The sequence below is a fragment of the Cygnus olor genome, chromosome 1 (genome assembly GCF_009769625.2).
Source record: "Cygnus olor isolate bCygOlo1 chromosome 1, bCygOlo1.pri.v2, whole genome shotgun sequence".
NCBI classification, from domain to species: domain Eukaryota; kingdom Metazoa; phylum Chordata; class Aves; order Anseriformes; family Anatidae; genus Cygnus; species Cygnus olor.
The window spans coordinates 168,937,642-169,009,730 of record NC_049169.1 but is presented as its reverse complement, the minus strand read 5'-3'; the positions used below and the strand labels follow the sequence as shown (position 1 = coordinate 169,009,730).

The window sequence follows — 72,089 nt, the reverse complement described above, 5'->3', positions numbered from 1 at the left end:
ACTTCAAATTTGAACTGGCCCAAGAACTAATGACTGGTTATGGTCAGTGAACACAACCTCAGGTTCTGATCTAGGCTAAACAAGAGGAATAAATGTATCTAAGAGAAACTGAGGCCATGTAATTAAAGACAGAGGCTGCTGAAGTATTCTGGAATTTTCCATGGAGAAGTCTGCATTAGCAAGTTCGTATGTGTATCTCTCTACTGATATATTTCAATTAGGTATATACTGTAGAGTTGGTGGCAACAACTGGGATGTTGCCATGATATTTCAATTACAAAGGTGACTATTTATACTCTGCTTTCATGCATTCCATTAGTATTTATGAAAGTTACTAATATACAGACCAGTTTGGATGAAAGCACATGAATAAAGTCCCTTAATATTATTAATTTAACCATAACTAACCATGCAGTCAAAATATTTCTGTGACACTGATATATTTACATTTTTAACCTATTTCTGTCATCCATCAATGATAAAGTACCAGAGACAAAATATTTTTATCTGGAATCGAACAAGAAAAGATAGTGTAAGAGGAGAAGAGCATGACCCCAAAATAACTGTCTCTAAAATTCTGTTCCTTTTCTGGAACTTTCTTCAAGTTTCCAGAACTCTAGAGTATTTAAAATGATGGGAAAAGAAAAATAAAAATCAGGAAAAAAAAAAGGAGCACATCCTACTAACTTTTAAATAAATATTGTCAAGAAGATTAAAATAATTTAAGTGAAAGATACAAATCTTAACGGCAGTAGAGATATTAACAACACAGTAGTTTCCTTAGTGGAAATTTAAAATATCAAAGTATCTATATCAGTTAGACCTCTGTCTGGTATCTTTGCTTAATCTATACACAATATGCACTGGAAAATCTAATCAGTGGCCTTATGACATTAACCTATCTAGTTTTGTTTATGACTTATGGTAGCATTATTTTGGATTGACAATCTTCTTCCTCCTTTTCTATAAATGCAGCCATCTGGAAAGTTATCCATAAGGTTACGTCTTTTTCGTTTTCCAGTTAAACAGTTGTTCAAGGAAAAATATAACTGTTATGGTCAGAAAATATTTATGACTACAGGCTAAATTCTTCTAATGATTTTGATTGAAAACAGCCTAGCAACTTTGCATTAGATTTTAGGATCATCTAGGAATTGTAGTCCTTTTTTTTTTTCTTGTTCACTTCCAGAATTAGGATACTTATTCCTTATAGGAAAAACAGGAATTTAAATTTGATTAGCCTACTAAAAATCACAGAATCACAGAATCACCTAGGTTGGAAGAGACCTCCGAGTCCAACCTCTGACCTAACACTAACAAGTCCTTCACTAAACCATATCACTAAGCTCTACATCTAAATGTCTTTTAAAGACCTCCAGGGATGGTGACTCAACCACTTCCCTGGGCAGCCCATTCCAATGCCTAACAACCCTTTCAGTAAAGAAGTTCTTCCTAATATCCAACATAAACATGTAATAGCTCACCAGAATGGAAGGTCACCTTTTTTTTTTTTTCTCACTTCCCCCATATTCTCTTCTATTTTTCTTTTTTATAGATGCCTTTTGTGCTTGGTTAAGTACATGGTCAGCTGATTCAACTCACTAATCTGGCAGAAATTATTTTAAGCATAATATTTAAAAAATAAAAGTAAAAATTGCTGATTTAACAAGCTAAAACAACTACCTGGACAAGGTGCACAAACAAGAACAGGAGAAGGAAAAATTAGAGGGACTGCCACTTCTGCTGGCTGCATGTTAAGTCATCATAGCTACATAATCTGAGCACACCCTGAATGACCTTTTTCAGCCCCTGTTCTGAGAAGGCAACTGAAACATGACCTTCACATTAAATAAATGAAAAGTTCATCTGAAATCTAGGGACTTTTCAATGTAATTAAGTTAGTCTCATGTTAAAGTGTCTATGCTTTGTTCACATAAGGGTAAAATGTTTGTTTATTTGTGAAGTCATTAATAACAGAAAGTAAAGTCAAAGAAATTATTTCAAAAGTAAGCTAATTCTGTGGGCTTTTTTAATCTTCACTGAAGACAAAACAGTTGTATTTAATCTTTAATATTTATTTATTTATTTATTTATTACTGTGCAGTTGCCAGTATTCATATGTACAGGGTGTGAGGAATTCACAGTAACAAATGTGGCAGTTTATCTAAATCCTTTTTAGCATCAACAGTGGGGAAAAATGCCTAAGGGTAAAAAGAATGTGAATTAGGCCTTTGTCAACTTTGTTAGCTTCAGGCTTTATAAGGAAAGCAGGATTTGACAGAAGTGTAAAATGATGAAAATCTGAAGTTTATAGCCTCAAAGCTTATTGACAACTTGCAAATGCAGATTCAGACTTCAAATCTCTAATATCTGCTAGTGAATTATGGTTTGTACTGATGGTTCTAGTCAAATCAAATAGATTTTTCTGTGAACAAATGCTGTTCTAGGAAACACAGTGTTTTCAAATTAGCCCTTATTTCCTATTGGTATGATTCATCCTGCTAAGGTGAATATCACTTTTCAGCCAACATTAGAGATTCTTTTGGAAGGACTGCTTGCTTACTTGCTTATTTTGGAACTTGACTTTCAAGACTAGAAGGGAATCCTTGCAGAATTACTGTTGATCTTGGAGTGTAAAAATCTCTTACACTGTGGTTTGAGAGTGTAAGAGAAGAGTGCCCTCATTGCAAAGGGCAGAACAGGCAACACTAGAATTTTTGTGGAAAACAGCCAATAGATGATGACATTGATCTTTCCTGAAAAGAGAAACTACCTACTCTTCACTGATAACCAGCAAAGTTGTGCATAGTGTATCAGTTTTCCCATAGCCATTAATTCTGTAAGTACATCGGTTCTGACATTGTGGGCTTTAAAGGCTTTAAAATGCTGTTTGTCACTGAAAGTCAAGCACCCATAGTTCAGAATGCCCTGGCTTTATATTTATCATTAACATGTGGAATCCTTTGCAAAGAGTCAAACAATATGATCTAGTCTAAAAACACATTAATAGAAAATAAGATTGCGGAGTTAAATACCAAGAAGTCAGGAAATGGCAACATTAAGGTGGTAGGTGTAACCTTGATTTTTAGTTTTTATATGTATGCATTGTGAAATACACTTCAGTGCTATAATCATATCCTGCTGTTTCAATAAAACTATTGTCTCATGCATTGCACATTTTGGCCCTGCAGACTGAAAACAAAAACAACAAAATCAAAACAGGAATTCTATCTTTGTGTTTCAGTAATTTATTAGAAGAAAGATATTGCGTCTTACCTAAGCAAAATGATACACTTCACTAGCTATGGAACTCTTTATTTTTTTTTTATTTATTTTTTTTAAGAAAAATCCTTTTACTTATCTGAATACATATATATATGATCTTGTGCATGTTTGTATACATATGTGTCCTTCATCTACTAAGCAGTACTGAAACTGTGACACTATTTCCAGGAAAAAAAAAAAAAAGACAAAAGAACAAAAATAAAAGCAATTTCAGTGTTATACTTTTCCTTGTTTCGCTGCTATGTTGGAGGAACTCAGAGATTCCACTATAGCAGGCTGAATTACAGGATTACCTTCAGGTTCATGATCCATATGGACTACCTGACAGCTTTCTAGTTGTGTTCTGAAAAAGAACATTGGTATTTATTTGAGAAGCTTGTTCTGGTAATGTCAAAGTTCTCTTAAACTATGGGCTTTCCTGGTTCCATTCTGATATATACACACTCTGTGAAACAGGACAAAGTGCCCTGTAAATCACAGGAAGCATGCCGATGAACAGTGGCACTATATTTCTTATGTGTCTGTATAAATAAATACTGTTTATGCAATAATATCCTACTAGCAGTGTAGTCAAAGGGAAAACTATCATTAATTTCAGTAAGACTGTGGTAAGCTTTTTGTTGAATATTCCCACATGGGTTGACCACAATTTATGTTGTGAAAGTACTAGCAGTTCTTATCTTTAAATATAAATTGCTAAGATGTCATCTAGGATTTTTATTCTTCCATATAAGCCACTTAAAAATTTAGTACACATTCAGCAAAAATAAATATTGATTTCTACCTATGAAAGAACATTCAAATGTGATAAAGTATCACAATACTCTATCTATTTATAAGAAAATATCATGAAGGATGGAGAAAAACTAGTTCATCTACTAAAGTGTTCCTAGAACTGGTGAATCAGCAGTGCAGTATTTATCCTTCACCTTTTGTTTGTTTGTTTCTTTGTTTGAAGTCAGTTGTATCTACAGCACTGTTTTTCTCTGTGATTTCTTCACAAATTGTTTGAATGCCTTTATCCCTTTATGTATCCCCCAGAAGTCCTACTCTGTAATTCTAAGCAACAAGATACTTAAAAACAGAACTTTCCAGTAAAATATGTCTAAGTAGCAGTTATAGTATAACATACTTTTCCAAAAGGTGGTGAAATGTCAATGTCCATGACAGCATAGTGTTAAATATTTGGAAAAAGAAAATTTATAAAGAAAAAACACACTTTAAACTAAATCATTCCAACTCAAGCATGTGTTTTCAGCTTCATTTCTTTTTGTTGCATTCTTGTGCCCCCCATCTTTCACTTCCAGTTGCTTATGCAGATTGTATATGCAGTATTTGGGTTAGGAGCCCTGGCTCCAAGTCTGATCTGGCTCCTTGTCTTCAGAGTTGTCTGTTGGTGTAATGGAAAGCTGTTCATCTGAGTCTGAGGCCAGACATAGACCTATATGTGCATTTTGATAAAATCCTCAGTAGGAGATCAATTTCTGTGCAGAGAAAACAAACTCCAATTAATGAAGAATGACCGTACAGATTTTCAAAAAGGAACCAGAAAACATTAAGATAATGAACCATGCCTACAGTACAGTTTCCTGTATGCTTCTTTTTGAACTCTGAAGAACGCCTACCCAGTCTTCGAAAAGTAATGAATTACGAGTGCATTTTAGTATTGTAAAAGCATGACCCACAAGATCATTTTATCCGTAAGAGAAGAACATCATGTTCCCAATATTTTTTAAAATAAATTATTTATATATTTTATATTTATTAAAACATGTGCCAATATCTTTGTCTCTGGATGCATTTATAATTTAAAAGCACTCCCTAATTAGAGGTACAGAGCAGGTGCCAATGCCACTCTGCCATTCAGTTGCTCTAGAACAGCAGTTATCAACTTATTTCTTGAGCTTGAGTGCTAAAAAGACAGTTGCAAGCAAGAAACTGTGATGGTTGTCTGTCTTGGGTAAGACAAATGAAAATGAAACGTGAAGCACACAAAATGGAGAAAGGGCATGATAGATAGTAAGTACTGTAAAGGATATATGGACTGATAGAGCATAGTTGTTGGTTAATTTAGACTGTAAAGAAAAGCTTGAAAACTGTTTTGTTTGTTTTGCTTTGTTTCCACTTTAAGTCTCCACAAATATTCAGTGAACTTGACAGTAGCACAGAAAACATACTAATCATATTTGTGGATAGTTATTCTAATATATACCAGAACTCACTAATGAATAACAAAGATAGGCCTATGTAACAAAATTCCTTCATATAAAAACTGAGTTCAGAAATCAATCAGACTCAGATCAAGACCTTCAGGTTAGGAAGACTCTACCATGTTTAAAAAAAAAAAAATCATGAAATAATAAGGGAAATTATTTCATCCTCATTATTTCATCCTCAATAATAGCAGCCACCAGTCCTGTCCTCTGCCCCTAGCTGAAGTACAAATATGATCAGTAGCATTAATAATTAATGACTTCTGATCTAATATTGGTAGCACATTGACAGGTTCAGAGAACTATAAGAAGTACTATAAGTTGTCAAAAGTCACTCAGATTACTCAGAATCTTGAGAATACAGAGAAGACTGGAAAACAGCTGCTGGTAGAACTTGAAAGGTTGCAGTTGTAGCCTGTATTATCCCCTTACAGTAGTAATAAAATTTCTTTACAGCAATAAAGAAAAATAAGCCTTTTCATTTCCTATTCAATTCTTCTGCCATTACTTCATACCAATTAACATCCAATTTTTCACAAATATGTGTGTCAGCAGAGTCTCTCTCTTCCTCACAGCTAATACTCACCTGATCATTATCTTTTTGAGTCTGCTATTTTGTGTTTTCAAAGAAAAAATAAATAACATAATATAGTGTAGCTGGGAAGGATATTAGAAGAAACTCATACTGAAGGCAAATGATATAAAGAAACTTCTAAAACAACGTGGAGTATAATTACTTCAGTTCTGTGGAGTTTTAGTTTTCACTTTCAGCAGTGAATTAAGGACATGATAAATATATATTTGTCAATTCAGGGAAGAGTTGACCTCAGTTCATTTTTTATTTTCACAGAATCGCAGAATCACAGAATCATCTAGGTTGGAAGAGACCTCCAAGATCACCGAGTCCAACCTCTGACCTAACACTAACAAGTCCTCCACTAAACCATATCACTAAGCTCTACATCTAAATGTCTTTTAAAGACCTCCAGGGATGGTGACTCAACCACTTCCCTGGGCAGCCCATTCCAATGCCTAACAACCCTTTCAGTAAAGAAGTTCTTCCTAATATCCAACATAAACCTCCCCTGGCACAACTTTAGCCCATTCCCCCTCGTCCTATCACCGGGCATGTGGGAGAATAGACCAATCCCCACCTTGCTACAGCCTCCTTTAAGGTACCTGTAGAGAGTGATAAGGTCTCCCCTGAGCCTCTTCTTCTCCAGGCTGAACAGCCCCAACTCCCTCAGCCGCTCCTCGTAAGACTTGTTCTCCAGACCCCTCACCAGCTTCGTTGCCCTCCTCTGGACTCGCTCGAGCACCTCCATGTTCTTCTTGTAGTGAGGGGCCCAAAACTGAACACAGTACTCGAGGTGCGGCCTCACCAGAGCCGAGTACAGGGGGACGATCACTTCCCTAGTCCTGCTGGCCAGACTGCTTCTTATACAATCCAGGATACTGTTGGCCTTTTTGTCCACCTGAGCACACTGCTGGCTCATATTCGGCCGACTGTCAACCAGTACTCCCAGGCCCTTCTCTGCCGGGCAGCTTTCTAATCACTCATCTCCCAGGCTGTAGCTCTGCTTGGGGTTGTTGTGCCCCAGGTGCAGGACCCGGCACTTGGCCTTGTCGAACTTCATACAGTTGGCCTCAGCCCATTGGTCCAGCCTATCCCTATCTAAAATAATCTAACTAACTAACTAACTAAAAGGACATGCCATAATGTGAAGGGATTTTCTGAAGGTTTTTTTATGTCAGCCAAAGAGGAATAAAATTGTTTAATGGGAGTTTGAGGTTTAGATATACCATGCACACTTAATTCTACATTACTATCAGGAAGACTGAGTAACTGTACCTTCTATTTTAAAGCATATTGTGTATCCAAAGGAAATCTACCTGTAGAAAGAGAATATATTTCACCTTACATATTATCTCTTAATGGAAAACTATTACCATGTAGTTAAGAAGAGCAATGTGTTTGGAACAGATGTACAGGAAGAACACAAGCAATGCGTGTGAATTGGGAGGATGTAATTCTCCGGTGAACTTTCAGTCTATAATATGACACCATGGTGGATTGACAGCTTGTTCAGTGAAAAATGTCTTCCATTTTACACAAGCAACAAACCATCGACATTTTTTAGAGAACGTTTATGCAGTTTTATTTTGAGTGTACTGTTTCTTTTTAATACCTTTTCATGCTTTAAATGTCAGTATATTTGGAATCCCTCACTCGTATCTTTAACACATTTCTGAATGGTTTACTATAAACTGTCTTTAATTTCAAATAAAGAACTGTGAAACTGGATTTTTTTTTTAAATTATATTTATTAAACTAGGAGGAAAATTAAAGTTTTTGGGTACATTTGTTTAATAAAAACAAATTGACACAGTTGCCTCTATAATGGGATCATTCTATTACTTTGAATACACAGAGCTTGCTTTTTAAACTGTTCTTGATTAACAGTGCATTTGTTTTCTGTTTCCTTTGAACTAAAAGCCTTGCTCCCTCCTTGCAGTTCACATATATATCTCAAACACCAGCTTGTCAACTGATGACTTTGAAGCTCCACTAACTATGGGCACTAAACTGCACTGGCAGAAAAATAACAGGGATGTCAAAAAGGGAACTGAGAGGTTATAGGCTCTCAAGAAAGATTAAGACAAAGCTTCCCAGTGACAAAGAAATTAAAACAACATGACAGGGCAAAAACAAAAGTCTTCAGTAAGTATTGTTTTGGTTTTAATTTGCCCCTGTGATATGGGAGAACTCTGTGTTACCTGTACAAAATAATGTGGAAGAAACTGGCTTTTAATAGATTAATGCAAAAACCACATATATACAAATTGATTTTAACAGTGCCTACTTCCTCTCCTCAAGAAAGGTATTATACTGCTCCTTTTAAAAGTTTGAAAGTTGTTAGTTCTGAAAAGAAAAAGAAAAAAAAAATAATTTTGTGCACTTCCTTATTTTGGATTCCCTCAATAGCCCCAAAAAGGGAGGATGACTTGGACTATAACTCTTTAAAGAGAACAGCTCAAATGAACCTCATGGATGTTTTTAATGAAACAGACAGTGACTGGGAACAAAAGGAAAATACAGCAAGCAACCTTTAGCTTATTTTTGTCTTGCTCGGATGAACTAGCCCTATGCTGTAGTTATACTAAATTACTTCATCTACAACACATCAAGAGAGAAATAGCCACAGAGGAACTGTATCTGAAGAGATATGTTTGCACAATAGTGTCATGGAGGCTAATCCCAAGTGTTTGCTATCTCTTTCTGAAGGCTATTCTTAATGTTACCATTTAACCCTAAGATTGCATTCAGACTCAGATGATAACTTCCTAACCTCTTTATTATTATTATTATTTTTTTTTTTTCTCTTTTTTCTCTTGTTCTCATCTCTCCGCATCTCAGCAGTCCCACCTAATGCACCAGTTGCAGCATTAACATAAAAAAATTGTCATCTTTTGATAAGATCTCTCTAGGATACCAAGAAAATTAAAGCTGTCAAAAGTACACACAATTAAAATCTGTGAAATTAATGGGCTGCAAAATAGTAAAAGATTTGCAGTAGACAGTCCAGATGATCAGGTCAACCGGAGATACTATTAAAATGATTGTGATAAATGGTGACAGGTAAACATTTACATGCTGAAAAGTGTATTTATTTAGAAAATAAATGCTACCAGAAAAGATTTTAGTATATGAAATGGTAGTCATACAGTGGCATTTTAAGACATTTTATTGCTATCAATATTGTGATGGTAAAGTCCACTGTTTGTATGTAGCACCATGAAAAGCTATTAAATGCTCATAATAGAAACATGGGCTATGACAGTCTACTAATCATATCAAATTATAAAGAAATAGTTATTCTGATGTGCCATAAAGCAAAAAAATGAAAACAGTCATACATTTGAAATTTAATGAAAGGAAATAATGTGACGCTATTAGAAAAGTGCTAGAGAACCTCTGTTTCCTATCAGATGTTCAGCTGTCTACAATACAAGGAATTAAAAAAAGAAAAAAAAAGAAAAAAAAATTACTATGGAAGAACTATGCAAGAATATTGATCTCAGTACCCCGAAGAGACAGGCATGGTGTAATAAGCACAATGCACTTTTGATGTACTTGTTAAACTAGGGAAAGATTTTTTTATTTTTATTTTTTAAGCCGAAATAAGCCATATGTTTCTCCTGCATAAAGGGATGACCTCTGGGGCCTGTTAGCTATCATTTACTGGTAAATTTAAAATGCAAATGCTAAACTCACAACCTAGTCTATCTTCTTTTTAAACCTGAATCAGACGTTTGAATGTAAATAGGAGAAAAACAATCTGCAAAAATCCTTTTTCAAATTTTAAATTCATTTACTGAGACTTTGTTCATGCCTTTTATTTTTATTTTTATTTTTATTTTTATTTTTTTATTATTTTTTTTCCAAGTCTTAGAGAAAATAACTTTACCATCTGGACCGTCTGTGAAAATAGCAAATTTTCTGAATATAAAAGACAAGTTTTGATGTAGTAAGTGATAAAAGATAACATACTTCTAGCAAGAGAACAAAATTTTCTGACTTTTTTTTTTTTTTAATCAAAATTAACTAACTCAGCTCAGCAGTCTCATATTGACACCTTTCTAAGGGGATATCTTGAACAATATTCACAACAAACAATTGCTGATGAAAGGGGAGTAGGGCCAGTATAACTTACTTCATATTTATAACCTTATAGCAAGGATTTTCAAAAGTTTGCATCAGTGATAAGTTCGGGCTGTCTTTTCACTTCCTTTACTGTTCCTCCATTTCTTCATCTCACAGAGATGAAAAATGGCATTGTTCTTCCTGATACACTTAGAAAACATGACTCTGTGTAAGAGCCAGGATCTTTATCATATTACAGGACAAACTCTGAATGGGTAAACTTTCTGAAGACAGAAAGTTTAATTGGTTGTTTGTTTTTCTCTAAATGTACAAAAAAAAATAATAATAATAATAAACCCACTGTCTTGTATAATGATGTCTCAATCTCAATCATAAAAACATGCCCAATTCATTCATTTGAACAACTGAATGAAACTTCATTCATTTGCAGAAAGGGTGGTATGTGCATACCTGTTTTCAGGATAAGAGCCTAAGTTTGATATTTAAAGATGAAATGATACCCACTGACCTCTATTTTCATGAAGGATTGTTATTTAAGAGTTTTTTCTAATAGGTATTGTGTATGTTAAGATTTTCTAAGAGTTCATTTTTAGATCTGATGGACCCTGAAATTTCCAAATTCTATATCATTCTGAAGTGTTGACTCATTTTACAAGTGTTTCCCCTACCATGTGAAGACTTTGACCTTTTCCTAGAGAATAAAAATTTGCATTCTTAAGCACATTTTATTCTCAAGCATTTTGCAAACTGATATAGTAAAGATGAGCCAGATTGCTTCTCCCACGGTCTCTTGCACATCATCCAGAAAGTACAATTTTGAGCCCCTGCATTCCTACGCACACTCAATTGGATTTGAGAGAATTCAGTAGTTCACATATCACACAAGAAATTACCCATGGGAGTATGGGGCTGTAACTCTCTTTCTGTTAGCACCATCTGGAGTAGTATATGCTCCAAGTCACATGATGGTGGTCTTGTGTTTGATACCATAAACTCTCCCATTTTCAAATAATGTAGCCCCACTATCTTGGTCTGTGTATCCATAGAATAAATGCACTACACCTGTGTTTCCATTTCCAAAATTAATAAAATTCTACATTTGCATGTCTTAATGTAGATCTTTGTTTTCCCAGTATACATGTATATAAGTACATACTTGCTGATACTGAATTGTTTGGCATCTTTTATTCTGAGTGCTGTACATGAAACTTCTAAATACTTTTACAATCATCTGCAATTCTATTGTTAAATTGCAGGTGCTTTTTATACTGTTCTTTTGTTTATTTCTGTTTTTCAAAATAAAATATTTTGAAAAACAGTGTTTTTTATTTTATATCACAACACAGAGTTATTCATCATATTTGACTGAATAGATGAGTGAAACAATAACATTAATGAGGTATTTACTATATATAAATACTTATTTTTCTTCATCCTACATATTCCTAAAATAAATAAATAATCTCTGTGTCTTTCTCTCTCATTTGGAAAAAAAAAATTATATATATATATACATGTATTTCTTTTCATAGTCTACCTTGATCTGCACTTTTCCCTCTAACTCTCAAACTGCCACATCACCACCTGTGTATATATCCAACATAACTACTGTGCCCAACAAAAAAGACTTTTTCCTCTTTTAAGCAGTTTTAATCATACCAACTATATCATCTTTAAGATAGCAGTGAAGCATTCTTAAAAACAAAACACTTTTTTTTTGAATTGAAAATGCTTTTCTAAATAACATTAAAATAGGAATAATATATTCATTGATATATTGAATTTATTAGAGATTTTGAATCATAAAGACAACAAATAGCCTTGCTTCTCCTTTCAGAATTAAGCTTCAATTCTTATAAGTTTAAAGGAGAAATATTAACTGCATATTTGAAAAGATATCTGTTGCCTTTGATTCATTTATCTTTTATGACTAGAAACTGACTTTGTGCAGTAGTACCATCAGGTCTATACACCAAAACAGTATATTTACCTTGAAAACATGAGTTATTTTCCATTCAGATACCAACTGCTCAGAGTTACTGTAATTATATATGGATGTGATTTAATTATATTTTTAGATGTATTTTATCCTACTGTGATAAAGTTCAGACTGCCTTTAATATATATTATATATCATATATGTGTATTTTGTATGTGCAGTCAGAATTTACATATCATATCACTTATTCTGTCCTTGGAGAACAATTGGTTGATGAGGAACTGTAAAACTGACTAAGTTTCAGATGTGTTTAAGTGTTTTTCCAGGTCCCAGATTTTGGCACGTCCACCCTGCAGTGTAGAACTTTGGAATTCTTGAACATTGAAATTTAGGTTGAGGGCTACCCCTAGCAGATAGATCTAAGACTCTTGGTTGGATGAAATTTCCAATGGATTTAGAGCCTGTGTGCTTGCAAGTCCTGCCACAGCTAATTATAACAAGCTGTGAGCTTTGGAAATTCTGTACCACCCTCCCCCAATGACTTTGCGGCCAGTCCTGGACTTGTGGGCTTATCCTAATATTTTGCTGCTAGGATATCTGCCTCTGCAATAAATAAATCAGAATTCCTGAGTCTTTCAGTGCTTTCATAGAATCATAGAATCATTAAGGTTGGAAAAGACCTCCAAGATCATCTGGTTCAACCATCACCCTGCTACCAATATCACCCACTAAGCCATGTCCCTAAGCGCCACGTCCAACCTTTCCTTGAACAACCATGGGGATGGTGATGCCACCACTTCTCTGGGCAAGCCATTCCAATGTATGACTACTCTTTCTGAGAAGAAATGTCTCCTCATTTCCAACTTAAACCTCCCCTGGTGCAACTTGAGGCCATTCCTTTTAGTCCTATCACTAGTTACCTGTAAGAAGAAGCCAAACCTTCTTACTTCCATAGTGGAGAAGCTAGGAGTCCTGTTTGTCTTGGTCGTGGGGCTGGATTATTCCTCTGCATGATTCTGAGTTACCAAAAGATCATAAAAGCTGATCTAGTTGAAGAAAAATGTTTTAATAAACTAACTGGCATATTCCATTTAAATGGTTTCATTGGAAGTTTGTCAACCATCTTTACTCTGAATTTGTCAACTAATACAATCCAATTGAAAGTAATTTGTATTTTTGAGAAACCACTATTATGCTTCTTGTCAACATGAACTTCTTTGGTTAGGCAGGAAAATAGAGGTATAGAGGAAAGAACTGCAAGTTAGAAAGGAAAGTTGCCCTTGCAACAACCAAAAATCTGATTTAATAAGGTTAAATTCTTCTACTTTGATAGGAAAATTATGCGAATATTACATACTTACTGTTGAAACTAATTGAAATTATTAATTCAGTCCTTTTTCACCTGGTAACTAAGCTTTTTCTTACATCCCTTCTCCATCCAGACTCCCCTCCTGCCAGGGATACTGTAATATAAAATAAGACAAAATGTTCTTGTTAAACTAGAGTTTGACAGTTCCTATTTACCAGTGTTTGGTGACAGATTCAGGTTTCCCAGACTGTTTAATCATAAAAAAACAGAACATATCATAAGGAACAAATTTTACTGGATAATGTTAACTAAATCTAAATTTTGCCTGTAGCAACTAACCAAACAAATGTATTCCAGAGTCTGAGTACTTATTAGCCGACTGGTTGCTGGTGCAATGTATCTGATCAAAGACTAATGCTGTATAGCCAAGATGTAAACCCTTTGAAAATTCTCATGATGTGTTGATTTAAGTAAGTAAATACTTTGGCCCTGTCTCTGATCTCTAAGGTTTTCAAATTTTGCTGATTTTACTTTGCCCACCCCCACTCTATCCCTTTCATTTCCAACTCCCTCCCTCCTTGATATTGAAACAGAATCTAAGGCAGGGTTTATCTGAGGACCATAGAAATTGATCCAGTCTGATTTAAGTAATGCAAAGAAACTGAATATTCATTTTTCTATCAGCAACTAAGAATAAATTGTTTTCTTCTAACCCCTCATCTAGTCACTGGAATGACTGGAAACTAACACGGTATTTTAGCTGGTGACATACTTCTGGTTTATATATGTTGTTGTGTTAACAACAATAATTATTAGTTTTCACCACCTTCTTTTACGCATCTTGTTTCAGGTAAATATTTTGTTGTGTTGTTGTTGTTTTATGACCTGCTCTGTAGATTTTTTTTATTCATCTAACAGTGTAAATGCCTCAGTTTTTCTCATTTGTGTTGCAATTCATTTAGAACCCAGACATACAAAACGAGGTCATATTGTTCCTTCCAATGTGCACCACCTTGCCTTCAATGAAAATGAGTTCATACAGGATTATACTGCCTATTCACCAAAGTCCTTCACAGAGGCTCGATTAACCCAAATATGCTTGGCTGCTGCTGATACTAATAAAACCAGCTTCACCTTCTCCAAGTTACTAAGAAGTGTATTCAATAATGCAGTTGCTCTACATTATAAGTTTGCACTTACTATATTTATTTAGTTGAAAATAATCATTTATATTCACTTAGTCTGCCCTTATGCTAGAGAATAGACATCTGCTCTGAAAATGTTCCATTGATATCAGAATTTCATCTTTTATTTTCTTTCTGGCTTCATACAGCCAATAAATATATTGTAGCATTGGCAGAAATAAGCAAAGACATGAACAGGAGAAATCAATGATGCTAGATGACAAGAATATTACCTGGTAGTTAAGATTATTAATTTTTTTTTTTTTTTTTTAGGCTTTATAGGAAGAATTAGAAAAATGTAAAGATGATCACAAGACCGTCAAAGCACCGTGATACCTGATAACAAAAGAAAAAAAATCTTTAAAAGTGACATACCCAGAGGAACAAAATGAAAAAAAGAATCGGAATAAATGGGGATGATACAAAGGATAATTGCATTTTAACATCAGAAATAATAACTGATTCCTGTGAATTAGCAAGTTAGTTGGTTAAAGACCAGTTCTCATAATTGTCATGGTGAACATTTCTAAACTAACTATTATCATATCTAACATTTTTTGCATCACAAAAGTGAAATAAAATAGTAGTAGTAATAATAATAATATAATAATAATAAATATTTTATCAGCAATAAGATCATTTTATCAGTAATAAGATTCATCTTATTTCTCAGCAAGTAAATAGTGCTGAAAGATAATGGACAAACAATGTTTTGACAACTAATATGAAGAGAGATGCAAAAATTTTTGGACAATTATTTGGTTTGCAGTTAGATGTGGAACAATGTTTTTTAGGAATGGATGAAGTGGTTTATCTATTTGGAACAAAATTTATGGACACCCCCCCACACACACTCTAAATTATCCTTAATTTTTCTGTCACTTCCATTGTCTACCACTCATTGCAAAATCAATTTGATTATTCTATGCAGTCTTCAGAAATTTCAGCTCAAATATTGCTGTTCTGTAGAAGACTTCTGTCATAATGAAAAAAAATGTATTTCTTAATGATACAGTGGTCATGCAGAATTTTAGCAAGCAAGGCTTTGAAGGAATATTAATTAAAGAGAAAACGATAATATTAGAAATGTACTTTCTCATGGTATGTCAGTAAACATATCTGTTATTTATGCAGTAAAGATTTTAGGTCTGATGTCATATGATCCTTAATTGAACAGGAATACTTAGTATGCATATCAGACATTTAGAATAACGTATATGTAAAAAAGAACTGAATAGACATAAATTCAGACTTCTTTTCTAATGGTCTTCCATGTGTAATGGTAGGGTTAACTAGATTTTAAAATAAACCAAGAAGGTTTTAAGTAACCTTCCATCTTATTTTTGGATTTTGGCATATCCCTCTGTTGTAATTCTCTATTATCTTTTTTTTTTCTGACAAACAGTAGGTCATATTCAACAGTATTTTCGCCAATAACTTGTGGTAGTATCAATTGCATGGTACTAAGAATAATTTGGCTTTTGAAATGTGAATGATGAGCTGCCCAATCAAAATGGGGTCAAAATGAACATGAAGATACACAGGTAAACACACAGAAAAAGAGACATACTCTCCAGATCAACAGTCAAAAATAATAATAATAAAAAAATATAGAAAGAAATGCTCTTCTTGAGGAGCTTTTTTTTTTTTTTTTTTTTTTTTTTTTCTTTAGGATTCATTTGACTTTGGATAATATGAATTACTTTCTGAGAAATGTCTAGAACATCAGGATTATAAATGGGTGTGACATTGATTTGGTCAGATGCAGACAACTAAATTGTAGCTGACCACACTAGAACAGGTGTAGTCCACATTTTTATTCATTTCATTAACTCACTACTTCTTACTTCAGTTGCTGTCTTTTGGCCTTGTCTTACAAATTTATGTGTGGCACCCTCTTTTCAAAATCATTTCTGCTCAAGCATCATCCTTCCACAAGTGCCTGATTCAAAATCCATTAAAGTCACACATAGGATACAGAATGATTTCAGCAAGCTTTGGGGTTAGATTGTCAAAAGTATCCTTTCTTAAAAATTTCATCACAGAAGTGCAACCAAAATTGCTCATAGGATCAACTCTGGTCAGCAGCAGACCTCTTTTCGAGCTGGCTGGAACTGGCTCTTATCTAACATGGGACAACTTCTGGTCTTTTCTCACAGACCACTCTAGCAGCTCCCCTGCTACCAAAATAAATGCCATGTAAACCCCATAAAGGAAGGCAATAAAAAAGTATAAATCCAAACAAGATAAATAAGTAGAAAGAAAGAATCAGAAGTGAGATTGTTGAATTCACATTTGGATAGCAATGAGCTGAGACTTGCTAATAATTACACCAAGGATGGTAATCATGCTAAATGAATAGCTTCATAAAATGTGTATTAGATAATTGTTGTATCCTCATAAGGTGTAATCCTGCTTTCATGTCTCAAAGATCAGTAACAGATGCTCAAATAAAATGGACCTACTTCAGTGTAAAATCGTAGCAGTCCAAAGACATGAAGAAAAGTGTGAGGACAGATATCTTCTTACACTAATATACTTTCTTTTTTAAATTTCTATTTTGTGTCAGTTACTCCTAATTCTCGCAACCTGATCTCAGAGGAAAGAAGAGGCCTTTCGTTTTTTATTTCTTCATATTTCTTGAATATTTAGTGTGTTAGTCATTACTGTAGGGTCAAGTTCATTTTAATATTTTCAAGCACATCAACTTGAAACATGGATTCTCAGGCTGGGGAAAGCCTTAAAGTTCAGAGTGCTGCAGGATGGGTTACAATATCAGCAGAAATATTACCTGTTTACCAGCTGCTACTTTTATTCTTTTATATAAAAATCTTCAATGTGTACTAAACTTAAAATAAAATAAACAACAACAACAAAAAAAAACACACTAGGTTAAATAGACTTCATTCCCAACACGTTACGTTCTCTTTTTGACAGTTCTTTAGTTTTGATAGGCAAGTTGTAACTTCACCGAAGCTTCAGTGTCATCTTCTGCAGTAATTTAAAGTAGTGCAGATGAAAAGTAGTGTAGATTCTGAAATTACAGAAAATTTTCAGATTGCACACTATAATATAATTGAAAATTTCAATAACACACTGTGTTCTTTTTACATACTGTAGATTTGTTTAATATTCAGTATGTTAAATAAAGTCTACATAAAATGAAGGAACAATATTAAATGGCACACTTTAGTATTTCCTATTTTAGTTAGACAAAAGGTTGGAGCTTATCCAAATGTTTGCACTGTTATAAATGTGTATTTTTTAGCATTCTATTCGGAGGAATCAGTTATTCTGGATTTTTTTTTTCCAGTTTTGAACAGATTTATTATCAATAAATCATCTGGTATGGAGGCCTGTATTCGGCAACAAGCTATTAACATCAATGGGAATGATTTCTCTATTCTTTCCATTTACCATCATATTCTGAAGGCAGTAGCAGAGAGATTTTGGGTAGTCCAGAAGGAATAGGAAAGTATACTTTGATAGTAATATAACATTTCAAAATGTGCATGCTGTTCTTTTCAGTTTGACTACATTTGAATTAATTTGTAGACTAAGTCCCCAATGAGTTCCTTAGCCTTCAAACTTTCCATGAAAATATATTTTTCTAGTGATATTTTTATCTTCAGTAATGCATTTGGTTCACTTCTCTTTCAATTTAATTCAGCTAGTAGTGAAAAGATGCTATAGATATCAATGCAAATGAGTATTATTATTATTATTATTATTATTATTATTATTATTATTATTATTATTATTATTATTTTATTATTATCCTACTATCCTATGAACAGAAGAGCTTGATTCTCTTTCCTTATATGCAATTCAGATTCTCGAGTGTGTCTGAAATGGCGTTTGACACCTATTCATTTAGGTAACTGAATTGCTCTCCTGAATTTTCACTGATTCACATCACCTACACTGTAAACATCTAAACATATGCTGATATGCATGTACTGAGAAAAACAAACAAATAAAAAAAAAACTAGTTTAATTCAGGGGAAAAATTAATTCAACTAACTGAGACACTACTCTTAAAAATATTTTCTTACAGGTTAACTGAACAGTACATTTTTTCCTGACTGCTTATAATAAACATGTATAGTGTATAGAATATTTTAAAAGTATATATATATATATATATTAAAAATAAATTCTGTCCCCCTTTTCCACAATGGTTGAATTTACAATGTTATTGGGATCTCTGCATAGGGTGCCACGAGAGCCAGGTTCCAAGAGGAGTGCTCTGGGTACATTCTGCCATCAGAGAAAGCATGGAGGTAGGGACTCCCCTTGACTCTTATTGCTTAGTCATCTTCCTCAGAGTATCAAAATGCACTGCTACTACTTCTGTACTTACACAGTTTAATTTCCTCTGGAAAGGTAGGCAGTGACTAGAAATAGTGTCAGTTGTAGCCTTCATCTTTCATGGAATCAGGACATGGTCTGGAATTAAGGAATTAAGAACACTGATTTTATCAAAATTCAGTCCTGTCAGTATAGAATCAGAGAAGTATTGCTTTGGACACATATTCTATACTTAAAAATAGATATAGAATGAGGAACTCTTTGATGTGAGCCTGTACTGGGTCTGGCTGGGATGGAGTTAACTTTCCTTGCAGCAGCCCATACAGTGCTGTACTCTGCACTTGTAGCTAGAACAGCATTGGTATCATACCAGTGTTTTGCCTTTTGCTGAGCAATACTGGCACAGCATCAAGTCTTTCTCCACCACCACCACCACCCCCCCGAGAGCCAGCAGGCTGGGTGGTGGGCAAGAGGTGTGGAGGGGACATCACCAGGGCAGCTGACCTAAACCAAACAAAGAGATATTCTATACCACGTGGTGTCACACATGGTAATAAAAGGTGGGAAAGGAGAAGGAGAGGGGAGGCTCTTGTTACGAAAATGTCTGTCCTCCCAGAAAATAGCTATGCATATTGAGACTCTGTTTCCCAGGATGTGGCTGAACATTGGTCATTGATGGGAATTAGAAAGTAATTTCTTATATTTTTTTTTCCTCTTCCTTTTCCCTTTAATTAAATTATCCTTATCTCAACCAGTGAGTCTTTTTTTTTTTTTTTTTTTTTCCTCAGTATACTTTCTTCTTCCTCTCTTCTTCTAAGGAGGGTGAGTGAACTGCTCTAAGGAGGAGCAGTTGTGGTGGAGTTCAGCTGCCCAGAAAGGTAAAGCCACCACAGAGCCACAGAATGAATGTTACCACTTTACCAGATTTGAGAAAATTTATTTATATCTCTAAAAGTTAGATTAAACATAAAACATCATCAAAGTTAAAACAATAAATTTAAGTCTTAAATAAATCCAAAACTGCTATCAGGTTTCTATATTTCCTTATGGGTGAGCATGAGTGTGGTGGTTTTACCAGTCCATATGATTTTGACTTCTTAAAATAAAAACGGTGTTAAACAACACACATGTCTAATAGGTATGTGGCAGCAAACACAAAATCACATACGGAGATTCTCGAAAATCCTGGCATTTTCTGTTTGGCAAATGCCTGTGAAAATAGAACATCTGGTGTATTCATATTACAACCTTACCATGTAAGGTTATCTAGGTATGATAATTAATATATGATAATTAATATATCATAAGGTTACCTATGGTAACTAGTTATCATAAGGTAAAGATAAATAAGACACACATACAAAGAAAAGAAAAAAAAAAAAAAAGAAAGAAGTCCCATCTTAAGAGAAGTTATCTTACTTTCCACCACTTTTTAGGTCTCTTTCCACCATTCATTGGGTCCACAAGTTACTATGGTACTCCCCTATATTTTTTTAAAATTTTCTTTCTGTCATAGAATATTGCCTATCTTATGGGGAAACTCTTTGAAGAGGAGCAAATATAGCAGATGTCTATTTTATAGCTTCATATCTTTAACTTCCTATGATATATCTAATTAAGCAAAGAGAGTGGAAGAGAGAATATATTTTTTAAAAGTCAAAAAAAAAAAAGCAAACAAAAAAAAGAATAAAATTGGACAAAATTGAGAGAAAATAACTGCACTTGAGAAATACAAAGAAAATAAATGCAGAATGTAGAAATTTCAAGGAAGAAAAAAAGACACTAATTCACCAATACACTGATATAAAATAATAATAAAAAAGTGTATATATATATATTTTAATTAATATAACATGTTATGAATACAAATAGAAAGAAATCTTTACTATCACACTAATTTACATTGTGCTGACCACGCTGTACCAGGTGCAGATGAAACCCTTTGTACTACAGTGGCAAGAACTAAAACATTAAAAGGTCTGCCAAGCCAGTTCTGGAGCAGGGCTGCTGGAGTTTTATATGAAATGACTCAGTTTGGCTTTGCTGACCACCACAGAATCACTGTATTGGTTTTCTTCACACCTTTTACCTCTCCACAAATGATCCACCTATTTGCAGTTTTCTATTCTTTGGTTCCATGGGTTGACTTGCGAGTGGAAACCAGTGATGCATGATGTTAGCTTTAAAGATTTCACATCTTGGCATTAGATGAAGATATGCTATGCTCGAGGTCCCTGCAATGACCCATGTCTTGTGACCCATGGTTCTGCAACTTTAATAGACTTAAACATGACTACATATCCCAGATGAGCAGCAGATTAGAGCTACCCATGCAGAGCTCCATGCCCTTTTCTTTAGACTGCATCTGACATGCAGCCTAGCTCATATAGACCTAGTTTATGTACTGTACAAAAAAGTGCATTGCTTAATATGGCTAACACTCATGCTACAAGCATGAGTACTCAGGGCACCCGGAAACCTATAGATTCCATCCCTTGCTCACAGAACTATTAGCAAGTCCAGTGAAAATGACATAGCCTCCTTCTAGCTTCTTAACTGCAAGAAACAACTTCAGCAGTGGTATTAAGAAAAGGAAGAAGCCAGTAGCCAAAGAACATGTACATAGAATCATAGAATCATTAAGGTTGGAGAAGACCTTCAAGATCATCTGGTCCAACCATCACTTTACTACCAATGTCACCCACTAAAACATGTCCACCAGGTCCAACCTTTCCTTAAACACCCCAAGGGATGGTGACTCCACCACTTTCCTGGGCAGCCTGTTCCAATAGATGTCCAGCTGGAATCTTGTTCCTTTGCTTCTATTATATGATCTCACAACAGAGTTGTGTCAATTTTTGTGCAATTTAATGCAGATATGTTGACCTTAAAAGAATGACAATTAAAGAGGGTAAAATCAATTGCCACAAGGCTTCAGGGCATTGGAAATGAAGGGTGACTAGTCTTTAGAGACCAAAGATGCTAAATTTTGCATTATAAAAAAAAAAAAAAGTTGCAAAGGTGAGTGTTTGGGGAAACAGTTGCCTAAGGAAAGCCATGTTAAACACTCACCAAATGAAAAAGGAATGGAAGTGAAGACCAATAGCAAAAAGAGCCATGTCGATTATGTCTGCTTGATTACTGTTTTCATTGATACTAGTGCATCCTTTTTTATTCCCTTTGATTAGTCTTTCCTTTCTTAGAGCTTCTGTTCCTTGTACAGTTATTAGGTATAAGTACACACACTACAGAGTAATGATATGGGGCTAGGGGAAGAAAGAATAGAAATGAGTCATGAACTAAAAATAAAGTGAAAGTAAAGCTGACCATATAAAAAGGAGAATAGAAAACTGGAAAATAAATAATAATTTAAAGAACAGTAAGAACTGGGAAGAGGGGGGAGGAGAAGGTGGGAAAAAGAAGAAGAAGAAGAAAAAATCTGCAAAGGGTTGTTTTGCTCCTGTGTTCATTGAAGAGCTGAGAGAGACAAGAGATGTTGATATAATGATCATTGTACTTGTCAGTGTTTACAGATCAAGAATAATAACACCATTCTAGAATCCACTCAGTTTCAAATCTTCAGTTAATGGCCTCCATTTTATTCTTCTCTTTATTAAAATTCTCGGCCCCTCAGAATTGCATCTAGGGAAAGACATTGCTTCTTGAGTGCTTGCTTCTCAAATCTTATAAAATACACAGAAAGTAATTTGTAAAAACTATTAAAGTGAAAGTTAAAAAAGGAATCATGAGCTCCCTTTTAGAAGTTTTTACATAATAAAGCAATAATGCATGCAAAAATCTAATTCTAAATGTACTTAAATGACATAAAATCAAGTCCTAAAAGAGAAAATAAAAGGATCCTTTCATCTTTCCATCTTCCTGTCCTTCTTTTCCTTTCTCTTCCCCTCCTTTCTTTCCTTCCTTGTAGTACATAGTAAAGCCATTTCAAAAAACATGCTTCTTCATAAGAACATCAATCAATGTGGCCTGTGAATTAACAATATTCTGTCCATACAAGCACACAAAAAATACACATATAAGGACAAATTCCCTATCACAAAGCTTTTACATTCAAAGTAAGATAAAAGAGATTACAGAAACAACAACAATAACAACAAAAAAAGTGTGATAGCACAGTAGCAGCAAGTTCAGTCAGAATGTTTAGTGGAAAGAAAAGATGAATGAATCCACTAGTAATTTTCCATAAAGAATTAACTTTATTTTTATTTCAAATTTAGACTTAAACTTAGAGTTGAAAGAATTATAACTATCATTTGAGTTAATAATCAATTACAAAAGACTGACCAAGGGAAGCCAGTTGATGTTATCTTTTGGATTTCAGTAAACCTTTCAAAACGGTATCCTTCTGGGATACTGTACAATACAGTCAGTATAAGATACTTCATTACAGCATTTTTCTCACTGTGCCCTTCTGGAAAAATGTACAGCATGCAGCTAGATAAATACATAATACAACGGGTGAACAATTGGCTGACGGGTCTTGCTCAAAGAGTAAATGTAAATAGGGTTACATCAGGCTAGCAGCCAGTCACTAGTGGGGTGCCCCAGGGCTCCATTTTAAGGGCAGTTCTCTTCAGTGTTTTCATAAATAACTTTGATGTAGGACTTGAAGGTATGCTAAGTAAGCTTATAGATGACACTTAACTGTGAGGAGCAGTTGACTCTGTCAAGGGTCAAGAGGCCTTGCGCAGAGATCATGACAGATTAGAGCGCTGGGCAGTCATTGACAATATGAAGTTTAACAAGAGCAAATGCCGGATTCTGCACATGAGACAGGGCAACCTATACATACAGACTGAGGAACAAGAGGCTGGAGAGCAGCCCTGTGGAAAGGGATCTGGGGGGTTTGGTCAAGTTGAATGAGCCAGCAGTGCGCCCTGGCAGCCAGGAGAGCCAATCGTATCCTGGAGTGCATCAAATACAGCATTGCTAGCTGGTCTAGTACTGTGTGCAGTTTGGGACACTACAATATAAGAAACTATCAGAAAATGTCCAAAGGAGGGCTACAAAGTTGGTGAAGAGTCTAGAGGGCAAGACATAGAAGGAGAGACTGAGGTCACTTGGTTTGTTCAGCCTAGAGAAAAGGATACCGAGGGGAGACTTCATGACAGCCTACAGCTTCCTCACAAAGGGGAGCAGAAGAGGAGGCACTGATCTCTTTTCTCTGGTGACCAGCAATAGGACCTGAAGTAAAAGCACGAAGCTGCATCAAGGGATGTGCAGGTTGGATATTAAGAAAAGATTTTTCACTGAGACAGTGGTCGGACACTGGAACAGGCTCCCCAGGGAAGTGGTCAAGGCATTGAGCCTATCGGATTTCAAGAACCATTGGGACAACATTCTCAGATATATGGATTGATTTTTGAGAGCCAAGAATTAGATTCGATGATCCCTGTGGATCCCTTCCAACTCAGGATATTCTATGATTCTACTGTATGAGGTGGCATGAATTCCAATATTCATAACAATATTGTATATAAGCAACATCTATAGCTAGAAAGAATCTGAAGATGTCTGTAGGAACCCAGGCTATATTAAATCAGTCCAAGTACAATTAATGAAAGGATTCTTAAGAATATCAAAATATTTTATTTAGCAAACATAATGAATATGCTGCAACATACATAATTTTAGATGTTTACAGTGTGTCTGTTGGTAGAAAGAATCAGCAGGATTTAGACAAGGTTCAGATGTGGAAATTTAGGAAGAAAACTGAACTGGAGATGTGTCTAAAATTTTATGACAGTAAGATGTAGATAGAATTAATCTCATTTTAAAATAGATTAACTAATCATCTTGATCTCCTTCCATTTTGAATAGTCAAAATTAGTATTTTGAACCTATAAGCATCTTATGAAATCTCTTGAGGTCCCTTTTTCATTCTGTCAGTATCCATCTAAAAACATTTCATTCCACTGGCCAATTCCAAACATTTAAGGGAGAGGTGGAAATCTCAGTGTTCTACTAAATTGCATGATAATTTGTAGTTGGACTGGGAAAACCTGAATATGTTCCCACTGACAAAAAAGCAGAAAGAAGAACGCAATCATCTGCTCTGTTTGGCAGTTAAGTTCTTGCCAGTCTTTGCCTCTGTACTAATTTGGACCAACTAGAATTAGGTCTGAACTATTTTATGTGACTGCATTTTGCACAGCCAGAAGCAGTGATGATATTGCATTTCCAATACCTCAAAAAGTATTTCATTAACACAAAGCGTTTAGATCATTAAACTTTCATACCAGCACTAGTGTGACTAGCATGCAGATGCAGGCAAATATAGAGCATGATGAGTTTCTCAAGCTATATCTAATCTACTAAAGAAAAGAGGGTAAAAATAAAAGGTACACTGCACCTCTCACCTTTCCCATTACTTAATTGTTGTCTTGCTTTAACTACTTCTCCAAAACAATGTGTAGACTTCATTTTGTATATACTTTGCTCCAAGGACCACCTCTGAAAAACAGTATTAATAAAACGACATTACTTTAAGCTTTCTCGAGTGTCTAGTTTTCTCCATCAGATAATGTCATAGGCTTTCACAGCACAGGAACACACAAGCAGGGAATACCCTCATGTTCATGCTAGAAAAATAAAATACTGACACAGGCTCTAGTGGGTTGCCCCACCACGAGACATTATGCCTGGCACTGAAAGGAGGAAAGTATACAAAACAACATCATATCACAGCTACAGGGGCGCTCCATGTAGCTTACTGTAGACAGAGCAAAGTGTCACACAGGTGCAGTAATTCTTCTCAGGAAGGAGCTATAAGCCTTGTGGATGAATGTCAGTGGTCATTGCTATTTGACCTCTTGGTCAAGAATTCTTTCCTCGGACCTGGAGCAGCCGTACACATAACCTTTTTCTCCTCACTTACCTCATTTTCTCTCATTGGCAAGGACAGGGGTTAGTCAAGAAAGAAAGATAAAAATCTGTTCCTGGATCTTTATTCTGTTGTAGAAGCCATAGCAAAAGGTGGCAGGGAAAAGGATGATATCTGTTCCTTCTCTGCCACCTTGTAGTAAGCTGTCCAGAAAACTTTTTTCTGCATTCAGTAATTGTACCATTAATTAAGATCTCAATCTCCTCTCTCCAAGAGCAACTTGGCTTTATAACAGAAATTTCTCAGGAAGAATGAGGAGCTCTGCCAACTTGGGGAGCTAAGAGGAGGCAGAAGCTAAAGTAAACCCTTCCTCCTGCTTTTCCCTTCCCAGTTATAAAAGAAAAAATGACAGCTATTAAGCAGAAACCAAAGGTACCTGCAAGCAGCTGGGATTTTGTGTTTTGGTGAATGTTGAGTGTAAATCCCTTGCAACCTTTATACAGTCAAAATTTTTAATGAAATAACTTGTTTTATTATTAAACTTTATAAGAAAGAAGATATTTATTTCAAATGTATCCATTTATTTACTTGTGTTAGCACAATTTTTGACTAAAATATCCAAGGGACAGTAGCTTTTCTGTTTCCTTCCTTCTCTTCCTTTAGATAATAGAAAGATTAACAAAGAAAATATGATAATGATAAAAATATTTCCAAATTGTGATTGAAGATATTTTTAAAAGCTAAGAATATAGGTTTTAAAAAGCACAAAAAAAAAAAAGACAGCATAAGTTAGACTAGATAATTCCAGAACAGCTATGCTAACTATATTTAATATTATGTTGATCATAAAATCATGGAATCATAGAAGCATTAAGGTTGGAAAAGACCTCCAAGATCATCTGGTTCAACCATCACCCTACTATCAATGTCGCACACTAAACCATGTCACTAAGCACCAGGTCCAACCTTTCCTTAAACACCCTCAGGGATGGTGACTCCAACACCTCCCTGGGCAACCCATTCCAATGCCTGACTACTCTTTCTGAGAAGAAATGTCTCCTAACTTCCAACCTAAACATCCTCTGGCACAACTTGAGGCCATTCCCTCTAGTCCTACTTATCTGTGAGAAGAGGCCGACCTCCAGCTCCTCACAACTTCCTTTCAGATAGCTGTAAAGAGCAATAAGGTCTCCCCTGAGCATCGTCTTCTCCAGGCTAAACAACCCCAGATCCCTCAGCCTCTCCTCGTAGGACCTGTGTTCCAGACCCTTACCAGCTTTGTATCCCTTCTCTGGACATGCTCCAGAGTCTTGATGTCTTTCTTGTAATGAGGAGCCCAAAACTGAACACAGTACTCGAGGTGCAGCCTCAACAGAGCTGAGTACAGGGAGACAATCACCTCCCCAGTCCTGCTGGCTGCAGTATTTCTGATACAAGCCAGGATGCCGTTGGCCTTCTTGGCCACCTGGGCACACTGCTGGCTCATGTTCAGGTGAGCATTGACCCCCAGATCCTTTTCTTCTGCATAGCTTTCCAGCCACTCTGCCCCAAGCCTGTAGCTTTGCATGGGGTTGCTGTGGCCAAAGAGCAGGACCCAGTACTTAGCAATGAAGAAATGAAGCAAGATGGCAAAAAAAAAACAACACTCTTTCTGGAATAAAGATTCAAGTCTTGAGTGAACTACTTTATTTGCTATCTTGCAGTCTCCCCTGCACTACTGCCTGTGTTATTTAGAATAAAAAGTGTGAGTACAGCATGTGATAATATATAACTTTTTTTCTGTTTCAGTTACCAATAGCAGAGACACAGTTGGCACAAAAATTTCAGAGTAGCTGAGCATATACTCATATTTGCTCTTTTCCATGAGAGTCATGTCTATCTGTTTCACCCTTTTCTTATCAGTTGCAGAATCCCTGTTGAACCTCTTCAAGGTTATGCCTGAGGAGTTAATTCAACAGCCAGTGGCTTGAAAATTATGACCCTTTCTATTGTCTCTGTTTTGTTTTTATGTATTTTTTTTTCTTTTCTTTTTCTTTCCTTTTTTTTTGGGGGGGGGGAGGGGAGGTGTTGGCTTTTTGTTGTTGTTGTTGTTGTTTGTTTGTTTTTCTTCTGTTTTGTTTTGCACATGGAAAATAATGAGGTGCTTGGTGGCAGCCAACATGGCTTCACTAAGGGCAGATTGTGCCTGACAAATCTGGTGGCCTTCTGTGGTGGGTTTACGGCATTGGTGAATAAGGGAAGAGCAAATGACATCATCTACCTGGATTTGCGCAAAGCTTTTGACATTGTCCCACACGGTATCTTAGTCTCTAAATTGAAGAGACATAGATTTGATAGATGGACCACTTGGTGGTTAAGGAATTGGCTGGATGGTGCACTCAAAGTGTTGTGGTCAATGGCTCAATGTTCACGCGGGGTCAATATTGGGAAAGGCACTGTTTAACATCTTTGTTGGTGACATGGAGAGTGGGATTGAGTGCACCCTCAGCAAATTTGCCGATGACACCAAGTTGTGTGGTGTAGTCAGTTCACTGGAGAGAAGGGATGCCATCCAGAAGAACCTTGACAGGCTTGAGAGGTGGACCTGTGCGAACCTAGTGAAGTTTAACAAGGCCAAGTGCAAGGACCTGCATCTGGGCCGCGGCAATACAAGCTGTGTGGAGAATGGATTGAAAGCAACCCTGGTGAGAAGGACCTGGGGGTGTTGCTTGATGAGAAGCTCAACAAGAGCTGGAAACGTGTGCTTCCAGACCAGAAAGCCAACTGTATCCTGAGCTGCATCAAAAGAAGCATGACCAGCTGGGAGGAGGGAAATTCTCCCGCTCTACTCTTATCTCATGAGACTCTACCTGGAGTACTGCATTCATCTCCAAGGCCTCCAGCACAGAAGGACATGGAATTATTAGAATGAGTCCAGAGGAGGGTCACAAAGATGATCAAAGAACTGGAGCACCTCTCCTATGCAGAGTCTGAGGGAGTTGCAGTTGTTCAGACTGGGAAAGAGAAGACTCTGGGGAAACCTTATAACAACCTTCCAATACATAAACGGGGCCTACAGGAAAGCTGGGAAGGGACTCTTTATCAGGGACTGCAGTGATAGGACAAGGAGTAATGGTTTTAAATTAGATATAAGGGAGAAAATCTTTACTCAGATGGTGGTAAGGCACTGGAACAGGCTGCCCAGAGAAGTTGTGGATGTCCTGTCCTGGAATTGTTGAAGCCCAGGTTGAATGGAGCTTTGAGCAACCTAGTGGAAGGTGTCCCTGCCCACGGCAGGGGCAGGAGGTGGGGGTGGGGGTGTAATTTGATGGATCTTTAACGTTCCTTCCAATCCAAACCATTCAATGATTCTATGATTTGTTTTTAATTTTTCCTACCTGCCTTGAGTAGCCATTAAACACACATTCTATCAAATCATGTCTTTACACTTCAGGTGTCTAAATAACATTCACATTTCAGAAATGTTTACAGAAATTATATTTAAAGGTAACCAAACTGGAATTAATCTTGCATAAATTTAGATGTCTTCAAACTTATCTGTATTGGAACTACTCAGCTTAGAGTTCATTTATGTTTAACAGAAAGTAATAGATACCTCCTAGGAAAAATATTTTTATTTATTTTAAAGATATACCTTAGCATGAGACTTTCATTAGCAATTCAGTCTAAATGTAGTGTTGATCGTCTTGTTCATCTAGGCTAGGATTAAGACAGAATAACAAGATCTTTTCTCTGTCCTTTGGTAGGAGCACATATATTTATACTAATTCTGTCACCCTTCTGTATTTCCATATCTTCTGTATTTCTATTCTGTATTTCTATTTCTTCTGTATTTCGATATCTTCTAAGGAAAGGTGCAGAAACGCTTACAAATGCATTATAGTTGTCATTAAGACATTAATTTTATTTCTGTCTTGGTTTTCTGGTTAATATTAACACAGTTCAGTATTGAATGGAAATATACTGCAAATAATAGTTCATAAAAACAGAAGGTTACATTTTTAATGCTAATAATCCTTTATTTGGTTCTATCACAGAGGTCAAAATTTATTTTACTTTTGTATTTTAAAACAAAATGGAAAAAAGTCAACAACCTCCCTCCTAGCTTTTTCAAGCTCTAAACACCTTTACAAGAATAAAGTTATGTATTAAAAACAAAACAACAACAACAAAAAGCAAACAGGAAACAAACAAACAAACAAAAAACACCGCTAGACAGATCAGCAGCTTTCACTTACACAAAATAATTCAATTCATAAATTCAAAATATCTCCATCGCTCCAATGTTCCAACACAATTTCGCCTAAAAAATCTGTATTTGCTTCCTTTAACAATATTATTATAATACAAATCTATATCCATTTCTCTGTCAGTTTGGGCCTGTCAAATTGTAAGAAATATTTTTTTTTGAAAGATTATTACTACTGTTTTGACTTCAAACACTGTGCCACACAAGGATCCCTTCATTGCTATTTTATAGTAACTACTGCAATACTATTTTGCCTTCATGGTTAATAACACAATCATAGCTTGAAAGCATTCTCATTTAACATTTGAGTTAGAGGCTATCTGTTTTTATTTATTTTAAATGCCTGAATCATAATATTGAAATAAAAATGAAGTTGTTGGCAGTAGATAGAAGAGCAGTTTCCTAACTTAAGTATTCTGCCTTAGAATAAAGAATTAACAACAACAACAAAAGTTAAAAAAAAAAAAAAAGATGTAATACAAAATGACAATATAGGGTACCACTGTATTTCAAAGGATATAAACATTTGAAATATCTTGAGAATCTGAATAACTGAGTATATTGAGAAATTATGGAACTTCAAAAGCTCTGATCATCTGGGAAAATAAAAAGGAGAGAGAGAAATTAATACACTATGATTCACATATATATTTGACTTCTATTCAGAAAGCAATTCAGTTTCTCCTTGGTGAAATCCAATTAAAATCAGCAGGATTCAAGCAGATTCACAAATCTGTCCCCTCATATCAACTTACATTATGTTACTGATCCTACAGCCCACAGAATGATTACACTCACATTTCAATTAGTCCTGCTTTTTGCACAAAAGCATTATTCTAACTCCACTGTGGTTGGTTATCCAGACTGTAGTAGGATATTCCTGGAAGTTGATAGTTTATTTTTCTTCAATACTTAATCTCCTTTCCAAAACATAAAGTTCAAACGCTTATTTATTTATTTATTAGTAAAGCCTCACAGTTTCAGAAAATATGGCACCATAAGACTAAAATATCTGTTACACTGTCTGTATGAGTTTTCAACTTCAAGTGACCTGACAGTGAAAACTGCTCAGACTTGTCCTAGGCATAAATATGAACCAGTATAAAAATCAATACATATTTATTGAATTGAAACAAGTAATTTGATTGGTATACTGTTTGCACCACTCCTCTTTAGAGATTTTATTAAGGTTCTTAATTTAAAAACAGATTTTATTTTTGCTTTAAAAATTGCAGTACTTAAAGGCTATTGCTATTTATACACTTCCATTAAGAAGGAAATGAGTGGAAATGCTTTCAATTGAAAAGCTAATAGGAAGAAGAAGAAGAAGAAGAAGAAGAAGAAGAAGAAGAAGAAGAAGAAGAAGAAGAAGAAGAAGAAGAAGAAGAAGAGGAAGAAGAAGAAGAAAAAAAAAACAAACACAATTTTCCATGAAGGAAAAGTCATTTTTGCTTATACGAAATCTCTGTATGAAACATCATATTTCAAGACTATTATTTTTAAAATTTAATAAATTCTTATTTGCTTCTCTTACTAATCAGTACGGCTTTCAGAGATGGTGTCAACTGTCATAAATACTTGTTACTTCTTTGTATCTGTTGTGGTTTAGCCCGGCTGGCAGTCAAACACCACACAGCCGTTCGCTCACCCTCCCCCCTCCCTCTCCGGGATGGGGGAGAGAAACGGGAAAGTGAAGTCTGTGAGTTGAGATAAAGACAGTTTATTAAGACAGGGAAAAGAATAACAACAATAATAATAATAATAATAATAATAATAATAATAGTATTAATAGTAATAATGTGTACGAAATAAGTGATGCACAATGCAATTGCTCACCACCCGTTGACCGATGCCCAGCCTATCCCCGAGCAGCCACCCCCCCCCCCCCCTCCACCCCGGCTAGCCACCCCTATATATTGTTCAGCATGACGTCAGATGGTATGGAATACCCCTTTGGCCAGTTTGGGTCAGCTGTCCTGGGTCTGTCCCCTCCCAGCTCCTGCTGCATCCCTAGCCTGCTCGCTAGCAGGACAGAGAGAGGCTGAAAAGTCCTTGGCTTGGTGTAAGCACTGCTCTACAACAATTAAAACATCAGCATGTTATCAGCGCTCTTCTCATTCTAATCCAAAACATAGCACCCTGCCAGCTACTAGGAGGAAAATTAACTCTGTCCTAACTGAAACCAGGACAGATATCCACCCCTTATTCCATACCATTTAAGGCATGCTCAGGTTACACTCTTTCCAATACCTTCTAATTAATCACCATTTTCATCTATGATATATAGCAACCATGGTAGTGATGACATACAGTGTTATATGATAATTAACACCCTACAATTCAACTCATGGGCTATTCTCACCCAGTATTAGGTCCCCTTGAGGTACACACCGGACCTCCCCATTCTCTTGCATTACCCACCAAATGCATCCAGGTCCCTGAGCAAAAGCAATCCCACGAATGGGTTTGCCTTTTCCTGAGGCAGGAGTAGCCCAGACTGTCTTACCCAGCATGTTTCTTACGTGCACTCCAGGAACTTTATCCCCTTCTACAGTGCGTAACAGGTTTGATTGGGCAGGTCCAGCTCGGTTGGCAGATCCCCTAGTATTGACTAACCAGGTGGCCTTTGCCAAATGTGTATCCCAATTTTTGAATGTCCCAGCACCCATTGCTTTCAGTGTAGTCTTTAACAGTCCATTGTATCGTTCAACTTTCCCGGAGGCTGGTGCATGATAGGGGATGTGATACACCCACTCAACACCATGTCCTTTGGCCCAAGTGTCTATAAGGTTGTTTCGGAAATGAGTCCCATTGTCTGACTCAAGTCTTTCTGGGGTGCCATGTCGCCATAGGACTTGCTTTTCAAGGCCCAGGATAGTGTTCCGGGCGGTGGCATGGGGCACAGGATATGTTTCCAGCCATCCGGTGGTTGCTTCCACCATTGTAAGTACGTGGCGCTTGCCGTTGCGGGTTTGGGGGAGTGTGATGTAATCAATCTGCCAGGCCTCTCCATATTTGTATTTCAGCCATCGTCCTCCATACTAGAGAGGCTTTGACCGTTTGGCTTGTTTAATTGCAGCACATGTTTCACAATCATGAATAACCTGTGCTATAGTGTCCATGGTCAGGTCCACCCCTCGGTCACGAGCCCATCTGTATGTTGCATCTCTACCTTGATGGCCTGAGGTGTCATGGGCCCGCCGGGCTATGAATAACTCACCTTTATGTTACCAGTCCAGGTCCACCTGAGCCACTTCAATCTTAGCAGCCTGCTGGTTGTTTTGATGTTCTTCAGTAGCCCGATTCTTGGGCACATGAGCATCTACATGGCGTACCTTTACAACCAGGTTCTCTACCCGGGCAGCAATATCTTGCCACAATGCAGCAGCCCAGATAGGTTTGCCCCGGTGTTCCCAGTTGTTCTGCTTCCATTGCTGTAACCACCCCCACAGGGCATTTGCTACCATCCATGAATCAGTATAGAGATAGAGAACTGGCCACTTTTCTCGTTCAGCAATATCTAAGGCCAGCTGAATGGCTTTCACTTCTGCAAACTGACTCGATTCACCTTCTCCCTCAGCAGCTTCTGCAACTCGTTGTGTAGGACTCCATACAGCAGCTTTCCATCTCCGATGCTTTCCCACAATACGACAGGACCCATCAGTGAACAGGGCATATTTCTTCTCATTTTCTGGTAGCTTGTTGTACAGTGGGGCTCCTTCAGCACGGACCACCTCCTCCTCTGATGATATCCCAAAGTACTTGCCTTCTGGCCAGTCCATAATCACTTCCAGGATTCCTGGGCGACTGGGGTTTCCTATTCGAGCCTGCTGAGTAATCAGTGCAACCCACTTGCTCCATGTAGCATCAGTTGCATGATGTGTAGAGGGGACCCTTCCTTTGAACATCCAACCCAGTACCGGCAGTCGGGGTGCCAGGAGGAGCTGCGCTTCAGTACTGACCACTTCCGAAGCAGATCGAACTCCCTTGTATGCTGCCAATATCTCCTTTTCGGTTGGAGTATAGCGGGACTCAGATCCTCTGTATCCCCGACTCCAAAACCCCAGGGGTCGACCTCGAGTTTCCCCAGGTTCTTTCTGCCAGAGGCTCCAGGTGGGACCATTCTCCCCGGCTGCGGTGTAGAGCACATTCTTTACATCTGGTCCTGTTCGGACTGGCCCAAGGGCTACTGCATGAACTATTTCCTGCTTAATTTGTTCAAAGGCTTGTCGTTGCTCAGGGCCCCATTCAAAGGCATTCTTCTTACGGGTTACTTGGTAGAGCGGGTTTACAATCAGACTGTAATTTGGAATATGCATTCTCCAAAACCCCACGACACCTAGGAAAGTTTATGTTTCCTTTTTGCTAGTTGGTGGAGACATAGCTGTTATTTTGTTGATCACATCCATTGGGATTTGACGACGTCCATCTTGCCATTTTATTCCTAAAAACTGGATCTCTCGTGCAGGTCCTTTAACTTTATTTCGTTTTATGGCAAAACCGGCCTTCAGAAGGATTTGGACTATTTTCTTCCCTTTCTCAAAAACTTCCTCTGCAGTGTCACCCCACACAATGATGTCATCGATGTACTGCAGGTGTTCAGGAGCCTCCCCCTGCTCCAGCGCAGACTGGATCAGTCCATGGCAAATGGTAGGGCTATGTTTCCACCCCTGGGGCAGCCGATTCCAAGTATATTGGACTCCCCTCCAAGTTAAAGCAAACTGTGGCCTGCACTCTGCTGCTAGAGGGATGGAGAAAAATGCATTAGTGATATCAATTGTGGCATACCACTTGGCTGCCTTTGATTCCAGTTCGTACTGGAGTTCTAGCATGTCCGGCACTGCAGCACTCAGTGGTGGCGTGACTTCGTTCAGGCCACGATAGCCCACTGTTGGTCTCCACTCACCATTAGACTTTCGCACTGGCCATATGGGACTATTAAAAGGTGAATGGGTCTTGCTGATCACTCCTTGGCTCTCCAGTTGACGAATTAGCTCGTGGATGGGAATCAGGGAGTCTCGGTTGGTGCAATATTGCCGCCGGTGCACAGTTGTGGTAGCGATTGGCACTTGCTGTTCTTCAACCCTCAGCAAGCCCACAACAGAAGGGTCCTCTGAGAGACCGGGCAAGGTAGACAACTGTTTAATGTCCTCTGTCTCTAAGGCAGCTATGCCAAAAGCCTAGCGGAACCCTTTTGGGTCCTTGAAATATCCTCTTCTAAGATAGCCTATGCCAAGGATGCACGGAGCATCCAGGCCAGTCACAATATGGTGCTTTTGCCACTCCTTTCCGGTTAGACTCCCTTCAGCTTCCAATACAATTAACTGCTGGGATCTCCCTGTCACGCCATAAATACAGATGGGCTCTGGCCCTTTACAGCTGGATGGCATTAGAGTACATTGTGCACCGGTGTCTACTAGAGCCTTATACTTCTGTGCGTCAGACGTGCCAGGCCATCGAATCCACACAGTCCAATAAACTCGGTTGTCCCTTTCCTCCCCCTGGCTGGAGGCAGGACCCCTCTAGTCCTGGTCAGAATCTTCGTTTCTGTGTTTAAAAGACTGCCTGCTAGAAGTTGGAGCAGCAAACTTTTCAGAGAACCCCTTTTTCCCGATTGTTTTCTTTTGCAACTCACGTACCCGTGCCTCTAGGGTCTCAGTAGATTTTCCATCCCATTTTCTCATGTCCTCTCCATGGTCACGTAGGTAAAACCACAGGGTGGCGCGGGGTGTGTACTCACCATATTGTCTTCTTTGCACGGATGCACGTTTACCCCTAATAGCCGAGACGCTGGTTTGTACAGGTGGGGAAGAAAATACACTCTCTTTAAGTTGGTGGACCTCTTCAAAAAGTTTCTCCAAAGTATTCTCTTTTAGTTGGTGGCCACTGGTTCGTTCAGGTGGGGGGGAAGATAAATTCTCTTTAAGTTGGTGGAACTCTTCAGAGAGTTTCTCCACAGCCGAGACGCAGGAAAATCTTCAGGAAAAATTTTCTTCAGGAAAATCTTGTGTCTATGGTGTATAATGTAATATTGACTAGAATTAATGTTACTAAGAATAGTCAAAAACTACTTCCTTATGGATTGAAAAGTTGACAGACCGTAGGATATAATGGTCAAATATATATAGGCAATGTAATTTATGTCCTGATTGAAAGCCAAAGTAATCTTAGACTCCTTCCATTGACTTCAAAGAGCATAAGAAGAAGCCTTTACTGAATGTTGAAAAAAATCTTTTAATCCAAAACCAACTCTATTTTCAAATATTAAGTAAGCACTTCAAGCTATCCATACTTTAGTGACAGGCACATTGGATATACCTGTGCTTCAAGGTAATTGAGCTCTGAGTATTATTTTCACTCATGACAATATTCCAAATCCCCTCTATCATATTTATTTACCCAAATTCATGCCACTCGAAATTCACTAGAATACCTGGAAGATCTTTGTGGAGTTTACAGTATGACACAGAACTGAGAAAGACTGTGCCCTCCTGAAATAGCATATGGAGGCCAGATTCTTTATGTGGGAGTGTGGCCTTGGGGGTCTACAAGCCCCATGGTTGGTGATAACATCAGACTCTTAACGATGAGGCCATCAGGAATGTAAAGAGTTTAGAGGGAACAGAGAAGGGTGATTGAGGAGATGCCTTGCCTTCTTGGGTTGCTTGTTCTCCAGCCATTAAGGCATGGAAGTTGCTGGGTGTTTGCGGTTGCCGGGAAAAGTTGTTGACCAATGAATGGTTAGTGGAAAAGGACTGCTGTGGGGCGAATAGTTTAAGAAGGGAGCCTGTCCTCAAGATGAGAGGCAACATGGAGAATGAAGTTACGTCATCAATAAAGTAGCAGCAGTTACTGATCCTGAAAGAAGCCTGGTGTCCCTGTGGTCATTACGCCACATCTTTAGTAGTATTTGATGTGTTTGTTTAGGCAAGTATCTGCATTTCAGTTGTCCAAAGTAGTCATGATTTCAAGGAAGAAAAGGAAAGGAAAGGAAAGGAAAGGAAAGGAAAGGAAAGGAAAGGAAAGGAAAGGAAAGGAAAGGAAAGGAAAGGAAAAGGAAAGGAAAGAAAGGAAAGGAAAGGAAAGGAAAGGAAAGGAAAGGAAAGGAAAGGAAAGGAAAGGAAAAGGAAAGGAAAGGAAAGGAAAGGAAAGGAAAGGAAAGGAAAGGAAAGGAAGGGAAGGGAAAGGAAAGGAAAGGAAAGGAAAGGAAAGAAGAAAAGAAAAGAAAAGAAAAGAAAAGAAAAGAAAAGAAAAGAAAAGAAAAGAAAAGAAAAGAAAAGAAAAGAAAAGAAAAGAAAAGAAAAGAAAAGAAAAGAAAAGAAAAGAAAAAAGAAAAGAGAATATGATTCACACTTTCCTTTCTTTTTGATCTCTGAGAACATACTGTATTTATTGAAATTTGTATTTATTATTATTATTTATAAGAAAGATTGTGGACTCCCATTCATGCAAAGAATTTTCCGGATAGATCTATCTTCTTGTAACATTTCCAGGCCCCTAAAGGAAAGAAAAAAAAAAGGGAGGAAAAAAAAAAAAGATTTTTGTGCAGGCTGCTGCAGAAATCTGAAGTTTTAAAAAATTGCCTGCTCTTGGTCGCTTGGTATCTTGGAAGGTGTCAGGGCAGGCAGGAAAAAGACTTGTGAGATTAGTGATGGGTTATAGTTATAAGAAGTTACAGTGATAATAGTTATAATATAGTTATAAGAAGTTATAGTGATAAATATCAATAGAGATCAGCAATATCAGAATGACTCGCGGAAAGCTGACTCCACAGTCAGTAAGATTGTAAAGCAGGTATGTTTTTCAGTGCTGGGCAGCACGGGGTGGTAGTCCCTGTCCCCGCTTAGTATTAAAATTAGCTCCAAGAAGTCATTTCCATAAACTCCTCCCATCTGCGTTTGCGCAGTGCCTTCTGGTGGTGGGCGCTGAGGGTTGTGAGGATGAAGTAAGATGTCTTCATCAGGGTTGAACTTTTCACCTCATCTCCTTGCGCATGCTTTCTGAGACCTTGGTCACAATCTGGGCCATAAGGTTGGTTTGGTCTGGTTCTCGGGTCCGAGGGGCTCCTGTTATCTCGAGGCCTTGTATGTTTGACACTCTGTATTTTGTCCTTTTGTGAACAGCCCTCCTTATCTCTGAGCCCTTGGTCAAAGTCCGAACCATAAGGTTGGTTTGATCTGGTTCTTGGGGTCCTAGGGGCTCCTGTTATCTGGAGGCCTAAGCGCAGCACAGGCACAGTACATTGCAAATGTAGCACATATTAAGCAACGAGTGTTGCCTATATATTCATTCTTAATCAATCACTCTCTAATTTCTAATCCCATGTTTCAAGAACACAGAAAGAACAGGAGGCAGGAGAAGAAACCTGTTTGAAGCATGGAAAGCACTCAAACGGTCATATAGAATCTCTGTGAAAACTGATTTTCTGTTGAGGTAGTAGTATGATTTTGAATGAAAATAGAGAAGACAGTTTGAAGGGGTAATCCTGAGGTTTCCAATGACCTTTTTGATGTAATTCTAATTGAACTTCATCAAACTGGGCATCAACCCATGTTGAAATACTACCAAGGATTTCTCACTCTGAGGAACAGAGTGAGAATTCTTCACTATTCCTGCAGGTCATGATTCAGGATATATTTTGCACTACCATTCTCTGAGGTGGAAAATGTGAAACATAACAAGGAAAGACAAATTTTATTGATCTCCTGAGCAAACTGTATTGATTTCTCTAATGGCCATCGATACCCTATACCTTATTAGCACATCCAAGTGTTACACTTAGCCCTGCACTGCTCTGTCTTTCCTGTAATGATTATAGCTTTATCTACACTTGAATGTGTGCAAAATTATTCTCAAAACAACAAGACCCAACAAACTTTGACCTGACTACTTTTCCTTTGCGATAGAAATAATCTTCCTGCTGCTAGGGCCTTAGACCATGGCTTCTTGGAGAAAGGGAGCTGTGGGCTTCAGAGCATGCTGAATTAAACTTATCACCTTGATGTCTTATGTTTAATTTGTGTACCTTATAGATAAGCCATAGTTTTGTCAGCATTTTCAAAATGATAAATGACAAGGTGAAAATGTGACAAATCATGCTTCTTTCTCTGGGTTGTTTTCCAAATTCTAATAACTGAAAGAACATTTCTAAAATCTCATCAGACATGAGATGGCTGTAGGTAATATGTCATGAATACAATTACACAGTATCTGACAAATTTCCTACAGAAAAAAATAGGAAGGAAAATATTAATCATGAAAAAAATATTCTTGATGTGGACTGTAGACAAAATTCTGAATGCTCCCTTACAAAGGCCAAACGAAGCTTTGCCAGCAACTTCAATAGGTCAGGATATCACTCTTATTACAAGTTTCTGTACTGGAATTTCTCTAAATTAAAAATAATACAGCAAGCTTTGGACTTAAGTCAATAAGGTCCTAACTGATTGTATAATGAGCTTCTTTTTAGTCTCTGGTTTTTAAATAATGAGCACCTAATGATTATGTTAACTATAAAAAGCTAATTAAACAAAATGAATTCTAAAATACTTACACATTAAGAATGAACTTGAAGTATATTTACAGAATATAAGCATCTGAGACAAGGATTACATGCTCAGCTACTTAGGTACAGAGTCTGGAATTCAAATTTCATTTGGAGTATTAGTGACATTCACTTTCTGATTCCCATTATAACATCAGTCTTCCAAGAATATAACACCAGAAACCAGTAGACTTAAAAGAGACTTGCTTGCTTTCTCTTCCTAGATTTCAACCAGAAGTTTATTGTCAATTTCTTCATGCTAATATATTAATTATTTTAATTTATTTAAACTATTTTTGAATTAATTTTATTTTAAATTTTGCTTGCCTACTAACAAAACATGTGGGTAATATTTCATCTGCAGTTTTACTACGGTAACATTCAGGAAAATTTTTCTTGACATCGTGGTATAAGAGGGGTTAAAAAAATCATCTAGAGAGAAGGATGAGTTAAGTGTTGCCATGAAAGATTGTGCTGTAGGCAGTTTGTTCTGATTCTGCAGAGACAGCTGTTGCATTTATACCTGATTCCTCAACAGTTTTCCTATTTTGGTTCTGTGCAGGAAGGTTTTGCAGTCCATCACTATCTGAAAATGGTATTTCCTTCCTTAACCTGTTCATCATCACTACCTTCAGAGCTCAGTAATGGCATAGGGACTTCCAGGAGCTGTACATTGGAAACACAGTGAGATGGAAGATGACGTATAGGTCTTTGGCTATTCTAGTAAACTAAATAGGATCAAAACATGGCATCAAGCAATAACCTGTGATTATCCATGCTGGTTACTGGTTATGTGCCTTTGAACAGTTCCAGTCCATGCTGGTAACCTCTGTTTCAGGTAATGACAGAGTGAGAAGGACAACACAGGTAAAGAGCTAGTTATATTAAGCCATATAGATCTGGGACTCCGTGTGGGGAGATGGGGAGATTTGGAAGAGAGTGTAGCCTGATGGCTGCAAGCCAGTATGGCTCAGCGTCATTATACTTGCCCCACTACATATTAGTTATTACCATAGGCTACCCTTGAGATCCCCATTTCTGTGATGATTTCTTGAAACAGCTCTTCCACCTTTTCCACCTACACACCTCTCCCCACTTGCTCACACCCAGAAGTCAATGAAAGAAATGTATACATAACTAACCTGTACTTTCGTGCTATTGTTAAGCTTGTTTTGATCAAAGTACTTTATCACACTCTTGGACCACTGATTGTCTAAACCTACCAGAGTAATTTGTCATATTATATAGATTATGAATATATATCAAGAGAGATGGTTAGGGAAGAATTATTTAATTCACCACAATTACAGAATAGGATGCTTCTGGACAGTTGGCAACAGTGGGAAAACACTGACAAGCAATATAGAATATGTCCCAGAGGTAGCATTTCTACAAATGCACAGGCTTTTGTCAAGTACCTTGACTGAATTGTGAAGAAACAAGCAACTATCATTTCTTTTGGACTTTGTTGGTGGAAGGGAGCAATATAATTTCATGGGTGTTTAGCAAACTGCATTTTTAGCTTTATTGGTAAAACATCACACAGGTCTAGAATGAACTAAAATATCAACTAACATATTAAAATTTGAAACGTGTACAAGTGTTCTTGAACTACAGCATTATAAGAAATATATTACTAACATGTATATGACTATTCATATAATGTTCTCTAATACATAAAAGAGCAGTGCAATGCATTATACAGCGTGTTCCCAAATCAATGACAACTGGTTTGATACAATATGTTCATGGATAATATGCAGAAAATATATTGAACATCTCATTCCTAAAAAGGGTTTCAAAGAGCTTTATCAGAAAAGGTAAGTACACACTTCTTTGTTATAAGTAAGTGAAAACCAGTGCTCAGAGAGTAGGAGGAATGAAAATTACAAACAATATCAGACTCTTAACTGGTATACAGTGTTTTGATTGCATTTATTTCATTAAACTTAAAATAATATACATCACTTGAAAGTAACCCTCCCTATTCTGATTTTAGAGCCTCTGAGGCCATGTTGTCTCCCTAATCTCACAATTAAGTCAAATAACTGTTCTTGCTGCAACGTTTTGAATTTTGCTGTTCCATATATGAATATAGCCCACTGTCATTAAGAAGAAAGTGAGGCTTTAGAGATACTCACTGCTGAAATATTTTTACAAGAATTGAAAAGATGTATCTTGACCAAATACAATGTATTATGCTTACAGAAATTAATTTGTAGTTGATTATTTATGCTTTTTAAAATTTTGGTTTTCTTACTTAACGAAATAGCAGTTAACAGCAAATATCAAGCTGTATTAATTCAAGTGGTTCTTTCTCATGTCAACTTTCTTCTATAATTGCTGTTTAATTACAGTCTCTTCCCTAAAAATGAATGTTATGCTACTATTCACTGTTAGCATTCATACAAAACCCAATATATATAAATTAAATTATATGCTTTTTAGAACAAAGGTACGTTTTTCGAGTTAAAGACTATTAATAATTTTGTACTCAATAGCAGAAAATGTAGATCCTAGTGGAAAAATAATAATAATAAATATATATATATATATATATAGGTACTCAAATCATCACGGTATTTTTCTCCTGATAATAATACAGGCCTATGTCTGATTGGGTTTTGAATGTCTCTGAGGGAATATAGTCCACAAGCTTTCTGGGAAAACTCTTTCTGTGTTTGAGCAGCTAGCAAAGAAAAAATAATTTTTTATGTTTCATGGAATTTCTGTATTTCAGTTTGTGCCCATTGTCTTTTGTCCTGTCACTGAGACACCACTGAAAAGACTGGATTTGTCATCTGTAATCTCACCTATCAGATATTTACAAACATTGATAAGATATCCCTGAGACTTCTCTTCTCCAGGCTCAACAGTCCCAGCTGTCTCAACCTCTCCTCGTATGAAAAATGCTCCAGTCTCAAATATCATTATGTACTTTTGTTGAACTTGTTCCAGTATATCTGTGTTTCTCATTTACTGGGAACTCAGAACTGCAAGCAGCATTCCACATGTATCTCACCAGAGCTGAGCAGAGGGGAGGGATCACCTCACTTGACCTGTTGACAGTGTTCTTCCCAATGCAGCAAAAGAGGCTATTGGCATCTTTGCTGCTAGAGCATATTGCTGGCTCGTGTTCAACTTGTCAAGCAGGACAACCATGATTTTTTCTGTAAAGCTGCTTTGCATCTGGTTTACCCCAGACTGTACTGGTGCATGGGGTTGTTCCTTCCCAGGTCCAGGATGGGGGCTGCACTTTCCTTTGAACATCATGAGATTCCTGTGAGATCATTTCTTCAGCCTACTGAGGTTCCCCTGATAGCAATACAACCAGCTGGTATATTAGCCACTTTTCACAGTTTTGTGTTGTCTGTAAATTTTCCGAGGGTGCCTGCTGTTGTATCATCAAGGTGTTAAAAAATAACAGCCCCCATATTCACCCCTGGGGTACACCACTAATGAATGGGCTCCAGATGGACTTTGAGGTACTGGTCAAAATCCTTTTAGCCCAGATGTTCAGAAACTTTTAAATCCACCTCACTGTCTACTTATCTAACATGTACTTTATAAGTTTGTCAACGAGGATATAGAATCATAGAATCACAGAATCACATGATGGTTTGGGCTGCAAAGGACCTTAAAGGTCATCTAATTCCAACACCCCTGCCATTGGAAGGGACACCTTCCACTAGATCAGGTTGCTCAAAGCTCCCTTCAACCTGTTTTTTTCTAGTAAGGACTTATGGGAGCTGAATTTATTTGTAGTATTTAGGAAAGTTATTTACTGATCTCATAAATCTAGATTAGGGTTCAATCTGGTGATGCTTCTAAGTGTTAGAAGGACCACTTTTATTTTGTTTTGGCACTCATATTGCAGTTAAAACTACTTCACAAAGGATTACATTTTTAAAATCTTATATATAGCAGACCAACTTAATTTACTCAATAATGTGAGATATTGTAAACCTTTGCCAATGCCCCATGCTTGAATCCAAACCACAAAACAAACAAAAGGATTTATTGAACTGAAATGGAAAATGTCACTAACATTGCAGGAACTTGTGAATGTGATTCTGGTATCTTGAATTAACTGTTTTGTGAGAGAAGCAGGATAGGTCAGAGCTGTCCCTTTGTGTCTTTACAAAACAATCCTATAGGATTTGCTGATGGATTAAAGGGATTTCTAAACAACTGTGAGGTAATCCTATAAGACTCAATCACATGTAACACTATCCTGCAGGACTTGTGAAGGGCTAAAACATTTTACTATAAGACCTGTAATGCTTCCTTCAGAAGCTATACAGAAATGCAAGTCAGACTCAGTAGATATTATGATGAGTACAAGTAAATGATATGTGAATATATACTCTGTATAACTGCCCCAATTTTTGTAACACCTGAATTCTAGTACTTACTCAAGAATAATTCATTCTGGATTAAAAGAAAATATTATGCATTTAACCCCTCAGCCAACTTTCTGTTTTGTAGTTACAACTGACGTAAGAGAATTTTTCCAGATATATCCTGTAACATCACTTTATTTTTCAACCAACAATTGATACAAGGAAGACACTTTAAAAAAAAATCATAGAATCATAGAATATCCCGAGTTGGAAGGGACCCATAAGGATCATCAAGTCCAACTCCTGGCACCACAAAGGTCTACCCAAAAGTTTAGACCATGTGACTAAGTGCACAGTCCAATCGCTTCTTAAATTCAGACAGGCTTGGTGCAGTGACTACTTCACTGGGGAGCCTGTTCCAGTGTGCAACCACCCTCTCAGTGAAGAACCTCTTCCTGATGTCTAGCCTAAACTTCCCCTGCCTCAGCTTGACACCGTTCCTGCAGGTCCTATCACTGGTGATAACGGAGAATAGGTCACCTGCCCCTCCACTCCCCCTTGCGAGGAAGTTGTAGACTGCGATGAGGTCTCCCCTCAGCCTCCTCTTCCCCAGGCTGAACAGGCCCAGTGACCTCAGCTGCTCCACAGACGTCTTCCCCTCTAGGCCCTTCACCATCTTCGTCGCCCTCCTCTGGACACTCTCCAACAGTTTAATGTCCTTTTCGTACTGTGGTGCCCAGAACTGCACACAGTACTCGAGGTGAGGCCGCACCAGCGCAGAGTAAAGAGTGACAATCACTTCCCTCAACCAACTAGCAATGCCGTGCTTGATGCACCCCAGGATACGGTTGGCCCTCCTGGCTGCCAGGGAACACTGCTGGCTCATATTCAGCTCACTATCAACCACAACCCCCAGATCCCTCTCTGCAGGGCTGCTCTCCAGCGTCTCGTTGCCCAGTCTGTACGTATAGCCAGGGTTGCCCCATCCCAGGTGCAGGATCCGGCACTTGCTTTTGTTAAACTTCATGTGGTTGCTGATCGCCCAGTTCTCCAAACTGTTCAGATCTCTCTGCAAGGCCTTTCCACCCTCATCCGAGTCCGCAACTCCTCCAAGTTTGGTGTCGTTGGCAACTTTGCTCAAAACACCTTCTAGTCCTACATCCAAATCATTTATAAAAACATTGAAGAGGACTGGCCCTAAAACGGAGCCTTGAGGGACCCCACTAGTGACCATCTGCCAGCCAGATGTGGCCCCATTTACCACAACCCTTTGAGCCCTGCCCGTCAGCCAACTGCTCACCCATCGTATGATGTTTTAGTTTAGCTGTATGGTGGACATTTTGTCCAGTAGGATCCTATGGGAGACCGTGTCAAAAGCTTTGCTGAAATCCAAAAAGATCACATCAGCTGGTTTCCCTTGATCGACTAGATGGGTGATCTTATCATAAAAGGAAATCAAATTTGTCAGGCAGGACCTACCCCTCATGAACCCATGTTGGCTGGGGCCAATGACTGCATTGTCCCCCAGGTGTGCTTCAAAAACTTCAAGGATCATCCTCTCCATAATTTTACCAGGCACTGACGTGAGACTGACAGGCCTGTAATTGCTAGGGTCTTCTTTCTTACCCTTCTTGAAAATTGGCACAACATTTGCCAGCTTCCAGTCCAATGGGACCTCTCCAGATTCCCAAGATCATTGAAAAATAATTGAGAGAGGTCTCGCGATAACATCAGCCAGCTCTCTAAGCACCCTGGGATGAATCCCATCCGGACCCATGGACTTGTATGCATCCAGGTGGAGCAGCAAATCCTGCATACGTTCACGGCTGGTTGGGAGTTTGTCATTCCCACCGTCATGGTCCTCCAGCTCAGGGTACCCTGGGTCCCAAAGCCCATAATCAGTGTTGAAGAAAGAGGCAAAGAAGGCATTAAATGTCTCTGCTTTGCCTATGTCATTGTCTGTGAGGAGACCCTCCCCATCTAATAGCGGACCTATGTTTTCTTTGGTTCTCCTTTTTCTGTTCACATATCTAAAAAAACCTTTTTTATTGTCTCCCACAGACATGGTGTTGTGGTTTAGCCCAGCTGGCAGTCAAACACCACACAGCCGTTCGCTCACCCTCCCCCCTCCCTCTCCGGGATGGGGGAGAGAAACGGGAAAGTGAAGTCTGTGAGTTGAGATAAAGACAGTTTATTAAGACAGGGAAAAGAATAACAACAATAATAATAATAATAATAGTATTAATAGTAATAACGTGTACGAAATAAGTGATGCACAATGCAATTGCTCACCACCCGTTGACCGATGCCCAGCCTATCCCCGAGCAGCCACCCCCCCCCCCCCTCCACCCCAGCTAGCCACCCCTATATATTGTTCAGCATGACGTCAGATGGTATGGAATACCCCTTTGGCCAGTTTGGGTCAGCTGTCCTGGGTCTGTCCCCTCCCAGCTCCTGCTGCATCCCTAGCCTGCTCGCTAGCAGGACAGAGAGAGGCTGAAAAGTCCTTGGCTTGGTGTAAGCACTGCTCTACAACAATTAAAACATCAGCATGTTATCAGCGCTCTTCTCATTCTAATCCAAAACATAGCACCCTGCCAGCTACTAGGAGGAAAATTAACTCTGTCCTAACTGAAACCAGGACACATGGCCAGCTTCAACTCTAGTTGGGCTTTGGCCACACGAATTTTCTCCCTACAAACACAAACAGCATCCCTGTATTCCTTCCTCGTCGCCTGACCCTCCTTCCAGCAGCCATACACTTTCTTTTTTCGTCTAAGCTCCAGTAGAAGATCCCTGGTCACCAGGCCGGCCTTCTGCCCCGCTTGCCTGACTTCCGATATTTTGGAATTGCCTGATCTTGTGCTTTTAGGAGGCAGTGCTTAAAGATTGACCAGCACTGATGGACGCCAATGCCTTCAAAAGCAGTTTCCCAGGGGACCTTGCTGACTAGTTCCCTGAAGTCTGCTTTCCCCATATCCAGGGCTGAAGTTTTGGTGACAGTTTTCCTTCTGTCACCATAAATTCTAAACTTAACCACTTCATGGTCACTATGACCGAGACGGCCACCAATTGCCATGTCTCCCACAAGACCCTCTCCGTTCTCCAGCAAAAGATCTAGGAGGGCACCTTTCCTAGTTGGCTCCCTTAGCACCTGCACCAAGAACTTATCATCTAGGTGCTTTATGAACCTCCTGGACTTGCTCGTGTCAGCTGTGTGGTGATCCCAGTTGACGTCTGGCAAGTTGAAATCCCCCATTAGGACAAGGGGAGTTGATCTCGAGGCATCTCTTAGTTCTGCAAAGAATAATTCATCGGCGTTGTCGTCCTGGCCAGGTGGTCTGTAATAGACTCCCACAATGACATCCCCTTTATTTGTTCGTACCTTAATCCTTACCCAGAGGCTCTCAACTTTGCCATCGCCAACTTGAAGTTCCACACAGTCCAGCCCACGCTTCACATACATTGCCACCTCGCCACCTCGCCTACCCTGCCTGTCCCTCTTGAAGAGCCTGTAACCATCTATTGCAACACACCAGCCACAGGACTCATCCCACCAGGTTTCACTTATGCTGATGATGTTGTAGCTGTGGGACTGGGCCAAGACTTCTAGCTCATCCATTTTATTCCTCATACTGTGTGCATTTGTGTAGAAGCACTTCAAATGTGCCTCCCTACACGCAGCACCTTGTGTAGTCGACCGAAAGGCCTCACTAGCCTCTGATTCTAGTCCCTCTGATTCTAGCACACCAACTCCTAGCTCATCACTGGCGCGCCTGGTTTTATCCCCTTCCCCCTTCAACTCTAGTTTAAAGTCCTATCTATCAGCCCTGCCAACTCCTGAGCAAAAATCCTCACCCCTCTCTGACAGAGGCGCATCCCATCTGGTGCCAGCAGGCCTGGTGTCGCGTAGACCTTCCCGTGATCAACTAACCCAAAGTTCTGCCGGCTGCACCAGTCCCGAAGCCACGTGTTAATGTGATGAGTCTGCTTGTCAGCATCGATCCCCCCTATCAGAAGGACAGAGGCAAACACAACCTGTGCCCCTGATCCTTTAAGTAGTCACCCCAAAGCCCTAAAGTCCCTTTTGATCGCTCTCGGACTTCTCGTTACTACCTCGTCATTACCAGCCTGAAAGACAAGTAGCGGGTAGTAGTCAGTGGGCCGTACCAGGCGCTTGACTTTCTTAGCGAAGTCTCTCACCCGAGCCCCAGGGAGGCAACAGACTTTCCTGTGGGTTGGGTCCGGTCAGCACACTGGGCCCTCTGTCCCTTTCAAAAGGGAGTCCCCCCTGACAATAACCCTTCTTTCTTTTTTGACAGCTGATGTAGCAATGCGGGGGATAGTTTGCCTTGCCTTAGGCATCCTCTCCAACTGGGACGGGCTTTCATCTACTTCATTGTTCTGACTGTCGTGTTCTAGACCCTCATACCTGTTATGTAAGGGTAGATGGGAAGGTGAGGTGGGCAGGGACAGGGCTCGCCTACCACCCCGAACAGGAACCTGCCTCCATTCCCCCCCTTAGCCTAGGTCTCCTCCTACTGCCTGGCGGGATGAGCATACTTTTGTCTTCTGTGTAGCAGGAGACATTTGTGCTATGGCAGGCTCGTGAGTCTGTCTCAGAGAGGGTAGAGTACACCCCCACCAGTCAATTTCCCTCTCTGACTGCCTCCCTGATACTCCTGAGCCTGCTCACCTCCTCCCGAAGCTCCGCTACCTGGCTGAGCAGCTCTTCAATCTGGGCACACCTCCCACAGGCATAGCCTTCGCTGCTGCTGTTGGATACGGACAGAAGACTCGGGCACATCCTGCAGCCCAAGACCTGGATGGCTGTGTGTTTCCCCGAGCCCTCCGTCTGAGTAGCCACATCAGTGACTGCGGCTGGAGACGCTGCAAGAGATGCAGAGGCCATAGTTTTCTGCCTGGCTGATACCATGACCAGGTTCCTCACAGGCAGGTTACAAATACCAAAGGGAAAGGCTGCTGCGAAAGAGCGGCGAGGGGCCCCCCCTTCTCGCTCTGCCTGCGCGTAGTGCCGCGCAAAGTGCCGCGCCCTGCCCTTCTGATGCACCACGCCCTGTTTGCCTACCCTTTTCTCGAAGCTCCTGGTCGCTTGCGCTCCCTAGGGGCTGCTTTTGAATGGCCAGGGTGGGGGGGCTGCTGGCTCCGCCTACGCCTCGGCAGCCTCCCTTGGGAGGGCTGCTGGGCCCTGGTGGCTCCCTCGGCTGCTTCGAGTGGCCTCGATGCTGAAAAAAAAAGCCCTTCCTGTCTCGATCCCCCGCTCTGCTGCAGAACATGTCTGCCCCCAGAGCCGATCGCCTTGGCAAATAGATTTTAAAAAAAATCTATTTAAAAAAAATGAACAAGAATAATATTGTCTAACTTTATTATATAAATATAATGAACTATATGTTTATGTTTACTTAGACATATATAGATTCATTGTGATAGAGTGATCTCTTTGTTGTTTTAGGCAAAATGTTAAGTTTTATGAATGCTTTACATTATTTGACCATTAACTTAGTTTGAAATAACACCCTAATAGCTCAAAGTAATTCTTATACATACACACACATATATATATGTATTTGTGTGTGTGTGTGTGTGCATTTAACACACTATTAGTCCTGCGATATAGTGTAAGACAGCTTGTATAACATAGGACTGTTAATTCCTAAAGGATGCAATTCTGGTGTTGCTTTGAAATAAAATAAAATAAATAAAATTAAAACCAAACCAAAACAAAACAAAAACAAAAACATTGTTTGTTTAGTTTATCCATTTAAGAATATTTTTTCTCCAATATTCAGACACCTAAAGTTATAAGACTACAAGAGGTCTCTGCTTTTGCAGTTGATGCATAAACTATCATTATAGTCAGTGAAGATATAGTTAGTACATCCAACAGAATCTACAGTTATTCATTTCATATTCACATTTAGTGTGACTCCAAAAATTGTATTGACTGTGATTATTGGCTTGACATAAGAATTTAATGAGATCTGAAACATTCTAGATTATCTAATTCATGTTTAGCAGGAAGATATGACACAGGATTTCAGGGAGACCATGTGCTCTCTCAGACTGAAAACTGTAGCCCAGGAGGAATATACCAGGGCACCTCAGGTGAGACTTCAAGTGTTTCATTAGGTAACTAAGGCTTACATTTCCTGAAAGAATTAAAAAATCTAGCTCATTAATAGATTCCTAAGGTTTACAACGATATCTAAAATACTTGTAGAGCCCAGTACCTGAGGTATCCACATGCAGCTGAAAATATGATGCAGGTTCCATGGACTAGCAGTTGGAGGTCAGGGAATTTCAATTGGCCCTAAGTGCTGAATTGAGACCTATATTGACCCAAATTTAGGTGACTAAATCTTTCCCTGAATTCCAGAGAATACAATGAGATGGTAAGTGAAGTTCAAATGGAACTCTAATTTAATTGGCAGAGAACTGTAAATGGTAAACGAGACTCTTCAAAACAGAATTTATAAATACATCAAACATTATTAGTTCATTGGCTTAATATGCCCTTGTTACTTTTTCCTTACACATCAGTTATTATGCAGTTATACTGAAAATGATGAATGAGTTCATGATTTGAGAATTAGGATGAGATTATTTCCCAACAAACAGTAACAAAATATATAATTCATGGGTTCATTTTTGGTCTAAGGGCTAGAGGGAAGAAATGAAAGAAAAAGGAATATCATGTGTGAAATGACATGTAACTTTATATTTGCTGAGTTCAAAAGCTGTCATGGGAAAGAGAATCAAATGTTTAAATTGTCTTATTTTTCAGTCATACCTAATTTGCTGTACACACACACACACACAAATAGACATCGGTAACAGCAACTACAAAAGAAAACAAAGGAAGGGATCATCAGAGTTCCCTGAAAAAAGTGAGAGTATTTCAGCAGGGATCAAGTGGCCTGAAGAGGTCTGATGGTCCCTGGCCTGAATATTTAAATTTAATAAAATATTATAAGGATAGGAGAAAAAAGAAAGAGCATTCAGGTAAACAACTGGAGCTTCATACCTTCAGTGGCAGAAACTTCTCTATAAGTAGAACTTTTTCTATTTACTTCAGAAGATTAATAAGAGAAGCTTCATATGAATGAGAAATAAAATTAAGTTTGTGGATAGCTTAGAGAAGATGCTCTACTGGTGGCAAACTCTAATGTGTTCTTTAGCATGTATTGATGTTTTTCTACATGAGTTTAAAGATTTTACTGATCTTTTGAATAAATCTTTTCTTTTAATTTATGTTGTATCCTTTATATTTGCACTGCAGTCTGAGAGGAGTTGTTGGAAGAGGTCCTTGTACCTTGTAATATGAGGGAACAAAGCAAAATATCATAAGCAAGAAGTAGAGAATGGACAGTGTTTTTCACATTTTTGGGGCGGCAGAAGTAGGGCTACACTTACTACATTAAATAAATTAGACAAGGGATTAATCTCTTGTTCTAAGGCAAAATGGTACGAACCTGCCTTATATCCATATGCCTTAGTTTCTTCCCTAACAAAACACAGTGGCAACATTCAAACTGACTACTGGGAATAGTCTCTGAAAATATTATATATGTTAACACTGGTCAGATATGGCTGAAACCATGCGAGAAAGAGTGACAACAAAGAGCACAGATGTTTATATACTAATCATTATTATATACTAATCATCTTTGCCTTCAACCCATTTTAACTGCTAGACTGGTAATTAGCCAGTATTACAATAAATTCTGAGGATAAATGTGAAGAAGAAAATATTCACATTATTTCAAAAAGTAAAAATAAATTTATAGTCATATGGGAAAACGACAAACTGACACAAATTGATCAGCACACTCTGAAGTGTATACAACAGAAGATAGGAGAGATCTCTTGAGAGTGTTGATATGGGGAAGAATCAGGCAAGAATGATTTTCTGTGTGTAACAGTTTTGGCTGGGATCGAGTCAATTTTCTTCATAGTAGCTTATAGGTGCTATGATTTGGATTTATGTCTAAAAACGGTGTCGATAACAAACAACTGTCTTCATTATTGCTGACCAGTTCTTGCACAGCTTCAAGGTCTTGTCTGCTTCTTGTGCTGCCCTGCCAGCAAGAAGGCTGGGAGTGTGCAAGAAGCTGTGAGGGGCCACAGCCATGACGGCTAATCCATACTGGCCAAAGGGGTATTCCATACCACATCATGCTCAGCAATAAAAGCTGGGAGAGAGAAGGAGCAAGGTGGGATGTTTGAAGTCATGGCATTTATCTTCCCAAATAACTGTTACATGTAATGGAGCAATGCTTTCCTGAAAATGTCTGAATATCTGGCTGCCAGTGGGAAGCAGTGAATGAATTCCTTATTTATCTTTGCTTGTGCTCACAGCTGTGCTTTACCTGTTAAACCATCTTTATCTCAACCCACAAGTTTTCTCACTTTTGACATCTGATTCTCTCCCCCATCCCATTGTGGAGGAGTGAGCAAGTGGATGTATGGGGCTCAGCTGCCTACCAGGGTTAAACCAAACATTGCAATGTGAGAAAATAATGTGAAATAAAATGAAACGTTTTCAAGAAGGATAATCTGAACAGGAATTCCAGAATTTAGAAAGGAGATGAAATTATTATATGAACATAAAACAATCTCAGGATAGGTAAAGAATTTTTGGATATATCAGATCAGTTCCTATTGCAGTAAAAATTAGAAGTATTTCATTTGCTTCAATATGGAAATGCCAATATACATTAAATGAGTTTGTTCCTTCTGCTTTGAACTGAGACTATTGTATAAAGGAGAAGTTATCTCATCAATTTTATTTGCTGTGGGATAAACTGTGCAACTTTTATAGTTTTATGTATCCAAGTGTTTGTCTATGTACTTATGTTTCCTTTGGGGTTAAAAAACAAAACAAAACAAAACAAAAAAACACTCAGCAAACTGCTGACAAATGTGAACAGATTGTCTTTGACCTTCTCTGCTCAAGTAGCACAATTAATTTTGACAGGTTTTCCTATGTGATGGACTGTTACACTCTGCTTATTTATACACAGCAAGAATGTGCCTTGTATTATTGGCTTTGCAAAGATTTTGACTTTTTATGTTGAAACTTTAATAATAGTTTATCATTCTGAAATACTGGTAAATAATTCTGCAAAACCTTTATTATGCAGATGAAAGGGTATTTTCCCTTTCTTATTATAGAATAGATTAAATCACATGGACTTCATTTTAAGATTGGCTGTAATTCCTTGTAATCTTAGCACGTTAGCAGCTAGGCCTGTTAGAAAGGCTAAGCCATTTAAGCTGGGCTTTGTACACTTTCAGTTCCTCTCAGTTACTTTTGGACACCTAAAGCACAGGCTTCTAAATATGAGGTATTCATCCTTGACTTCATTAAAGTCAAATGAGGGGGAAAAGGGCACTTGGAAGGAGTAGCATGCAAGATCTATTTGGGTGTCTATAGTAATGTGAGACATCAATCCTGAAAAAAGCATGTTTCCCTCCTTTAACTGTAAAGGGAATGTAGGATGAAAACATTATAGATGTTTATGCTTGGCTGAAAAAACTCTATTCTGCTTCTTTAATAGTGTTGTAAAACCTGTGTTCTCCACTTTTTTTTTTTTTTTTTTGGTAGTTTTGGTAGTTGTGAATAGGCCTGGTTTCTTGTTAAATGTGGTCTTTTTCATCTTAACAATTGCCTTTTTCCTCCAAGTGGAGGTTATGCTTCCAAGTAATATGAAATTTATAATACGAAATTTATGAGAATCGAAGGTAATTAAAAACATGCTTCTCTTTTGCACAGCTCTGCAAAATTAGTTGCTTAATTGTCATGTGTGCTCTTCTCTCCCTTGGAGTTTATCTAAGATCATAACTATTCCCTTGATGATACTTGATTCTTCATCACCACTTGATCAAAGATGATAAAATACTTCATGAAAGTCCATGCAGTTGTGCTGTATTTTTTGTATCCTTTTCTTTTTTTTTTTTTTTTTTTTCCATGCATATATTCTTCCATAGTCTTTGACTGTTGCATCTTTGCTTGGGAACAGTTGTTTTTTTCTGTACAAAATCTCATTTTGTGACCATAGACTATTTCAGTGGGACTGAATATATGTACATCTATGTAGATGTGTTATCTTGGCAGAATAGGTTGGTATTGCAAGGGAATTCTTTCTGCTAGTTCAATATTAATTATGTTTATTGGCAGTCTTTATGATCACTAAGTCATGTTGTATATATTAATGTATAAATCAGTTAGTGACAAAATACTACATGTGGTACTCCACATTACTTATCAATTTATTTCCCTTTTATAACTTTTCTTATATTTTTTTTTTCTTATTTTTCTGTTATTGACATCAAGGCACTAGTGGGTATGTGTAGTCTGGGTTTTGAAAGTTATCTTATCCTAGGAGTAAGTGATGAAGTCAAACAAAGTCATATACAGCAGCACTTGTGCAGCTGCATGCCCCTTGTAATGGATGCAGACGCATCTACACTTGCTCCCATATCTGTCTGAAATTGAATTAACCTCTGATTACAGCTACTAATTCTTGTCTTCAGTTACAGATGATACTTCTTGCTGTTGACTGCCCAATTTCTTGTTTATGCTTCACATACTTTTAGGATTTTATTTTATTTTTTCTGTAACTTCTTTCATCACAATTTGCTCTGCAGTTTTCTCTTGCCTCACATAATTTTCCTTGAATAATAACAATAATTTCTCTTAAGTTCTCTTCTTTTTCTTTCATGATATTGAAATCTCACTTTCTTCTGGTCAACCAAATGTATTTATGTATTTCTCAAATATTCCAAGAATACCTTGTCTGGCCTTTCTTTGTGATATTTGTATCTTTTTTTTTTTTTTTTTCTTTCAAGATTGATTGTTCCAATCTTTCATGAAATGGTTGTTGGTGGGTTTTCCTATCTAATGGTGATATGTATATATATATATATATATATATATATATGTACATATATGTATACCACCAGATGCCTGGTGATAGGACGAGAGGGAATGGGCTAAAGTTGCACCAGGGGAGATTTAGGTTGGATATTAGGAAGAACTTCTTTACTGAAAGGGTTGTTAGGCATTGGAATGGGCTGCCCAGGGAAGTGGTTGAGTCACCATCCCTGGAGGTATTTGAAAGACGTTTAGATGTAGAGCTTAGTGATATGGTTTAGTGGAGGACTTGTTAGTGTTAGGTCAGAGGTTGGACTCGGTGATCTTGGAGGTCTCTTCCAACCTAGATGATTCTGTGATTCTGCGATTCTGTGAAAATAAAAAATGAACTGAGGTCAACTCTTCCCTGAATTGACAAATATATATTTATCATGTCCTTAATTCACTGCTGAAAGTGAAAACTAAAACTCCACAGAACTGAAGTAATTATACTCCACGTTGTTTTAGAAGTTTCTTTATATCATTTGCCTTCAGTATGAGTTTCTTCTAATATCCTTCCCAGCTACACTATATTATGTTATTTATTTTTTCTTTGAAAACACAAAATAGCAGACTCAAAAAGATAATGATCAGGTGAGTATTAGCTGTGAGGAAGAGAGAGACTCTGCTGACACACATATTTGTGAAAAATTGGATGTTAATTGGTATGAAGTAATGGCAGAAGAATTGAATAGGAAATGAAAAGGCTTATTTTTCTTTATTGCTGTAAAGAAATTTTATTACTACTGTAAGGGGATAATACAGGCTACAACTGCAACCTTTCAAGTTCTACCAGCAGCTGTTTTCCAGTCTTCTCTGTATTCTCAAGATTCTGAGTAATCTGAGTGACTTTTGACAACTTATAGTACTTCTTATAGTTCTCTGAACCTGTCAATGTGCTACCAATATTAGATCAGAAGTCATTAATTATTAATGCTACTGATCATATTTGTACTTCAGCTAGGGGCAGAGGACAGGACTGGTGGCTGCTATTATTGAGGATGAAATAATGAGGATGAAATAATTTCCCTTATTATTTCATGATTTTTTTTTTTTTTAAACATGGTAGAGTCTTCCTAACCTGAAGGTCTTGATCTGAGTCTGATTGATTTCTGAACTCAGTTTTTATATGAAGGAATTTTGTTACATAGGCCTATCTTTGTTATTCATTAGTGAGTTCTGGTATATATTAGAATAACTATCCACAAATATGATTAGTATGTTTTCTGTGCTACTGTCAAGTTCACTGAATATTTGTGGAGACTTAAAGTGGAAACAAAACAAAACAAACAAAACAGTTTTCAAGCTTTTCTTTACAGTCTAAATTAACCAACAACTATGCTCTATCAGTCCATATATCCTTTACAGTACTTACTATCTATCATGCCCTTTCTCCATTTTGTGTGCTTCACGTTTCATTTTCATTTGTCTTACCCAAGACAGACAACCATCACAGTTTCTTGCTTGCAACTGTCTTTTTAGCACTCAAGCTCAAGAAATAAGTTGATAACTGCTGTTCTAGAGCAACTGAATGGCAGAGTGGCATTGGCACCTGCTCTGTACCTCTAATTAGGGAGTGCTTTTAAATTATAAATGCATCCAGAGACAAAGATATTGGCACATGTTTTAATAAATATAAAATATATAAATAATTTATTTTAAAAAATATTGGGAACATGATGTTCTTCTCTTACGGATAAAATGATCTTGTGGGTCATGCTTTTACAATACTAAAATGCACTCGTAATTCATTACTTTTCGAAGACTGGGTAGGCGTTCTTCAGAGTTCAAAAAGAAGCATACAGGAAACTGTACTGTAGGCATGGTTCATTATCTTAATGTTTTCTGGTTCCTTTTTGAAAATCTGTACGGTCATTCTTCATTAATTGGAGTTTGTTTTCTCTGCACAGAAATTGATCTCCTACTGAGGATTTTATCAAAATGCACATATAGGTCTATGTCTGGCCTCAGACTCAGATGAACAGCTTTCCATTACACCAACAGACAACTCTGAAGACAAGGAGCCAGATCAGACTTGGAGCCAGGGCTCCTAACCCAAATACTGCATATACAATCTGCATAAGCAACTGGAAGTGAAAGATGGGGGGCACAAGAATGCAACAAAAAGAAATGAAGCTGAAAACACATGCTTGAGTTGGAATGATTTAGTTTAAAGTGTGTTTTTTCTTTATAAATTTTCTTTTTCCAAATATTTAACACTATGCTGTCATGGACATTGACATTTCACCACCTTTTGGAAAAGTATGTTATACTATAACTGCTACTTAGACATATTTTACTGGAAAGTTCTGTTTTTAAGTATCTTGTTGCTTAGAATTACAGAGTAGGACTTCTGGGGGATACATAAAGGGATAAAGGCATTCAAACAATTTGTGAAGAAATCACAGAGAAAAACAGTGCTGTAGATACAACTGACTTCAAACAAAGAAACAAACAAACAAAAGGTGAAGGATAAATACTGCACTGCTGATTCACCAGTTCTAGGAACACTTTAGTAGATGAACTAGTTTTTCTCCATCCTTCATGATATTTTCTTATAAATAGATAGAGTATTGTGATACTTTATCACATTTGAATGTTCTTTCATAGGTAGAAATCAATAGTTATTTTTGCTGAATGTGTACTAAATTTTTAAGTGGCTTATATGGAAGAATAAAAATCCTAGATGACATCTTAGCAATTTATATTTAAAGATAAGAACTGCTAGTACTTTCACAACATAAATTGTGGTCAACCCATGTGGGAATATTCAACAAAAAGCTTACCACAGTCTTACTGAAATTAATGATAGTTTTCCCTTTGACTACACTGCTAGTAGGATATTATTGCATAAACAGTATTTATTTATACAGACACATAAGAAATATAGTGCCACTGTTCATCGGCATGCTTCCTGTGATTTACAGGGCACTTTGTCCTGTTTCACAGAGTGTGTATATATCAGAATGGAACCAGGAAAGCCCATAGTTTAAGAGAACTTTGACATTACCAGAACAAGCTTCTCAAATAAATACCAATGTTCTTTTTCAGAACACAACTAGAAAGCTGTCAGGTAGTCCATATGGATCATGAACCTGAAGGTAATCCTGTAATTCAGCCTGCTATAGTGGAATCTCTGAGTTCCTCCAACATAGCAGCGAAACAAGGAAAAGTATAACACTGAAATTGCTTTTATTTTTGTTCTTTTGTCTTTTTTTTTTTTTTTCCTGGAAATAGTGTCACAGTTTCAGTACTGCTTAGTAGATGAAGGACACATATGTATACAAACATGCACAAGATCATATATATATGTATTCAGATAAGTAAAAGGATTTTTCTTAAAAAAAATAAATAAAAAAAAAATAAAGAGTTCCATAGCTAGTGAAGTGTATCATTTTGCTTAGGTAAGACGCAATATCTTTCTTCTAATAAATTACTGAAACACAAAGATAGAATTCCTGTTTTGATTTTGTTGTTTTTGTTTTCAGTCTGCAGGGCCAAAATGTGCAATGCATGAGACAATAGTTTTATTGAAACAGCAGGATATGATTATAGCACTGAAGTGTATTTCACAATGCATACATATAAAAACTAAAAATCAAGGTTACACCTACCACCTTAATGTTGCCATTTCCTGACTTCTTGGTATTTAACTCCGCAATCTTATTTTCTATTAATGTGTTTTTAGACTAGATCATATTGTTTGACTCTTTGCAAAGGATTCCACATGTTAATGATAAATATAAAGCCAGGGCATTCTGAACTATGGGTGCTTGACTTTCAGTGACAAACAGCATTTTAAAGCCTTTAAAGCCCACAATGTCAGAACCGATGTACTTACAGAATTAATGGCTATGGGAAAACTGATACACTATGCACAACTTTGCTGGTTATCAGTGAAGAGTAGGTAGTTTCTCTTTTCAGGAAAGATCAATGTCATCATCTATTGGCTGTTTTCCACAAAAATTCTAGTGTTGCCTGTTCTGCCCTTTGCAATGAGGGCACTCTTCTCTTACACTCTCAAACCACAGTGTAAGAGATTTTTACACTCCAAGATCAACAGTAATTCTGCAAGGATTCCCTTCTAGTCTTGAAAGTCAAGTTCCAAAATAAGCAAGTAAGCAAGCAGTCCTTCCAAAAGAATCTCTAATGTTGGCTGAAAAGTGATATTCACCTTAGCAGGATGAATCATACCAATAGGAAATAAGGGCTAATTTGAAAACACTGTGTTTCCTAGAACAGCATTTGTTCACAGAAAAATCTATTTGATTTGACTAGAACCATCAGTACAAACCATAATTCACTAGCAGATATTAGAGATTTGAAGTCTGAATCTGCATTTGCAAGTTGTCAATAAGCTTTGAGGCTATAAACTTCAGATTTTCATCATTTTACACTTCTGTCAAATCCTGCTTTCCTTATAAAGCCTGAAGCTAACAAAGTTGACAAAGGCCTAATTCACATTCTTTTTACCCTTAGGCATTTTTCCCCACTGTTGATGCTAAAAAGGATTTAGATAAACTGCCACATTTGTTACTGTGAATTCCTCACACCCTGTACATATGAATACTGGCAACTGCACAGTAATAAATAAATAAATAAATAAATATTAAAGATTAAATACAACTGTTTTGTCTTCAGTGAAGATTAAAAAAGCCCACAGAATTAGCTTACTTTTGAAATAATTTCTTTGACTTTACTTTCTGTTATTAATGACTTCACAAATAAACAAACATTTTACCCTTATGTGAACAAAGCATAGACACTTTAACATGAGACTAACTTAATTACATTGAAAAGTCCCTAGATTTCAGATGAACTTTTCATTTATTTAATGTGAAGGTCATGTTTCAGTTGCCTTCTCAGAACAGGGGCTGAAAAAGGTCATTCAGGGTGTGCTCAGATTATGTAGCTATGATGACTTAACATGCAGCCAACAGAAGTGGCAGTCCCTCTAATTTTTCCTTCTCCTGTTCTTGTTTGTGCACCTTGTCCAGGTAGTTGTTTTAGCTTGTTAAATCAGCAATTTTTACTTTTATTTTTTAAATATTATGCTTAAAATAATTTCTGCCAGATTAGTGAGTTGAATCAGCTGACCATGTACTTAACCAAGCACAAAAGGCATCTATAAAAAAGAAAAATAGAAGAGAATATGGGGGAAGTGAGAAAAAAAAAAAAAAGGTGACCTTCCATTCTGGTGAGCTATTACATGGGCTCAATTGTGTTATCTACAGCTTCCTTCAGATAAGATGATGTAAAAATAGTGGAAACGAGGTAACAGTGTAAAATCACTTATGTCTTATTTTATTCCTACATCAGGGTTTAGTGACTCCAAATTTCTTTAAATCAAGTTAACATCACCAAATTACCAATTTAAAATAGATGTTCCCGTCTGTTCTCTGGGACTAACAGCTGAATTTTCATATACTCTGACCTTTCAAAGCTTATGCTTATTTTTTCATAGAGTAAGGAAAGCTGAGTTGTGAATGACATGTTGCACAAATAATGAAGAATAAAATTCCAGATGAGCTTTGTTCATGACATTTTCTTTCCACATCCAGTGGGAAACTTAATTATGTGTTTCTTTTTAATGTTAGTAATTATATTCTAGTGTATGGGCATGATTCGGTGCTTTAAATTATATCTGTGGTTAAGCAGTTTGCTAGGCAGGAGACAAGTTTTTCATGCCTCATGTATCAGAAGGAACAACACTAATGAATGAAAACTTACTTTTAAGTTAATAACTTATGCAAGTGGTCTTTGAATTTCAAATACTTTATACTAATTTCAATATAATTTCAAATACTTTATACTAAATAAAATATGTGGTATCAGAATATTGCTATTTCTTTTGCACCTTTAATAAAATGCCTTCTTTATGCTAAACCTTGGGCAGTAATCTAGAAACAAAAATCATTTAGCTTTGCTATGCTTTATTAGTTGTCATTTAACACTAGTCTGAATAGGATTCACCAAGAAGTCCCTGAAAGACTCTCAGAATGACTGAAGAATCTATGCAGCACTAGCCAGATGGTCACAAACACTTCAAAGAATTGGACAAACCAAATCCAGCAGGAATGGTGAACACTCTGGTTCTTGAAAATTCATAGAGTATATGACCATGATATTTGCTACACAACTGAATTATAAATTAATACATTATTAATAATTATAATAATTATTATGGGATAATCTGGTAGTGGACAAAACCCTGTGATGTGTAGTAAGCACTCCCATCCTTCAGTAACTTCAAAAAACTCAGAAAAGTCTTAGTTATTTTTAATTAATTGAAAAGTATTTTAATAGCTTTTCAATATAACCTTCAATTCTCTTTCCTCCTGGGAGAGCAAATAAATGAATATTATTTTTTCTGGAAATAGTGCCAAGATTCTCTAACTTATCATGAAGAAAAGCCACCACTGTTACCACTTTTCTGCAATATTTTACTAAATATTGTCCCCATTGGTCCCCATTATTATTATAATATCATATATATATTATATATATGTATAATCTGTCTTCTCGGTTGGCTTAGATATCTACTTTCTTGAAATAAACTTGGTAGGATATAGTTTATCCTTGTAAAATACATAAAATAACAATAACAAAAAAGAATAGAATAATGAAACAACTCAATTTTTTATTGTTTTGAAGAGATAACATAGGAACCAGTTATGCAATAAATTTGTGTTTCTTCAAATCCTGTATTTTTTCACAGACCTCATAAAACTCTGGAGTGTCTTCTGCCCCTGATGAGCTAAATCAGTGTTTGTTACTTTAATAAGTCATGACTTGTGTTTACTGCACAAGTCCTTTTAATACAATTGGAAATGAGTACTCCTTTTGCATTTGGATGACAACTGTCTACCTTCTTTTCTTTTATTACCATTCTTTCTGATGTACTGTAGCTTTGGAAGAACAAGGGAAACAGTAGATCCATTTCTACAGTGACACTATCTGACTTCACTTTCTCCCCTAAGAGAGATAAAGGAGACATTTATTTCAATTTGGTTAAACATAACTATTTTTAAAATTCTTAAAAAAAAAAAAAAAGAATTGGGTTTTGAGACTATTGTTATTACTAGCTACTTCTATAACACAGATATGTAGGTCCTTGTATCAGAAAAAGACTACAAATGGATTTGGGAAATACAAATTTGTTTTATATTAAGTGAAGCAGGGACTGAAGTCTACATCATTCACATCTGATAATGATGAACTGCTAGTTAAGGACCAGAACCACATTCACTCAGTTCTTCTATGTCTACACCAAAGAATATTCACTTATTTTCATCAGTTCCTTTCAACAAAAGGTTGGTACCTGTAGTACATCTGGAGAGAATCAATAGAGACAGAAAGCTTTTTTGAGTGTGTTTTATGTTTTTTTTTTTTTTTCTTTCATCACTTGATTCTTTAGGATGAGATGAATAATGAGGCAAAGTTCTCGTTTCTTTGTATTATCTGTAATTATAGCTTAGTGTGACTAGCTCAGATGTAGGCATACGTATTATAAATATCTACATGAGATCAGATGAATTCCACCCTTTTTGTCTCTGAAGTCTTTAATAGGATGGTTTGGCAGTGCTTCCTCTTTGCTTCAGATAGTCTACAACCTGAAATTGGGATATCTTGTATCTTCTTGTATGACCATAGTATGAAACTAACTCCTTTTGGGCAATTGAAATAATTTAAACTTGTTTTTCCATGCTCAGAATGAGGGGATTTTACTCCTAGATTACTACATTTTACAACCAGAGGTCTAAAATAGGTTATTGTTGAGTTTTATTTTGGCTTGCTAACTCCCCTAGTTTCAAATGAAGATGCACAAAAAGGCAGAAGGAAGACTATGTTAGAAAATTTTACTTGAATTTTTGGTAAACAAAAAGGTTGCAATGAGAATCTGAGAAATCAGATGGCAGTTTTAGCAGACAAGTGGTTTCTTGTGGATTAAAAGTGATTTACAAAAGTAATTTCTTTCATCTTCTATTGTGTTAAAACAAGTTCATAGTAGTCCAGTCATGCTTCTGAAAATCAGCCAATTTTTCCAAAGCTTATAGAAAACTGATATGCAGATCTTTTAAAGGGTTGATGTCTGCCTCAGTCACAATTATGCTGAGAACATTTGTGCTCACATGACAGTATCAATTTGAAAAAGTAGGCGACATTCCCTTAAGTTAAAGCTGAAGGTATAAATAGTATGTGCACCTTTAAAAATGCCTTACACCCACAGAGCATTTAAAGAATGGAGCTTTTTAGAGAAGAATGCAATTGCCAAAATTGTAAGATTAACTGCAGGGCTAAATAATTTCTAATTTCTGTAATGTTAAAACACTCACCTTTTTTCTTTATTCAGAATATTAGAGGACTTTATAAAATGTTTTCATCAACATATATTACATGAGTAGTTGTAAAGCACAAGGTCTTTCCTTATAGTTCCTTACTCCTTGTTTCACATAATGTTAAAATAAAATTAAACAAACAAACAACAATGCATCTATTTCTGGAGGTAAAATTATTCTGATGTTTGATATCTTCTGTAAGTAAAGTGAATATATAGTAAAACCACACTGAAAACTTGCATTTTCTGATGAGATAGTTTTGAATTATTTTGGAGCAGCTGCAGTATCAAAGCTTAAACTCCAGAATAAAAATAATTTATCAGTTTTATGACTTTGTGGGAAAAGAGTTCTTAGGTAAACAATGCAAAGGTATGTGGTATGAATCTGTGTATTAGATATAAACCACATTGACATTTTAGTCCTTTTCCAATGTAGCAATGTGTTGGACTTGCATGGTATGGTTTTGGTAGTGGGGAGGTTATGCTTTTGGTAGTGGGGAGGCTGCGGGTGTAGCCCCTAGGAGAAGAGTCCAGAAGCTGCCTCTTACTAGAGAAAGAGCTAGTTCCGGTTGGCTCCAAAACGGACTAAACACTGGCCAGATGTGAGCCAATAAGCAACACTGGTTCTACTTCTGTGAGAGAATATTTAAAAACAAGTTAAAATGCTGCACAAAAGCAGCTGGGAGAGAACAAGAAATTAGAAACAACCCAGTAGACATCAAGGTCAGTAAAGAAGGAGAGGGAGGAGGTGCTCCAGGCACCAGAGTAGAAGCCTCTGGGAAGGAGGCTGCGGCACATGGAGAGCCCTCGCAGGAGCAGGCCCTGGGCTGGAGCTGCAGCCCGTGGAGAGGAGCCCGCACAGGAGCAAGGGGTCTGGGGGGAGCTGCCGCCCATGGGGGACCCATGCTGGAGCAGTTTGCTCCTGACGGATGGGCCCCATGGCACGGAACCATACTGGATCAGTTCTTGAAGAACTGCAGCCTATGGAAAGTCCACAGAGGCTCAGTTCAGAAAGGATGGCATGCCATGGGAGGGATTTGTGGTTTTACCCTGGTGGGCAGCTAAACTCCACCACAACCACTCTCATTCCCCAACCGCAAAGGGAAAAGGGAGAGAGAATATAATGAAAAAGGCACAGGGGTTAAGATAAGAACAGGGAGATCACTCACCAATTATTGTCACAAGCAAAACAGGCGCAACATAGGGAGATTAATATAATTTATTACCCATCACTAGCAAGCTAGAGCAGTGAGAAACTAAAAGCAAACTAAAAACACCTTCTCCTCATCCACCCTCTTCCACCTCCTCCCCAAAAGGCACAGGGGAATGGGGAACAGGGACTGCGGCCAGTCCCTAATGCTTTGTCTCAGCTGCTCCTTCATGGTCACTCTGCCCCTGCTCCACATGGGGTCCCTCCCAAGGGATGCCATCCTTCCAGAGCTGATCCTATGTGGACTTGATTCTATGATTCTATGATTCAAGAGTTGCTCCAATATGGGTCCATACCACGGGGCCCATCTGTTAGGAGCAAACTGCTCTAGCACGGGTCCCCCATGGGCAGCAGCTCCCCCCAGACCCCCTGCTCCTGCGTGGGCTCCTCTCCACGGGCTGCAGCTCCAGCCCAGGGCCTGCTCCTGTGGGATCTCTCCATGGGCCGCAGCCTCCTCCAGGCTATATCCACCTCCTCCACCATGGGCAGCAGCAGGGGGGAAAGTTGCACTACCATAGGCCTCTCCACAGGCTGCAGGGGAACTTCTGCTCCAGTGCCTGGAGCACCTCCTGCCCTCCTTTTGCACTGACCTTGGTGTCTGCAGGCCTGTTTCTCACTCCTCTCACTCCCAGCTAAAGTTGCATGGCTTTTTTTTTTTTTTTTTTTTTTTTTCTTTTCCCATCTTAAAATGTGCTCTCATGGAGGCCCAACCAGTGTTGCTCACTGCTCAGCTGTACTCAGCTCTGGCCTTTTGGAGCTGGCTGAAACTGGCTCTTATTTAGCATGGGGCAGATTCTGGATTCTCCTTGCAGGGGCCACCACTACAGCCCCCCTGCTACCAAAACCCCTCTCCATAAAGTCAGTACAGAACCCCAGCCTGGAGCAGGGGAAGAGAGTGAAGATGAAAGAGTGGCAGATGACAAAGTGTTATGGACAGACCGCAACTTCCATTCACCCTTCCCCTTCACCACACAGGGGGAGAAGTTGTTTTTAGTTCTTAGTGTTGGCTGAGTTTGTTTTGCTTGCGACTGATGAGTGTTCTCCCCATCCTTATCTCAACACGAGTCTTTTTTTATCATATTTTCATCCCCTTTTCCTTTTGAGGAGTGGCATTGAGAGAGCAGTGTGGTGATGCTTAGCTTCCTGTTAGTGTTAAACCACCCCAGGGAAATACTATATATTAAATTTATCATAAAAGCACAGAAAGACAGGTACAATTTTAATGCAGTGGATAAAAACCCTCCACAACAATCCAAGCATTTAGTTATTTTAAATCAAATAGCTAATTAAACCTTCTAGCCTGAACCAGACAGTATAAGTAACAAGATCACAACCTTTCTGGCAAAGGAAATTAATTTCTAGTAATATAAGTGAAATTCATTTGTTTTATTAGTTACAAAATGCCAAAGACTACTACTCCTGTCAGAGTCTGGTTGATTTCAAAATACAGATTCACATTTCCTTTTCCTAATCAGAATATCTATGCTCATCACTGATTGTATAATACAGAGTTTCAGTGAATAAATTGTAGGCTTATACACATTATCCAGCATATACAAGTAGGTGTGCTTGTCCATGATTATTTATACAATAGTTTACATGTAGCCATAAGCACATAGTATTCAATCATGCAGAATAAATGTTGAGCTGTTGAATATACTGAATATCAATTCATACAGTAGAGATTATGATATTAAATATTACTCATAGTTATTGAATCATTAAATAGTGGTCCTTACACTTACATGTACACTTCTCAAAAAAGTTATAGCACAATACCCATCAGTTAGATGAAGCGGGGATTATTCTCTTCCAGTAGGGTTATATTTTGAGCTTTTATATGTATTTTTAATTTCAAAACAACTACTCAATATAATTGCTTCATACAATCATTAGATGGATATAAATGAATTTCTTTTTTTTTTTTTCTTTTTTTTTTTTTTCTTTTAATGTGAAAGAAACCATATTAACTAAGGGTACTATTTAAAGAATATTTTCATCATCATGAAAAGCAGCTATCGCGTTAAAAAAATTGTTCTGAATAACAAAAGAATCTAAACACACCCTGAATTAAAATTCTGAATCTGGACCAAGTCTCTTACATTATACTGAACTAAACTTCATGAGTCTGCATATTTATACATATGTGTGTGTGTGTAAAATATATATATATGCCTATGTATATATGTGTGTATAATCAGTAATAAAATAGAATATTATTGAAGTATCCATTGCTTTGTAGAATGCTGCTGCTTCTGACATGTCAAAATAAAACATTCTGTAAATATCTGTCGAATTATACCACATAACAAAGCTGCATAATCACATTTATAATGTGTGCTTTTAAAACAAGCCATGAAATGTAATCTTCTCCTAGCTTTATCTAATATTTTTGTCTCCTACATTATCTTGGTTGTATCTTCCATACTTCTGAAATAATATATTACTCATTTTGTTATTACTGTGATTTAGGAATTAGAAAGTTAAATGGTTACTTAAAAACATCATGGAGTTATGTGTATATACAAACCCTTATTTAAAGAGTATAATGAGAATTAAAATATCTTTTTTAAAAAAAAAAAGGAAAGAAAAAAAATCACATGAAAGGCTTCTCAGTATTATAATTTTATTATAAAAACATTTTCTTAATCTAGTTTCTTATCTATAATTGTACATTATCAATGGCAAACTTGTCTGATTTATTCTCATTATTTAAGTCATTTTAGTATTATTATAAACATTTTTTTGTGATTTTTTTGTGATTTTGTGATTATTAGGATTTTAATTTCAATTATGACTCTTTCCATATAATATAGCTTTTATCCTAAATGGGAATAATTTTTCAGCTAGCAAAAACTCCCTTATGGTCTGTTTCACTAGGTGTTCATTTGTGCTCATCTATAACTAAAATTTGAGCCTTGTTTCTGCTTTTTAGAAAACAAATTATTTCATACTTTCTAGAGAAATATTCACTTTATGTGATCCAGTTTTCTGAATAGTTTCTTCACTTCGAAGCAATGAAAGCTGAATACTCTATGTATTTGTGTATTCAAATGTGTGTATGTGTATACTAACAGACATCTTTGAAAATATGTGCTATATATCAGCTTAGCTTTTCTAGCATTTTTTCAAAACCTGAAACACTTAAAAATATTTATCCTAGATTAATAAAATGTTCTGCTTTTCCTCTTTCACTTATAGTACTGTGAATTGGCACGTATATATGTGTATACATACAACTTTAACAGAAGTTATGTGAAGGGATTTAAATGGCACTGAAAAGACTGGAAAGACCACATCTGTAAAAACATTTAATGTCAGTCATATGAAGGTGCTGTTAAGCCTACTGTCTGAAATGCCATTTGCAAAAGTGATCCAGGAGTTGAACCTCCTTATGACATGAAAGTATATAGCACCTAACTGTTTTAACCATTTTATCCTTGCCTTTTTTCTTTACTCATGTTCTGCAATTAGCTGTGATGGAATTAGAATACTAGTTGAACTGACCTTATACCTGAGCTAGTATGGATGCTCTTTTATTAGATGATTAACCAACAATAAATAACTTTGGAAACACTGAGATGTAGATACCCACATGAGATTGGCATTTTTCCCTAGAAGTTACATGTCTAAAACTTGTAATGGCTTGAAATGAAACTGATAAAGGTTATAGAAAGGTTTAGCTGTATCAAGCATTAATCAGGCTTCATTGTATTGCTCTTAAATCTTGTTTGTCACTAACGTAACATTTAAAAAAAACAAAAACAAAAACAAAAAAAACAGGATTAGTCCTAATAGGTGTTGGGATGAAGCTTTTCTGTTTCTGTAACTTGGTCATAACCATTGCTAAGAGTTAATTCAGCTCAGAGCTTTCTCTAGCTGCTTCTATTTTGTGTTGACTTTCAGAAGAGACTACCAAAGGTTCTAGTAATTGGATTTCTTACTTTTGATTCAACCACAGCATATGCAATGATGTCAGTAAAGGAAAGATTACTGAACTGTCATGGATGACCTTAGATGACTCATTCAAGTAGCTTTGAATTGCAAGAGGCACTCTTTGTCATTGACAGAGCTCTGTTTGCTCATGAGCATGGTAAAGCTGCTGTTTTGGAGGCCATGCTGACTGGTCCTCACTGAAGTTTGTATAAACACCAAACTGAGTTTGAGAGATCTATACATGTCTTCTCAGTTATAGGTCCCATAGATAGGTATTCAGTCATGGGACTAATACCAAAATTTCAGGTAATTTAAGCCTAGGGTTTTATTGGACTGAAGATGTGAGTGCTCTGAGGCAATGGTGTACCTCTTAAAGGGGAGTCAGCATGCAAGCAGATCAAGAACTACAATTTAGCACAGTCTCCCTCTTAACTTAGAGAGATGTAGATAGATTTAACAATCTCAGCATCATATCTCTTCTGCACTATCCTGGAGCATTGCTAAGGCTCAGGAAAATGTCCGTTTGTTTTGGTAGGCTCTCTTAGCCATCCTCTTGAAGAAACTTCTCTCATCTTCCTTCAGGTCTCAGCTCTATTTATATGGATCTTTAAAGTTTCCACCTCATCTTTATTCTTTGAAATCCATGCTTTCTTATTTCTGTTCTGTCAATGACAAGTGAAAAAATGTAGACAGGTTGTGGTGTGATCAGTGTTCTCATAGAAGTATTTCTACAATAATTTTGTAATTGTATTAATCAATGGAATACAGCTTCCAAATTACATATTTTTCCACAAGAAAAATTGTGCAAGAAGAACAATACTGTATGTGAATACAGAAAGCACTGGAGAAAATATTTTTTTTTTTTTTTTTTTTTTTTTTGTATCAGAGAATACATAGCAGTGAATTGTAGAGCAAAGCAGAATCCCTTTTGAGTTTGTTGATGTGAGAATATATTGTGTGTTCTGACTACATAAAAAAATCCAAATTTTTGGCTAGGAATAAAAAAGGTGGAAAAAATAAAAAAACACAAAGTCTAGGTGCCTGACAGAATCTCAGGTAGCCAGCAAAATATAATACTAAACAGATTAGGATATAAGAGCAAGCACTCACATCCTCTTATCATTAGAGAAGGGTGGCAGAAAAAAAAAGTGTCATTTACACATACACTTTGTTCCACTTGAAAGTTTATAGAAGTTTGAGGCATCAAAACACTTAAATTATTTGGAGAACCCAATCTAGCCTGCAAGTCTACAGTAATTATCACTTTCTTTTGCTGAAGCAAAATTTTCATTCTTGGGAGTACACTTCAACAGTCAATAGGATAAATAAGATGTTATGTAGTTGTTTTTGTTCTGTTTTGTTTTGCTTTGTTTTGTTTTGTTTTCTTCCTGAAACAACTGTGATTAAGGCACAGCTAAGGGTACAGACTGTTCTTACTTGGTGCTGTGGAAGAATTTGGCCATAACTATGCAGTTCTGGCATGGCTCTTGGGCTCTGGACAATGGTCCCCTTCTCTTATGTTCTAGATATAGGAATATAGAATCAATGTCCAATCTTGCAGGGATAGGACTAGAAAAGGCAAGGCCAATCTTGAGCCAGAAATAAGAGCAAATCAGTGGAAGGAAAAATCAAATACAACACGTATAGACAATAGGTGCATTTCCCAACAGCACTTTAGCAAGTGTTATTTCTGTATATTGTTTTAAAGACTGCCATAATTACTTGTAGCAAAAGACTTTGCACATGGTTTTTAGCTTGAAAGGAAACAGCTAACTATATATCATAATACCTCAGACTTTTGCTTTAAGTGATAAAAAAATGAAACAAGCAAACAAACAGATCTGTATTTAGAACTCATATGGCTGGTTTTCATCACCTGATACAGCTGCATTCTTTGACACTTTTTTCACTGTTAGATATTGCTTTTCTGTTTCACATACTTTTAAATATATGTATGTAAATACATTTAAATATTTTTTTTTTCTTTTTGCATTATTAGATAATTTTCCTATATTATTATAGGATTATTTTTCCTGTAATTTGGGGGGTAAAATTACTAAAGTTTTCCTTTTTTTTCTTTATTGCAAGATAATTAAAATGTTAATGGCATCTGCTAAGAAAATTAAAAGAATATAAAGGCATAAAGGAATAATAAATGTTATTAATAATAGACAATATTGATATAAACTGAAAATTTATTGTTATATACCTGAGCCATCCAGTTGTCCTGGCTTCAGTTAGGACAGGGTTAGGACTGGGAGAATGGTCCCACCTGGAGCCTCTGGCAGAAAGAACCTGGGGAAACTCGAGGTCGACCCCTGGGGTTTTGGAGTCGGGGATACAGAGGATCTGAGGCCCGCTATACTCCAACCGAAAAGGAGATATTGGCAGCATATGAGGGAGTTCGATCTGCTTCGGAAATGGTCGGTACTGAAGTGCAGCTCCTCCTGGCACCCCGACTGCCGTTACTAGCTTGGATGTTCAAAGGAAGGGTCCCCTCTACACATCATGCAACTGATGCTACATGGAGCAAGTGGGTTGCACTGATTACTCAGCGGGCTCAAATAGGAAACCCCAGTCACCCAGGAATCTTGGAAGTGATTATGGACTGGCCAGAAGGCAAGTACTTTGGGATATCATCAGAGGAGGAGGTGGTCCGTGCTGAAGAAGCCCCACTGTACAACAAGCTACCAGAAAATGAGAAGAAATATGCCCTGTTCACTGATGGGTCCTGTCGTATTGTGGGAAAGCATTGGAGATGGAAAGCTGCTGTATGGAGTCCTACACGACGAGTTGCAGAAGCTGCTGAGGGAGAAGGTGAATCGAGTCAGTTTGCAGAAGTGAAAGCCATTCAGCTGGCCTTAGATATTGCTGAACGAGAAAAGTGGCCAGTTCTCTATCTCTATACTGATTCATGGATGGTAGCAAATGCCCTGTGAGGGTGGTTACAGCAATGGAAGCAGAACAACTGGGAACGCCGGGGCAAACCCATCTGGGCTGCTGCATTGTGGCAAGATATTGCTGCCCGGGTAGAGAACCTGGTTGTAAAGGTACGCCATGTAGATGCTCATGTGCCCAAGAATCGGGCTACTGAAGAACATCAAAACAACCAGCAGGTGGATCAGGCTGCTAAGATTGAAGTGGCTCAGGTGGACCTGGACTGGTAACATAAAGGTGAATTATTCATAGCCCTGCGGGCCCATGACACCTCAGGCCATCAAGGCAGAGATGCAACATACAGATGGGCTCGTGACCGAGGGGTGGACCTGACCATGGACACTAGCACAGGTTATTCATGATTGTGAAACATGTGCTGCAATTAAGCAAGCCAAATGGTCAAAGCCTCTTTGGTATGGAGGACGATGGCTGAAATACAAATATGGAGAGGCCTGGCAGATTGATTACATCACACTCCCCCAAACCCGCAACGGCAAGCGCCACGTACTTACAATGGTGGAAGCAACCACCGGATGGCTGGAAACATATCCTGTGCCCCATGCCACAGCCCGGAACACTATCCTGGGCCTTGAAAAGCAAGTCCTATGGCGACATGGCACCCCAGAAAGACTTGAGTCAGACAATGGGACTCATTTCCGAAACAACCTTATAGACACTTGGGCCAAAGGACATGGTGTTGAGTGGGTGTATCACATCCCCTATCATGCACCAGCCTCCGGGAAAGTTGAACGATACAATGGACTGTTAAAGACTACACTGAAAGCAATGGGTGCTGGGACATTCAAAAATTGGGATACACATTTGGCAAAGGCCACCTGGTTAGT

The 72,089-nt window shown here is 37.6% G+C and overlaps 1 long non-coding RNA gene across 1 annotated transcript; it reads right to left on the bottom strand.

Annotated features, from left to right (window-relative positions):
* Nucleotides 1-37,836: 37,836 nt before the first annotated feature.
* Nucleotides 37,837-58,130, bottom strand: LOC121063546. The gene is made up of 3 exons (XR_005816054.1): nt 58,119-58,130; nt 41,932-41,937; nt 37,837-37,996 (listed from the first exon to the last, which is right to left on the bottom strand). It is a non-coding gene; the product is annotated as an uncharacterized LOC121063546 (long non-coding RNA).
* Nucleotides 58,131-72,089: the final 13,959 nt, after the last annotated feature.